The sequence below is a fragment of the Ctenopharyngodon idella genome, chromosome 9, assembly GCF_019924925.1.
Source record: "Ctenopharyngodon idella isolate HZGC_01 chromosome 9, HZGC01, whole genome shotgun sequence".
NCBI classification, from domain to species: domain Eukaryota; kingdom Metazoa; phylum Chordata; class Actinopteri; order Cypriniformes; family Xenocyprididae; genus Ctenopharyngodon; species Ctenopharyngodon idella.
The window spans coordinates 20,912,642-20,984,730 of NC_067228.1; the positions used below are offsets into that span (position 1 = coordinate 20,912,642).

General features: G+C 37.2%; 1 protein-coding gene across 2 annotated transcripts; it reads left to right on the forward strand.

Moving 5' to 3' along the window:
* The first annotated feature begins 277 nt into the window (after nucleotides 1–277).
* ramp1 (receptor activity modifying protein 1) lies at nucleotides 278–38,033 on the forward strand. 2 transcript variants are annotated; one of them, XM_051906772.1, is made up of 4 exons: nucleotides 278–702; nucleotides 2,181–2,308; nucleotides 19,794–19,929; nucleotides 36,197–38,033. In XM_051906772.1, the coding sequence occupies exons 3-4, from the start codon at nucleotides 19,814–19,816 to the stop codon at nucleotides 36,450–36,452; spliced, it is 372 nt and encodes a 123-aa protein (XP_051762732.1). In that variant the 5' UTR covers nucleotides 278–702; nucleotides 2,181–2,308; nucleotides 19,794–19,813; the 3' UTR covers nucleotides 36,453–38,033. The 2 variants fall into 2 exon arrangements, with proteins under 2 accessions (XP_051762732.1, XP_051762731.1); XM_051906771.1 differs by lacking the exon at nucleotides 2,181–2,308 and having other exon boundaries at nucleotides 283–702.
* The last annotated feature ends 34,056 nt before the right edge of the window (nucleotides 38,034–72,089 follow it).

Consider the following 72,089-nt stretch of genomic DNA (forward strand, 5'->3'; position numbering starts at 1 on the left):
AACATTTGCGTCAATCTATCTTTAGTTTCGATGCAAGTTTCTCTATTTTATTATTTATTTTGGAAAATATATGTTATATATTGCATTTGAAATATCGTATTTACGCAGTAACACTGTAAACGAGCATAATTTCCCTTTGCCTTAGAATTGGCGCTAAATGTTTTTCCTTAATTTTTTCCCCAGTGTGAACAGCATATAGTGGTTTCCTCACTTCCCTAATGAATTATTTTCATGTTTATTATTAGCCAGCATAAGTTGATGATCCTTGAGGGAGGTGGCTTCGCGTTTACAGTTCGCACACAGCACAGCTCGCATCTTTTACTTGTGTGCCTGACGCGCGCTCGAGCGCACATTCCGACTGTCCACGAGCGACTTTAGTGAGAACTACTGAGCGCGCACGCTTCAAGTGAACCGAGACCCATTTCAGTGGTTCGTTTGAGCTTTTATTTGGCACTAAAGCAGTACTTTATAAAACACAGGGCATGATGACTGAGAGGAACGGAGGAATTCTTCCTTCAGCGTCTTAAGTGGAGATTCAGCTTTGAATGAAACTGTCTGCAAAATTACCTGCCAAACGCGCAGATGTGTCGAGCTGTGAGGGAATAGTGCAGTTTAATCAAGAAACTTCTGTTTGCTTTGACTGACATTGACACGTCATGGCATCAGTGTCTTGGAGACACGCGCTTTTCTTCTTGGTGGTTGGTAAGTTAAACTGGTTTGTCCTGTTTATGTCTGCATTTCAACCTATTACGTGTGTTTCTGAAATTTCATACTGACTGTAAAACACAAAAAAGAAAGCTAGAACAAATTAGAACGGTACTATCAAGTAGTTTCCTTGTTTGTTAATCTGTTTGATTGGTTTGTTAGTGGTTTAAGGAAGACATGACTAGCTGCCACTATGGCTATATCTCAGTAACTGTAAGGTTTTGAGTCATAAGTCCAATGTGTTTTTGCAGTGGTTTTTTATGTTGGTTGGTTTTAATCAAATACAAACCTAGCACACACTAGCATACAGTAACCTACTGTATATTAAGGCAAAGAATCAACTATAATAAATGCTGATTTCCTGTTCTCAGGACAAGGGTAATGTATTAAAAAAAAATAATAATAAAATAATAATTCATGTCAGTTAAAGCAATTGTAGCTTATATTATAATATGTATTATATTTATATTGTAACATTTTGTATTTATATATATACAGGTTATTAACTGCATTATTTGCTGGCCAAAACAGGTTTAATCATTTTTTTTATGTAACCTTTTACATTTTAAAACATGGAATATTTTTACGTAGAACACATGCTTTTAGCCTTTTCCACAATACACAGAGGTTGGGAATTTTGATGAAGGTGAAAAATCCATAAGTGACAAGCCCACCCACGTATGGGTCAATTATCTAATTTTCTGATTAATAATGCATGGCAACCTCCTTCTGTTGGAAAGAATTCATTTCACACTTACCTTAACAAGCTCACTGAGCTGTACTGGGCATGACTAACAAGCTGCTCTTTGCTTGCCTTGATTTCCTGTCACCATTCAATTGGGATTGCTATATTTATTCTGCAAAGATTCGTGACATACTTTTGTTTAAGAAGAATGTCTCTAAAGTATTTTAATGCAAATATGAGCGATTCATTGTTGTGAATTGACCTGACTCTCAGTAAAGTAATGCATGGATGTGACTCTTTCTTGTTTGTGACAGTGACGAACATGTATCTGGCATGAGGGAAACAGAGAATGCTGATGGATTCACACAAGAGAATGGCATAAAGCAACTACAGAAAAAATGTGCAATCAGTCTGTAGAAATATGTAACTCTTGAATAAACACTTCTGCTCCAGTTAAGCCCGCTGTAGTGAGCGCCCTATAAAATATGTAGATTTACCAGGAGAATCTTCAGAGCGAGGAAGTGAACTCAGGAGGATTGTATGTTAACCAGGGCTCTGATGTTAACTGTTCTCCAAAATAAAGCCTGCTACATACTCTACGAAAGTATGTGGGGGAAAAAAACGTAATATATATGCAAGCTGTTTGTTATATGCTGTACGCGAGCAACTTGATGTTGCGTTCAGAATAGGTCACAATGCAATATGTATTCTAACTACAATGCATGTGTTTTCGGCATTGCTGCAAAGGCCCCTATACTTTCTTTTCCTTTTTCCCTTTCTTCCTTTATAGATGGTTCCCATCCTACTTTCTTTATAGACGGCTATGTCCATCTTGTCACGCAGATGCACTAGGGGAGCCTGAGAAGTCCCAGGATATTGATGGCATCATAACGGTTCACTACTGGCACAGAGAAAAAGGTGGCTTTATGCTGTTGCGAGCCGAGAGATAAATGTCAAGCTCACTTTTTAAAAATCGAACAAAGCTTTCACTGTATTCCAGGCCAGAATCTTTTGAGACACACTGAGATGCATTGCCCTCATATATCTGACAACTGAAAGTATATCACAGATAAAAACACCACATACAGTTAAGAACACTTCAGGATGAAGGGGAGCTCAAGGATGTGTCCTATACAGTTCTCTAAATACAGATTAACATGGTGCATTTCTCTGATTGAGGTGAATAACCTGATGGCAGTGGGCGGGGAGATCTGGACAGCCGTAACAAGTGAAGATGAATATATGGCTGCTCTATTTCTTTGCGCTTGTCAGGACCGCTTTGTATGTCATTCTCAATGTACTGCCTTAAGCAGTTCTTCCCTTGTAATAATTCAGTTCAGTAGGTATCGAATCTTGACATTTAGTGAGCATTGGGTGCAAAGAATTTAATGGTAATTGTTAAGGAAATCGTCTTACCAATGAAGCATTTGGAATTACATCCAGAGGGCTGCTGGAGTAAACTAAGCATACTTGGTTGTGTAGAATGGCTGCTGGAGCTGAACAACAAATTCTGATTTGAGCTGACAGTCCAGACATTTGATAATCTGAAGACATCTCAATAACTTCAGGCTTTAGTAACTTAAGTGCAAAAGCAGGTTAAATTAATCTGGATGAATTTTGATACTCTGTCTTATCATTGTCTCAAAATTTTAATTGTTATGCTGTTCATAAACTCAGATGGCCCTTTTGAGTTGTGTTTGGCACGTGACTGCTTCACCTGCATCAACAACCGTATTTTGCGGAAAAAGAGTGATGCATAACCTATTTGGCCAGCAGAATACATATGGGAAATGTCAATACAAAAGCACAGTTAACTATAACGATAATGATAAAGATATATCATATAGTTTTAAAAATCATTCTAAATTTAATAGAATAGCAGAGTCCACACCACAACTAAACTATAATGGCACAGAGGAACGATGCCGTTGGAATCACTTTCAGAATGATTTTTTTTTTTTTTTACCATCTGATAACTGATAAAAACATCAACAGCCAATCATAATCCATCCTGCTTTAAAGAGCTCGAGCATTTAAAGCGACAGATGACAAAACTGCAGCCTGCACTTTAATAAACAGAATGATATTGTGAGCTGATGTGAACGCTAATATAGTTATCATTCTTGGTGTGAACGGGCCTTTAATCGCATACAGTGGAATAGCAAAACTTATGTAGATTTTAGTTATGAAATGTGTATTTAAATATCAACCTTATCTCAAATGTTTATTTTTTATACATTTTTGTACAATTTCAAAATAAAGGACAAATAAAAATAGAAAAAATTAATGACATACAGAGCTATAAAATGTATATAGCAACATAATTTGGTCTTAATAAGAAATGTTGGAGTTCAAAATCTCTGATGTTTGATTGCAGACTTTGGTATCTTGAGAAATCTGAGCATAGAGATATCTTCTGAAACTTTATAGGACACACATTTGAGTTTACTGGGGTCTTTTTTTGTCTGGAAAAGCAGGAGGCTTCAGTAAAAGTCTCTGTCTTGGAGAAACAATGGAGATATTTCTTTTCATCAGAATGGCATAGGCATGAGTCTTAGCTCTTGGCCGCTGAACATATAAATAAAAACAGGCTATTTGTGCGCCAGCCTTGCCCCTTGAGGCGCATTTAGGATTTGTCTTGCTACAAAATGAAAGCGTTGCTCTGTTTAATGCATTAAGAAATAGGTGTTGGACTGAAAAATACTGTTAATATTTGATACCTAACTTGTCATGTGGTGTCAGCAGGGAATCGGCGTGCTGGAATGTGCAGCTCTCTGCATCGCTGCTGGATAGGTTGGAACTCCTGCATTAGCTGATTATTCATTATGCAGATTGAGTCACCCTATAAACTGCGTTGCATCACTGTGGTATAAATTAGTTTTAAAGGAAAACAAGAGGTGGGCTGATTCATCTGCTCACTGGCAGGCTTGAGATTAAAGGCTCAACAGGCCCCTCTTATCAAGCAGGGGACAGACAACATGGCATTGACTCTGAATGTGGCATAATATGCTGTGAAGAATCATTCTGGAGTCTTTGGTTTGATTGTCTAAAGAGATGCTTAAAGCAGCGCTGGACCCCATACGGTGTTTTTAAGACCTCTCTGACAGCAGGAGCTCAGGAAACAAGATCTTTCTCAGCCCCCGAGTGAGCAGTGGCATCTCAACCACAACTACTTGCCCACGGGTTGTAAACCAACACTTGAGCCAACAAAATCATTCATTTTATTTCCCTTTAGATTCAACATGGAAGGCTCAGTGGTTAAGGTATTTTAACAGCTTAAATGCCCACCGAAGTAAAGTGCCTTGGAATAAATTATTCAATGTGTTGACATAATTTCCACTGAAACAGGAAGACAGGGTGGGACATATTGAGTTAGAGTATACTTTATTGTCCTTTTCAGGAAATTTGTTTTGGACTCAAAGCTGCAATAATACACAATCATACACACACAACACACAATAAACAATAAAGAGAGGAAAAACAAAAACAAAAAAACTACATCTTACTAATTAAAATATCAATAGATACAGGTAAAAATGATTTTTTGTAATGGTTGCTTTTACAGAGTGGGACTCTATAATGTTTCCCTGATGGCAGAAGTTGATACGTTGGGAATAAAACATGATTAGGATCACTATTGTCTGTTCATTCTTAAGGACCAATGATTCTTTAATTAATTGAAGTGATGTGTACTCTCTTACAACTTTCATTGCAGTTTTAACAAGATGTGCAAGCTGCGATTTTAATTGGACTGAAAGATTGCCATACCACGCTTGCATCCAATAATTTAATAGACTACCTAAGACTGCTTGATAAAATAATTGCATAATTCTCTGATTTACACCAAACAACCTGTCTTCTTAAAAAATAGAGTCGTTGCTGGAACTTTGAGCAGAGATAGTTAATGTAGTTAATATTGAACAGCTCCTCCCCTTTTTTAAATAGCCAATAGCATTTCGTTTATATCACAGCTTGGCCAGAGCGGTTGAGCTCAGTAAAACCTCAGTTTCCTTCTAATCTCTAACCTTTTCTCCTCTTAATCTCCTCCATATTGCTTTAAAATACAGCATTCTGTGCAGAATTCAAATGGGTTCGGTACATTTTGTGGTCTGCGCCGACTCGAGGATATGATCTGCTCTGTGCTATCGTGTCTCTGGACTGGAGCAGATTGTGCGCTCTGGTTCGTGTGACACTAACTAACGTGAAACCAGACTTCATTCGCCCCAACGGAAAGCATATTTACATTGTCTTAATCGTTCCCAATCCTATATATATATATATAGTGCACTATGTGCCATTCATCATGTAGAAAATAGTAAATGTGTGAACAAGTGACCGATTTCAGCTGCAGCTTTAGTGTCTATTTATCATGTAGGGGGCGGGACGCTTTAGATTCTAGAGAGCTTTTGATTGGACAGAAGATCTGATGAGAAGCTGAAGTCCACGGTGATGTCATGAAATTCAGTGATCCATTTTTGCGGAAGTGAGAGACTGTAAGTGCTTATATCTCCTAAATGCGAATTTTGTCATTGTTTTGGAACATATACCAGCTTATTCATAACCTTAAGGCTAACATATTCATACTAAAAGCTAAAAAACTTCAATTTTGATTTTAAAACATCCCCTATTATTAATGAATAATACTCCGGTAAACCAGTCATATCTTTATCCATGAGTGTATGTCAATGTTTTTAGTTCTAATATTCCAACTGAAAGATAGCCTAGGTTTTTGACAACATGATAACGTACGTAAGGGGTGAACTATAATTGATTTTAGGGTAATTACAAAACATGCTTAAGACTTTGTAAATGCTTTATGCGTAGTTCATTATACTTCATTGACTCTGGAAAATCACATTCATTTTTTACCAGAAAAGGAGTGGTTTTGATGAACAAAGTTGTTTTTAAAGTCTCTTATAACAAATGCAGATCCAGTTGTAAATAATAGTGAAAAAATCACTTAGCAGATTTTGACTCATAGTAAAACTGAACTTTGATGGATGTGATCTTTAATCTGTACTCTAAAAATTGACATATTTCATAACACATTGCCCTTTAGGGTTATCAAGCAATTTAGAGAAATGTGGGGGTTGTTCAAATGTGGAATGTACTGATAGAGGCCACTACTGCATCTGACAGCACAGTTAGTAACCGAGTAATGAGTATGTGAATGAGTGAGTGAGTTAGTGAGTGAATGTTATTTGTTTGTTTTTATGGTTGTATGTTGAGCTGATTTTAAATTGTTCAGTATTTTTGAAATGTAAAACTTTTCAGCATTTTAGACATGAACTATTCCTAATGTGAATGCTTAATCTTAATTGTTCACTGATTTACTGATGAACTGTGGGCTATATAGGTATTCTGCCTTTAAATAAAAAAAATATCCATTGTAACGAGGAACAGAAATACAATGAAGAGCTGATATCAAATTATTTTTGTTGAATAGATTAACTGTGTTGAAAGTGTTTTAACTGTACTAGTGTACTGTTTCAACACATGTACTTGTCTTTGTGAACTAACTGTGAAAGATATTGATCTTAATGTCTTTAGTATACAATTAAAAGAAATATGTATATATATATATATATATATATAATACACAAATTCTGATGCAAACACAAATCTTTATTTTATTTATTTATTTAGCAGCTTAACTATGATGCTTAATATAAAGTGCATTTCAATTGCTATACAACAAATTACAGTGCAAGGTGTCGATTAACTCTTACAGCAGTGAGTCACGGTGACCCACAGCAAATGACCCTCTTTAATGGGAACCAGCCGTTGGTGTAATGGCCATGAGTGATCCATCACCTGCACAGACAGATACGCTGACATTCATGGCCCTGGTAATTGCTTCATCACAAAGAACCTGTGCCATGGCCCACGTAGATTATTTTGGAATGCCATGATGGATGTTGTGCATGTGTGTTTCTGTGATAAGAAGAGTAAATGGTGGCATTTGCTTTATCGATAGTCATAAACCTTGTTGCAGAACCTGATTTCAAAAAGTGCAACATGCTCCTGGATCAACATCTTTGTGGATCCTAGAACAACATTCCAATCCACCAATCAGATTTGAGGGACAAGTTTACAGTTTATGTCAAGTTTAGGCTTACAACCAGGGTTAGGTGCTTCTACATCAGTGTTATTCACCTACAGTATCATTTCCCTCTGATTTTGGGGACAACTTGTGGGTAGGGTTAGGTTTAGAGGTAGCGATATGGTTAGCATTAAAGTTTCACACAGGAATGTTGTTCCAGGATCAAGAAAACATGTTGACCCAAGAACACGTCTAACTCGACAAAATCAGGGTGTGCAACCATGTTACGCAATAAGAGGATGAAAAAAGGAAGTGGCAATTTGTACCGGCACATTGCTTCTAAAAATGGCAGACAGTGCTTGATCAGGCAGACATGCAGTGTAGTTAACTCGCAACACTTCAGAAATATTTTGTACAGGTTGCTTCTTGACTGGGAGTGCTGTATGTTACTGTCACCGTGTTTTTTTCCCCTGCAGCTTATTGCAGGCTAATGCATTTTCTGGCATTAATGCAGATAGTGCGCTCTTCTGGAGTAGCCACAGGCTGTTTTTGTACATGCTGGGATAGCAGCATCTGAGTACACTTCAATTCTGCATACTTTATACACTGAGACATAATAAGATCATGATACCAGGCTTGGGGAGAAACAGAAAACACGTCACAGTCAGTGTAACACAGAATGCATAAAAGAGGTAATATAAGTTGTTACAGTTAAAAGTGTAATCAAAATAAAAAACGTTTCATACCTTACATTAAAATGTTGTGATGACTAAATTCATTTGTAACCTTAAAAACAACTTTGTTTTATTTTTAATTTAATTAGACAAAAATAGTATCAAATTTAATATCAGCTAGTCCAACCATTTTGTTTTCTGCTTCAGTCTAAATAATTGTATTAATTAATATCAAATGTATGCATTTTATTTGTTATAGGTTGTGACGGTTACATACAAACAGACATGTAAAGTTATATTTTGCTTTACTAAATTCTAAATTTCTGTTTAAAATTTTTTTTTAAATAAAATTGTATTTTTGTAATGGATTTTACTGTTAAACTGTTGAAATGTAGCTTTGAGCTTACAGCTGACTGGTCCGTGCTAGTAAACAGTCTGAGGAGACCTGGGCCAATGAGGCCATTTATAAAATGTGCATACACACAGATTTCAAAATAGAGTGTGTTTATGCTAAAATCCACCCCAATGTCTTTGACGTGGAACAGTGCTTAGTGCCACGTCAGGCTCAAAGCAGACGTATGCACTTTTCCTTATGGCAGAGAGTTGGAGTACTGCAGGTATTTGGAAATCTAAGCATTTTTTGCTGCTCGCTATTCGCAAGTAAAAGGTTTGGACGTTGACTGGTGCTCTTTAATGTTAATGACATTAATTATGCAGTGTTTACAAGGCAGAGATCTGAAACCATTCAGCTGCGCATAATTTCAAGATCATTCGTGATTTTATAGATTTCACATCTGGAAGAGAGGCTGATCATTTCTTCCAGAAATCATCGTAAGATCAAATGTAGGACTGTTTCTATGCAACATTTTATAAATGAGGCCCCAGCAGCTTTGATGCTTCCAGTGGGTCCCAGAAACTGTGACACATGTACAAATGACACCTCTCTCACACCAGCACTCTGGACTCGAGTCAGACATGCCCAAACCATTGAGACAACTGCCAGCCCAAATCACTGTGATGGCCACTACTGAAATGCAAAATGCATAGATGACATTCATATTTATTTTGTGCTTTGGAAAAGAAAAGCGACAAGAGATGTAATTCAAAACATTACCTTTTTGTATATAATTAGTCATTTTTACTGGACACATTTTTGTAGCAGAAGATCAGTCTTAGTAATATGACATATGGTCCCTTCAAAATTATATTTTCTCAGATGATACCAACCAATCCAGCTGTTGTCCTCTTATATCCAGCATATATGAGACTGGCTCTTGAGTTACATCCCCTCAGGATCTGTCAATCTCACAGTCATTCTGCATCCATTTACTAAAGTGAGACACTCGTTGTGGCAGGCATTAATTTTACCAATTATGAGGCCGTTACACCTTAAGAGAACATGACAGCTTGACAGCGGCATAAAAACCTCGCTGAAGGAAAACATTTCAGTAACTGAGCAATTTCAGTATAATGCATCTGTCAGCAATATTTGTTCACACCGCAGTCTCAAGTGCTCCCTGAAGCTTTGAAGAGCATCAGTTTAACACAACAATACATTTAAAGGGGACCCACCTTTTTACAAGATGTAATATACGTCTCTGGTGTCCCCAGAATGTATCTGTGAAGTTTCAGCTCAAAATACCCCACAGATAATTTATTATAGCTTGTTAAAATCGCCCCTATTTGGGTGTGAGCAACAACACGCCATTTTTGTGTGTCCCTTTAAATGCAAATGAGCTGCTGCTCCCTGCCCGCTTTCCAGAAGAGCTTCGGTTGCTCAACAACAATAAAGCTGTAGAATCTCACGCAGCCAAAATGTCGATTGTCAGTAACGGTGTTCAGCCTTTCATTGTTTAAACCGGAGTTGGACACTGATGGAGAGACTTGGGAAGATGTTACAACTTTTAGAATGCAGCTTGACGTTTCTGAAGGGTTAGTGGATAAATTTATGTAGTTGCTGTGGAGTTGATTCAACTCATCGACTAGCATGTGCCGTCATGTTAATCTGTTTTGCAAATCCAGCGTTGAATTGACCCTTGTTTGTGAAGCAGTTTCGGCAAAAAATGACGGCATGGTAACAACACTCTTCTACGCCAACTCTTCCTCTTCTCTGAAGCAGCCCAGCATGGCCTCACCACCTTTGTTGTGTGTTCCTGGGGGCAGGGTTTATGTAAATTTTGGGGTTTGTGATGTCACTAACCTGGAAAGAAGCTTGTTTGTAGTTCTTAAAAAGCGATTTCTGTGAAAGAAAATATCTGCATTGAACTTTGAGTGTCGTAACTTTGCAGATGTTGTTTATGCTCAAATAGCAACATTACACACTAACTAAAGTAAAAAAAAAAAAAAGTGAAATCATAATCAACCACTCATTTAAATGAACATTCCAGGTTCAGTACAACTTAAACTTTTTTGATAGCGTTTGTGGCATAAAAAAGTATTCATCCATCATTTTTAATGGGTATATACAGTATTTTATCCCATAGAGAGGCCTTTTGAATTGTGAGTTTCAACGTGTGTCATTGTTTCACATAATTACCGGTAACATATTCACACATCTCGTGAGTCATTGTTTGGAAGAGGAGACGCACTTAATAGGGTATCAGCTATACAAACACAAAAGTGGATGCAGAGTGGTGCTGATATATTTCATGTTTAGTTAAGCATAACAGATATGTTGACACATAGGAAGGGGAAGGACATAGTTCTCAAACTGCAGCTGGAGTAGAAATAATAGTTCATGTCTCTTGTTAGGGGCTTTTGAGCAGCATTAATTCAATGGACTAAAAGGGCACTGCAGAGTTTCCAGGGACTGCAGTCCCTTTTGTGTTCAAATTCTAGGCTCATCTTTTCTATACAATGAAAGCAGATAGTGACCAGGGGTTGTCAAGCTACCAAAAGGAAAAAGTAAAAAAAAAAAAAAAAAAAACATGATGAAAGCACTATAAAATATCTGGCCTCAAGATGTTAGCAGCAGATCCTTCAAGTCCTGTAGGTTGTGAGGTGGAGCCGCTGTGGATTGGATTTGTTGGTCCAGCACAGATGCTCAATTGGATTGAGATCTGGGGGCAACACATTGAACTCTTCATCATGTTCCTAAATCCATTCCTGAACAAAGTGTGCAGTGTGGCAGAGTGCATTATCCTGCTGAAAGAGGCCACTTCCACCAGGGAACACCATTGTCATGAAGGGTCTGCAACAATGTTTAGGTAGGTAGCATGTGTGAAATTTATGTCCACATGAATGGCCGTACCCAAGGTTTCCCAGCAGAACATTGCCCAGAGCATCACACTCCCTCCATCAGCTTGATGTCGTCCCACAGTGCATCCTGGTGCCATCACTTCCCCAGGTAAATGGCGTACACATACACGGCCGTCCATGTGATGTAAAAGAAATCAGGACTCATCGGACCAGACGACCTTCTTCCACTGCTCCAAGGTCCAGTTCCGACTCTCGCAATGCACTCTGTATTGTGACACATTCCTTCCATAACCATCATTAAAATTTTGTGTGACTTGTGTCACAGTAGACCTTCTGTTTGCTCAGACCAGACGGGATAGCCTTCGTTGCCTTTGTGCATCAATGAGCCTTGGGTGCCCAACACAATGTCGCCAGTGTGTGGTTTGTCACTCTGACCGCTGTTGGTAAATTCTCACCACTGCCGACTGGGAGCGACCCACAAGCCTTGCCGTTTCAGAGATAATCTGACCCATTCGCCATAACAATTGCCCTTATCAAAGTCCCTCAGATCTTTATTCCTTCATTTCTCCTGTATCCAACATGTTGATTACAAGAACTGATTGTTTGCTTATCATCTAATCTAACCAAGCTTTAAAATGTGGCCTTGTTAGGAGATGATAAATGATATTCACTTCACCTGTGACTGGTCAGAATGTTTTGGCTCATCACCCAATAGAGTCTTTAAAAACCATAAAGCATCTTTAAGTAAATTTCCATTTGTTCTTTATTCAGTGCTTGGAATATAATGCACGTTGTTATTGTTAACTAAGTTTTTTAATTGAAATAAAACTTTAACTTAAAACATAAACAAAATTAGAACTGTTGCCTTGGCAACTAACTAAATAAATAAAATAAGTTTAAGCTGAATACAATAAATAAAACACACAAATAAAGTATTAAAAATTAATAAAAATGACGAAAGCAGAATAAAAAAGCTAATTCAAAATATTAATAATTACTATAATAATATATAAATAATACCAAAATAACACTAATAGTTTGTACATATGAACTTTTGTGTTGCATGCAAGAAATAATGTTAAATGTGTTTCAAACAGCATGAGTGAGAGTAAATGACAGAATTTTCATTTTTGCGTGAACTATCCCTTTAATAGCCACCCTCACTCCATACAGCAGCATAAATCACTGAAAAGATGATGATGAATATGCCAGGCAGAACAGTCAAAGTTACGGAGATGATCAAGGAGGAAACTCGAAATGCTTTCGTTTAGTTCTCCTTCCTTTCAAAATTCATCTTAGACCGAACGTTTTGTGCATTATGCAAGAGTTTGAGATTAAAAGAATCTCACAGTTGGAAGAGCGAAAAATAAGGTCATGTAGCAGCATAATGTTAACTTTCTGTAATATATTAGCCAGCAAGATTTTATTTTTTTTTTTTTTTTTTTTACTGTGTTTTATTTTAATATTTAAAGTTTAGTATAACCTTGACCCTGGAACAATACACAGCATTTTAAGGCATCACTGATGTACTCCTGACACAAAAAAACAACATTATGCTGCCTTCTAAGATTTCATGCTTTGGCAAATTGTAAGGCAACATCACACGTATGCTTTAAAGGTAAAGCAATCTGTAACAAGTTCTGTAAAAAAAAAAAAAATTCCAAAATGGCAAATGGAAACTATAAATATACTTTTTAAATACTGATAAGTATTGATTAAAAAAAAATCAATTTCAATCAAACTATCTAATTAAATATTCAAGTCATATTCAGTGCAGTTACACTGAGTTGCTATTCTCTGTGTACAGATACTCTGAGTGGTTTGTGACAAATTGAAGTGGTTCTGAAAACACTTGTTTGTGAGTTTACCACTTAACAGCAGCCAGAACAGATGGATGTGATCTGTGTGGCCAGCATCCTCCTACACGCTCTGGGCTGGCCTCAACTTTAGCATTTTGTTAACTGTTAAAAGTTGGTTCATAGTAATTGTGAAAATGTATTTTAAAGTTAGTTCTGAGCTTTAGCATCATTTATTTTATAATAGCTACCACTTGGTTTGCCTTTTTTTGTTATCTAATGCAATGACATTCATACATTTTTAAGTCTGGACCAATCAGACACACAATTATTCATTATATTTAATGAATTATCCAGAAACTCACTCTCTCAACGTTCTGTGAACCCATCCCCCTAAAACTGCAACTAGCATCCCAAATGTAGCTAACACACAGGCAGAACTAGTAGGGGTGTAACAATACATCGATATAGATTGATACATCGATCTAATGTCAAACGAAACACGTAAAAAATCGATACCTGTGGCTATTTATATATTTAAAAGGCACCTTTGTTTTAACACTCTCCATTTTTGCACACAATGTCAGTCTATGCGTTATCACCAATGCGTGCATTCTGGTTTAAACTACCTTTCAGAACTTGTGAAAGACGCTCGGGACAGTAGATGGGACTGTCACTGTCCCGATCGAGCCAGTGCTGAATCTTCACGAAAGTTTATAATTTGCTTGTGTATAAAGCCTTGCAAAAAGCAGCGCACACACATCTCAAACAGTGTCTGTTAGATCACAGCACTGGAGAACAGAGCACTATGAATCGTTCTTCACACACACAGTAAACTAAAATTTAAAACTGTTAAAAGAAAATGCTCAATAAACTGCTGCGTAGGAGCGCTGCGTGCTGTGACTCTGTGTTGCTTCAAGTGCATCATTCTGTACACGGGACAAGTGCTTTGTGCCGCTTTGGAGCCTTTATAATACTTTTGCACAATTAAAGAATATTAATAGCCTGTCTTGTTCTGTCCTACCTATAATATGTTGTTGCTTCATTAAAAAGCTGCGCTATACATTTAAAAGAAATGTCTTTTAATTTTATAGAAAATAGGCCTATATATAATATACACAACATATGCCTACAATATTTCCTTGTTTATCAGTTTTTTGACATTGCACAATTTAGCACAGAAGCCTAAAATACTTTCTGACTGTTGTCATGTCATAAGCTGTTATTAGATTACTGTGTGAATTTTTTATTTGTGGATGTCCGAATCAGGGTGCAGGATGTAAAATTTTTAAATAGTTGTTTGTGTTATATATTTTGGTTGCAGTTGTGAGTTAATAAAAATGTAACTGGTTGTGTAAAATAGACACATAATATCATAATATCGAAATATTGATCGATATACCCCTGAATTGATTCGTATCGCAGAAGTTTGTGAGGTATCGGAAAATATCGTATCGCTGGCTATGAAAATCGATATTGTGTCGAATCATGATGAACTGTCCGATTTACACCCCTAAGAACTAGGTGTCCTGTTACAGGACACAGGAAAACTGATAAGAACTTTTATGATCAGAAAGAATTTTGCAGAGACTAGTGACTGACTTTCTGAGAAGGACAAATAAACCCTCTTAATTCTATATATTCTATAAATAACCACTTGAGAAATGTATAAGCATGTATCCAATTTTCCCACCTCATGACTTTCCTTTTATAGGGTTTATCATGTATTAATTCTCTCTTTTGAACTATTTTGGTATTAATGTTTCGGAGTTGAAAATTTATGGTTAACTAAAATCACATGGGTAGCATGTTTGGTATTGATGGACTCCAACTTCCGTTTCCTATTTGTTAATTAATGTTACATGTTACTAACTCTGTGACACATTAGTATTATAAGAATCTAGAAGGTTCTTCTCTCATTCATCCAATCCAGTGTCTTATGCTAATATCCTGCCAAAGGCACAAAGACTCGTAAAGTTCCATCCGAGGGGACAACTCCTTATTGGCTCAGACACCTCAAGAGGGTGTGACATCTTCACCCTTTAAAATCACTGATCACAAGATCACAGGCTCTCTTCTTCTCTTTTACTGAGAAATGCTGATGTGAAGATGATGCTAAAAAGCTAGAAGCTTCTAAGGAACCCCAAGCTTGTGCCAAGCTTCGGCCTTGACCTTCCATTCACCAAAGATCCTCTCAATACAACTGGTTCTTTCTCATCAAGACCACATCAGCAAGGATCAACTGGAGCCTCAACAAATTGCATCAGGACAAGTTTAATTCAAATTAGCGAGACATGCAAGTATCAAACTTAGTCTCATTATTTGATACATTAAGTATCCTTACCCCTTCTAAAGAAGGGCGTGTTAGAATTAAACTGATGGTTTGCTCAAGGCTGTTGATTTGCTGAATTTCAAACAATGCTGTAACTTCTTGCTTTCCTGTATTCTGCTTCAGCTCTCTCTTTCCCTTGGTAAACTGTATGCATATATGTGTGTGAATGTTAAGTGTTTAGTCTAAAAAGTGAAGTCTTGTGTTTAGTGTTTAGTCTAGTTAATAAAGTCTTGTTCATGTCACACATAAAGTTGTCCGTGTGCATACTGGAGTCCCTAATCATGCCGATTTTGACTACATGCTCTGAGTAGTACTGTACAATAAGATTGTTATTTCCCATAACCTGGAAATGAACATTTCTTAGAATTAATCAACAATTAACACTGTGTGTTCATTGGACAACAGGTTAAGTGATTGTAATATTAATTTTATTACATTAAGTTAATTTTATTAACTGATCCAAATATTTATAATTAATTATAACTAGTTATGATTAATTATCATATTTCTTTTGAGCTAATTTGCTACACATAAGTATACAAATAGTTTTTGGGGCCACTGCATGTACAAAATCCATGATGTCGCAGTGATTTGTTCTCTTCCTGCTATTTATAATGAATGGCAAGCTGTCTTTCCTAATATCTGTTTTAATGAGTTCAGCTTCTCAGAAAACAAACATGCGAAAAGAATACTGCACCCTGTCCCCTCCACCGTAAGTGCAGTCTTGTTTAAAAATTCACTTTGCATAAGCAAATATGCCACTTTTGCCTGTATTGGGAGGCAAAACTGGAACAGCGTTCCACTGTATTATTCATTTTTCCTTTCATCCATCTTCAGGGCAATATAAAAGCTTACGCCTGCTAGAATCGCTCATGAAATAGAATTGCTTTAGGGTGCAAAGTTGTCTAGGTCGTGTTATCAGAGGGTTCCAAGGTGCTTATAATGTGAAATCACACTTTGTACCTTTTTTTTCCATTTGTATTTGCACATCACAGTAAATGGAGTGACGTATTACTGACTAATTGACTCTAAAGGATCCTGGATATCATCCAGACTGCCAGCATATTGCAGAAGTGAAGTAGTTAGTAGTTGTGTTGCTCTCTCTCTCTCTCTCTCTCTCACACACACACACACACACACACACACACACACACACACACACACACACACACACACACACACACACACACACACACACACACACACACACACAAATATGCTGTGAATGTCAGCGGGAGCAGTGATGTTGAGACTAATTAAGTGTTCTGGTGGAAAGGTTCCTGTCATATTGAGAATATTGCATCAAAAGGTCATATATAAATGTGACATGCTTGATGTTGTCTTCTCTTGACTCGGTTGGTTGGGAATGTTACTGCTTTGCACATACAGTTTTCTGTTCCGCACCATATACTGTAACCGTTCACTTTCTGTATTTATATAGTTATTTTACATTGTTATTTTCACTTGTTTATGCTGTGAGATTGAAAAGGGAATTCATTCAAGATAAGGATTTGGAACAGTGAATGGATTTGTTTCTTGTTGTCTTCCCAAGGGAGAACTCTTTTATATTACTGAGGTCATGATTATGTTTTAACACAGGGAGAATGTGAAGGAACACTTTCCATCCAATTCTGTGAGATTCAGTGGCTCGTATTCAAAATCTTATCACAAAAATGAACATTTTCTCTCTTCTGAATGTTACTGACTGCAGCAACAGCAGTGTGTAGAGACATGAATGTCTTGGCACATGGAAGGGAAAACACTGGCACGCTAGCAAAAACAGAGAGAGGAATATTAAATGATTGAAATTTTACTCAGTAGCTTATTTTAGAAATGTTGAAGTCAGCATCCAGAATTAACAGCCACCAAGAGGCAAATGCAAGTATTAACAGGCTATGGCAAATAAATAAAACATTATATTACATTATTCAATGGAATTGCAATTATGATAATACTCTCGTTGAAATAAGTGATGTATTGTGAAATCCAGCAAGTTAATAATTATACCCAAGATGCTCTGAAGGAAGTTTAGCATTAGATTCACTGTATCATTGGGCTGGTAAATGCCCACAGGTCAACATTTTTGACCGTTTACAACACAACGCTCATGTAACATTTCTGGATAAGAGCTTTTTGTGCCCACAGCAGTTGATTTCAGGTTTTGAAGCAACAGGATGCATGTAAATGTTTCTTTCCAGGAATATGTGATGGTTGTGTTGGATTAAATTGTGCAGAAGCCTTTGAATCTGCTCTATTCCATTTCAGACTCTGGTAGCTCAAATCACTGGAGGATTTACTCATGGTTGACGTCCAGAGTTATTTATGTACATGAAATAAAGCAGGAAAATATTCCCATATCTATCTCAAATGCTATGCAATATCTAGTGTTTTTAATGTTTTTATGCTCTCTTATGCATTTTGTAGTTTCATCATCCTTTCATCTCCCCCTGCCGATTTTATTTTTATTTGCAAATATGGTTTGATGTTGTGATGTTACATATATTTGCATTTCCACTCCTTTCCTGTTTGCTGTTTTTCTTACTAAGCGTCTTGAATCTGCCTCAAAGCATACACTCTTGGATGAAAAGGTTCTATAGAACCTTAAATGGTTCTGTCAAGTGTTTATAGAATATTTTAGGGGTTATCATCATGGAATAATTTTATGGATTTAGTTTCAATGAATTCATTTCGTTGTATAGAGAATATAAAGTCGCTTTTATTTATATAGCGCTTTATACAACACAGGTTGTTTCAAATCAGCTTTACAGGAATAAACAGGAAAATAATGATTCATTGAGTCAAACAGAATTCAATTCTACTGTAAATCCTCTCAAAAAAGAAAATGGTGTCATTGTTCGGCTGAAAGGACTATCTATGGAATCACAATTTGGAAAAGTGTTTTTATTTAATACAAAACACATCTATCCTTTACTACATTATCCTATAAGAAGGCAACAAAAAAAAAAAAAAAAAATCCTGTAGGGATTCAGTTTATCCAGTGAATTCAGATTAGGATCCTATATAAGTCTAATAGGAATCCTGATTGATCCTGCACACATTCCTTTGATTTTTTTTTTTTTTTTTTTACCTCACGCAAACATTTCTTTCCCGCTTTATTTTTCTTGGAGTCTCACCTGTCACGTAATTGATGTGATAGTTGTTATTGACTAACAATGAGCCAAGGGGAGCGCAGTCACTGCAGTTCTGAGTGTGAATCTGTCTCTCGTACTGATCAGACGCTTTTCTTTACAGCTTTGGGGGCGAGTGCTGGTACACTGGAACATTAGTACTGTGGATCTCTATAGGAGAATAAAACAATAGGAGCGAGAGAACAGAGAATATGAAAGAAAAGGACAGTCAGACAATAGCTGCTCTGTTTAAAAGGCCATTGTTTTCCAAGAGCTGCACATTAATACCATTATATCAGAGTTAATGAAATGACTCATCGTTGTTTCTCTTCTCAAGTTTTTTATTTTATTTTATTCAGACATTTGCTACCTTTTAAAATGTTGAATCTGTTATTGGCTTTTTAAGAGAGTTTTAAATTAAATCAGTTGACTAATTACAGCACGACTGCTCGTTATCTGGAAGTGATGTTCAATTTTAAAGAATTGTTCAAGTTAAGCTTGATTTAAGCTTTTTACAAACTGCATGGTGAATCTAAATTAGACTACAGTGTCCATTTTACACCAGAATATTTCATTAATGTGAACGTTTTAAGTGTCTGTGACCTGTGTTATTATTGAGACACATCAAAATGGCAACTCACATGCTTAAACACATTTTTCCCTCATGGTAATTTTAATGTGTTTTGTTAAAATGTTCCTCTGATTTCTCCCAATTGATTTGGTTATTAGGTCAAATGACAGATACAGTCGACAACTCATCATATGCTAGGGATGTGGTTAAAACAAATCCTGGTTAACCACTTGCCTTATTATTCCTATGGGAATGAGATTGATTAAAAATGAGATATTAAAATAAATATGGTTCTTTTTTAGAATGGAAACATTTCCCCCACTTTAAATAGGCTAAAGCAAAAAACACAACAACAACAAAAACATACAGAAAACTCCTTAGTAAAAATAAAAATAGACATAGATGAGACAATTACTGACATACAGTAGTATAAGAGCTGTACGATTGCGTAGCGCAGATCATTTGATCTTGAGAGAATTTTGGTGTCTAGGGAAAACAGTTGAGATACAGTATAAAGAAATCTGTGATGTTTATTTACCATTGAGCTCCACTATTTATGTAACTACATTTTCACACACAGTGTTAACACAATAACCTGTGGTGTATAAAAGAATAATTGAGATGTTTTCCTTCTTTACTCTCGGTTCTTTTTGTCTTGCAGTGAACTTGTCTGTGCTAACGATGGCATGCAGCAGTCACTATGGAAATGCCATCGAGGAGTTCTGCCTGGCCAAGTTCAAGCTGGACATGGAGGTTCTCGATCAGCGCCAGTGGTGCAGCTGGGAGGACACTGTTGAGTAAGTGATAATCATGCCACTTGTACCTGTTGTAATATATTGTAATATCTTTTTCTAAGTCAAACTATGTTTATTGCCATTTTCTCTCCTGTGTTGTGGGAGGAGAAACTGAATAAACTGGTAGTGATACTAGAGCCACGGTGCAAAATTTGTCTATATTTGCATTTTCCTGTTACATGTACACTACTGTTCAAAAGTTTGGGGTCAGTAAGATTTTTTTTTTTAAGAAATTAATACTTTTATAACTTTTTATATTTGAACTTTATATTCATCAAAGAATCCTTAAGAGTCATCCTCAAAAGTCAAACCAAACCCTAACTCTATAGTAAGTACATGTAGTTAATTAATATTACTTAGTACTTATTTGAGGAAGTACAATGTAACTACATCACCTTAAAATAAAGTGCAACCAGTCATGGTTTCCACAAAAATATTGAGCAGCACAACTGTTTTTAACATTGATATAAGAAATGTTTTATGAGCACTAAATCAGCATATTAGAATGATTTCTGAAGGATCATAAAGACATGAAGACTGCTGAAAATTCAGCTTTACCATTACAGGAGTAAATTGCATTTTAAAATATATTTTAAAAGATTGCAAATTCCAATAATATTTCACAATATTACTTTTTTACTGTATTTTTTATCAAAGAAATGCAGCCTTGGTGAGCGCAAGAGTCTTCAAAAACATTTAAAAAAATCTTACTGACCCCAAACTTCCCCTACACGTTTCACATCACACTCAGTTTGGTTCAGCACTCATTCAGCAACTTTTGTTCAGCACAGTCCTACCTTGCCACTGACACGTCTGCATGTTTATTTGAATCATGACAAGGTCATTGAAGAGCAGAGTTTTCTCAGTAAGAGAGACGACAGGGGTTCCGATATTATCACATACTTCAGAGGGATTTAGTGTGCCATGTGGCACAGCTCCAGGCGTACACCGTTCTTGGGAATGCCTCCATATGCACAGCTGTCTCTATGACATAATGGAGGAGGTTATTTGTTCCAGAAAACACATGATATTGAAGAACTTAACAAGAAGAACTATCTTGGCTTTACTTTTGTGCCTTTGACAACTGACCCTAAAAAACTGCCACTGTGACGCTAGACTGAAGCCGTTGCGCTCCAGCGCAACAATCCAGAAAAGTGACACTGGATGTCCAGGCTGTCGGATCGGGGCCAGCAAGGTCTTCCAGTCCCTGTCATCAACACTTCATACACTGTTTGTCCCCTGCGACCTAACTCGTATCTATTGTAGCTAATGTCAATGTGCAAAATGTTGACAGTGTTTTATGGTAATACAAATCATTCCAACCCAAAAATTATAACTTTGCCATCATACAAAAGTCAATGGTAACCAAAACTCTTTGGTTACCAGTATTCTTCCAAATATCTTCTTGTTTTCCACAGAACAAAGAAAGTCAAACAGGTTTGGTACAACAAGAGGGTGATTAAATGATGATATTTTAAAGGGGTGGTTGATTATGATTTTAGTTTTTAGAACTTTAGTTAGTGTGTAATGTTGCTGTTAGAGCATAAATATTATCTGCGAAGTTACGACGCTCAAAGTTCAATGCAAAGAGAGATATTTTCTTTTAAACAATTCTCTGTTTAAGGACTACAATAAACGGCTGGTAGGGACTACAATGAGCTTCCTCCCCCGTTAGTGACATCACTAACCCTAAAATTTACATAAACCCTGCCCCAGAGAACACGCAACAAAGGGGTGAGGCCATGTTATTGCAATACAATACGTAACATAAATGCAATAGCATATATGACAAGGTATAGTTTAGTTTAATTATGGTTATAACTTATCTGTTCTATCTCCATGCAGCATATATTCTCTGGCTCTGTAGGATCTTACAACAGTTCCCACACGAGTGATTTATAGACTATCATGACAGAATATGCTAATCAGTGACTTTAAGATAGTTAACTCCACATCAGCTACATAAATTAATCAATTAACCATTCAGAAACATCCTGTTGCTTTCTACATGTTGTCACTTCTTCTTGAGTCTCTCCATCATTGTCCGACTCCGGTTTGAACATAAAAGGCTGAACAGTTTCTGACGTTTTCAGTGAGTCTGCGTGAGGTAATCGAGCTGCTAACACAAGCTCTTGAAACTCCGCCCTCTTTTTAGGAGCAGCAGCTCATTTGCATTTAAAGGGTCACACACAAAAATGAAGTGTTTTTGCTCACCCTCAAAAAGTGACAAATTTAACATTCTATAAAAAATGATCTGTGGGGTATTTTGAGTTAAAACTTCACATACACACTCTGGAGACATCAAAGACTTATTTTACATCTTGTAAAAGTGGCATTATATGACCCCTTTAAAAATGATGTTACGGTAAGGCACTTATAATGGAAGTGAATGGGGCAGATTACTGAAGAATTTAAATGATTACGTTTGAAGCTTATAATTTTATAAAAGCACATTATTTGCTTAAAATTGTTTTATTATTTGAGGTGTAATGCTTAAAACATTTTTCCAGGCATTTTAAAGTTTCATTATCATGGTGATGCAGTAAACTTAGATGTAACTTTACACTGAAAATCTTAACACATATATTGTTTGTCTATTGAATACTTCCACTGTAAGTGCCTCACTGTAACCCAGATTTTTGCTCCACTCAGAAGTGGAGTGATTGTCATAGCAAAACTGCTTTGGTGTTCATTAAGAAAACTGCTGATGCATTTGTTGTTATTCAGATCAAAACCTCAGAATTTTGCCCTAAAGTTGCAAACAAAAAAGATTGTGTTGAAGGGGACGATTGTTTCCTGCGGGTGTTGTTATACTGAGCCATTATTATTTGTAACACAAAATTATGATTATTCACATCAACTTTATTAAAAGCAGTTTGAGCGATTCCCTTTAGACAGTGAGTCATAGATTCTGCTAACTGTGTATAATGGTTTGTCATGACCTTGATCTTTGGTATTTCATTTTGTGCTTTTTTACATTAGAAGTGCTTTAGCCCACCGAACAAAATTCAAGCCTTAAGTCCTGGCTAACAATATTTTAAAATGATTTATATATGGTTAAACCTCAATAACAAGCACAGACTTAAGTTAGCTGGCTTTATTTAATATACAGAGTACATCAAATATGATCGATGCCACACTTCTTCAAATCAGTAGAAAATGGATGGCATAAATCTGCCATGGTAGAATAAAAAGTGAAAGAAATTACTCCATGATTCAATGCAGTACCTTTTTTTTTTTTTTTTTTTTTAAACCATCGAGTTCGACTCCAGGCTCAATTTGTCAGCCTTCCTAGAGAAGAGTGTTATTGCTCAACGGTTGCTCTTTCATAGCTCAGGGGACTTCATGGTGTTCTCAGATCTGGAAGCAGGTTCAAGTACCTCACTCACCTGTGAAACAGCGCTCATTAAAGTATGTATGGCCTCTCGGCTCCCTCCACGAGGTCATCCAAATCCGTCGCTCAATTATGCACAAAGCACTGTCTAGAGACAGCCACAGGTCTGGGATGAGGGCTGAGCAACACAGTAGAACGGCATGTGGCCTCCAGTGAGCCTCTGAAGTGGTGATGTAAGACTTATCGAGCACTGAGAGCAGTCAACTGCAGGTAATTAAGGTTATATACAAGCGATCAGAGCGGCAAGCACTCTTGCGCTTCAGCAAATTGTCTCACCTGGGCAATGAAGCATTTAACTGCTTCGGCGAAAACCAGCAATCTACAGACGTACCCTTTTGCCCTGCCAAGGGTCATTCCTGTGTGTGCCGGTATGCTCATTACACTCCTCTTAAAGCACAGTCTGGAGGCAAAATAAATACAAATTAACAATGCAAAGCTTGAATTATAGGCAGGTGTTTGTCTAAAACAATTTCCACTTTTCTGAAGAAATTAGATTAAGGAACATATGTTAAAACATAACTGCAAAGTGTTTTGCTACTGATTTAACAAGCTCAAAACAGATCCCTAGAGTTTTAATAAAGTGCAAACATTACATCGAAGTGGAGACATAAACTCAGCCTCTGGAGATCCTGCTGTGGTTTCAGGTTATTGCAGGACACTATTTTAATGCAATAGTTCACCCAAAAAATGAAAATACACACCCGAAGTTGTTCCAAACTGGATTTTCTTTTTTCTGTGGAGCACAAAAAAAGTTGTTTTTTTTTCCTCCATACAATGAAATTGTATAGTACGGTGACTAAGAGCTGTCAAGCTGTCCAAAAACAGAAATGAAAAAAAAAAAAACTTGTCTCGAAGCATCATGTTTGAATATGTGCATGTACTGAAAGAGATTTGGCAGTTACAGCAACTTCAAAACTTAAAGTTGATAAATGGCCAACACTAACTTTAATCTATTTTTGTGCCGTTACTAACAACAGATAACGTAACGTGATTTTCGACACTGTCAGTATATAGTTGGCAAAGAAAGGAATGTCTTGTGCTTCAATGCTTGATTCTGCTAATGGTTACATGACAGCTAAGGCATTATTCAAGCTAAAATTTGACCAACACATCTCTGGTCAGAATCTTTCAAATTTGCCTGTTGTATGTAATCAGATTTAATTTAGTCTTCATACTCCCTGCCCATTGTATTGAGGTTTTGATGTGTGTCATCTGGATTAGTCAAACTGGGAGACAAAATGTCAAACCGGGAGACAAAATGTCAAACCTAATTAATGTGTTCAAAAAGGGTATAATTAGTCTGCTAATAAATGTTCTTTGTTGATAAAATTAAATTACATTTAGAATTAATTGAAATTCTAAAGCTGTTATTAATTCAGACACAAAGGTGATGTTTTCAGGCCATGAGAGCGTCCAGAGTATATGGCAGAAAATATTAGAGGCTATTACCCTTTGGCCTCTCCAGAAATCTATTCCATGATGGTTGCGATCTTCTTCAAGCACGTAATACGTCAGAGATCCTGTAACTCGAGCTCAGGTGTCTTGACTCACTGTACCCGTCTTTTCTGTGTACACCATCTGGTGTTTAGCCAGTTCTGACTCTTTGGGCCCTCCGTGACCTGTTGTCCTGTTCTTGATGAGACTGCATGAGGACAGGCGGCTCATGTGATCACTTGGAAAGTGAGAGAGAAACTAAGAGCAGAGAGAGCAGAGTGACTGTCTTGGTGACGGCAAAGGGAATACTGAAACCTAGAGTTGCTGCTTCACAGACAGTCCTGGAGTTAAAATGTAGGATCTGAATGCAGTGATACGAAGTGACAAAAAAATTTCCTGCAGTGTCTGTGCTTGGAAGTTACGAAGCTTCTGAAGATCCTGCTGTGGTTTCAGGTTATTGCAGGACACTATTTTAATGGAATAGTTCACCCAAAAATGAAAATACACACCCAAAGTTGTTCCAAACTGGATTTTCTTTTTTCTGTGGAGCACAAGAAATGTTTTTTTTTCTCTCCATACAATGAAATTGTATAGTACGGTGACTATGAGCTGTCAAGCTGTCCAAAAACAGGAGAAAAAAAACGTGTCTCGAAGCATCATGTTTGAATATGTGCATGTACTGATGTATATGAATTACATAGGGAAATATAGCTTTATACTGTCATAGAAATATAGTAAATTCTGTAATACCCAACTGTACACAACTGTATATAAAATAGGGGCAGATGCCCCCCTTAAAATCCTTCTGCTCCCCCTGCAGTCGCATGGTTTAGATTCTGATCCCGATGTCCATCTGTTCCCCAGGGCATGTACCATTCACATTACAGTCAAGGTGTTTGTGGGATAGTTTCCATTAGCTCTGTGGAATGTGACCACACTTGAAAGCATTTAACCCCTCTGTCAGCCTTGATGACACTTAATGACTTTGAGAGAGACTGAAAGAGCCAACAAGGGTGACACTTTACAGTATGTTTCAACAATTCTCATCACCTTTAGCATCCAGGGCTCAACTGCTTCTGTAACTGTTGCAGAGACACATGCTCGAGATGTTTTAAAGGACGTTTCTGGATCATCGAGTATATGATCATCTGGGTCACTGTTGTTATGGGTTCTGCTATAAACAGTCCTGTTTCTAGAGATCCAAAAAACAAAAGTACAAATATGTAAACATCCTTAAAACAATGCACATTTACTTAAAGCAAAATAGCATGAGATACTGAAAAGTAGTTGAAATAATAGTAGTAAATAATAATAAATGAATAAATTGCCAGTGGTGTTTTCCCCACAAATTTATTTTTCTTCCCCCTTTGGCATTTTATTTTAAATTGTAACTATATTTATCATGTATGTATTTAATTATTTTATATATATATATATATATATATATATATATACATACATACAGGTGCTGGTCATATAATTAGAATATCATCAAAAAGTTGATTTATTTCACTAATTCCATTCAAAAAGTGAAACTTGTATATTATATTCATTCATTACACACAGACTTATATTTTTCAAATGTTTATTTCTTTTAATTTTGATGATTATAACTGACAACTAAGGAAAATCCCAAATTGAGTATCTCAGAAAATTAGAATATTGCTTAAGACCAATACAAAGAAAGGATTTTTAGAAATCTTGGCCAACTGAAAAGTATGAACATGAAAAGTATGAGCATGTACAGCACTCAATACTTAGTTGGGGCTCCTTTTGCCTGAATTACTGCAGCAATGCGGCGTGGCATGGAGTCGATCAGTCTGTGGCACTGCTCAGGTGTTATAAGAGCCCAGGTTGCTCTGATAGTGGCCTTCAGCTCTACTGCATTGTTGGGTCTGGCATATCGCATCTTCCTCTTCACAATACCCCATTGATTTTCTATGGGGTTAAGGTCAGGCGAGTTTGCTGGCTAATTAAGAACAGGGATACCATGGTCCTTAAACCAGGTACTGGTATCTTTGTGCAGGTGCCAAGTCCTGTTGGAAAATGAAATCTGCATCTCCATAAAGTTGGTCAGCAGCAGGAAGCATGAAGTGCTCTAAAACTTCCTGGTATACGGCTGCGTTGACCTTGGACCTCAGAAAACACAGTGGACCAACACCAGCAGATGACATGGCACCCCAAACCATCACTGACTGTGGAAACTTTACACTGGACCTCAAGCAACATGGATTGTGTGCCTCTCCTCTCTTCCTCCAGACTCTGGGACCCTGATTTCCAAAGGAAATGCAAAATTTACTTTCATCAGAGAACATAACTTTGGACCACCAGCAGCAGTCCAGTCCTTTTTGTCTTTAGCCCAGGCGAGACGCTTCTGACGCTGTCTGTTGTTCAAGAGTGGCTTGACACAAGGAATGCGACAGCTGAAACCCATGTCTTGCATACGTCTGTGCGTAGTGGTTCTTGAAGCACTGACTCCAGCTGCAGTCCACTCTTTGTGAATCTCCCCCACATTTTTGAATGGGTTTCCTCTCCAGGGTGTGGTTATCCCTATTGCTTGTACACTTTTTTCTAACACATCTTTTCCTTCCTTTCGCCTCTCTATTAATGTGCTTGGACACAGAGTTCTGTGAACAGCCAGCCTCTTTTGCAATGACCTTTTGTGTCTTGCCCTCCTTGTGCAAGGTGTCAATGGTCGTCTTTTGGACAACTGTCAAGTCAGCAGTCTTCCCCATGATTGTGTAGCCTACAGAACTAGACTGAGAGACCATTTAAAGGCCTTTGCAGGTGTTTTGAGTTAATTAGCTGATTAGAGTGTGGCACCAGGTGTCTTCAATATTGAACCTTTTCACAATATTCTAATTTTCTGAGATACTGAATTTGGGATTTTCCTTAGTTGTCAGTTATAATCATCAAAATTAAAAGAAATAAACATTTGAAATATATCAGTCTGTGTGTAATGAATGAATATAATATACAAGTTTCACTTTTTGAATGGAATTAGTGAAATAAATCAACTTTTTGATGATATTCTAATTATATGACCAGCACCTGTGTGTATATATATATATATATATATATTTTTTTTTTTTCTTTTTTTTTTTTTTTTTTTTTTTTCTGCCAAACAAGACAAAATACTGATTAAAAAAAATATTTTAGCAATGTAATATTTGAGCGTGAGCTTTAGATTGTTTCGTGAATCTGTCACAATGGCTTTGCAAAGAGGCTTTTATTGACAAATAGTGCAATGCCAACTAGGGAAGAGTGCTAGTAAAATCAGTGATCAATCAGGAAAACGTCAACATGAAATCATTGCTGCAATCTTTGTGACTGGTTATGGTGGCAGAAAACCCTCACGTCCCGCATGAACAGTGACAGTGTGCTGTAGTCATGGTCTCTGTGTGTTGATGTTTGTCCCTGACTGTCTCTGTCCTGTCACACAAGTTATATTTAGTAGTGTTAAACCATTTTGAAATTCAATCTGCTGTCTTACAAGACTGAAAGCTGCAGGGAGACTTTCTCATCACACGGTCAATGAAGAAAAGCAGCAGCAGTCACCCATTATAGACTGAAAGACTTGCTGAGTTTCATTAAACTCTGTATACTATTATCATATTAGTTTATCCAAGTGCAAAAGACTTTTGTGCAGCTTCTTCCTTTGCTGCTTAAGACTTTCCTCTTAAATAAAAGATTAATTAAAATGATAAAATAATGTACAGTAAATCATAATTGAACTGAATATGAAATTTAAATTGAAAGAAAAGATTGCTTACAAGTCGATACTCTTTTTAAACTACTGTCATCATTTATTTCTACTTTTCAAATTCTCTGTCTAGATTTTATTGTACTTTTGTCCCAGATCCCAGATCCTGTCCTCCTGTTTCCCCCACAACCAATTAATTTGCCCCTAATAAAGTTTTATCTAGTTTATTTTATCGAAAGTTGTCTAATTATGCAAAAAAAAGAGTAGCGCCATAAAAGCTGACATTGTCTTCATCTGAAGATAGTATTGTGTGAGGAACCCGCCCTAAATTTAAGACATTATTCTGGACAACATCTTTTGTATTCCGCAGAAGAAAGTCATGAAAGTAAATGATGGCCTTAATACAACGTCTCACATCTGCAGTCAGAGGATCAGAATTGCTTCATCTTATCTGTATTCACTTGTTAATTGCATGATAATAGGTTTTGACAGGACAAAATGAAGCTCCCAGGGTTCCTTGTGATAAAACATCCAAATTTAACTCGTTCACTAAATTACTTCCTCTCAAACTGATGCTACAGGCTAAATATTGCCACAGCTGTTTCTGTTCATGCTGGTGATGATACGTTTGACATCTCTTCTTCATCACTCTGTACAGTTGGATGAAGTAGTTAAATATAAACAGAAATACTCATTTGTCTCTTCAGCAGAGCAGAAACCAGAGGATTATTTTTCAGAAAGCTGAGCACATCTCATCCTGGTTTAATGTGTATTTGCTTCTAATGAATTAGGCAGATTTTGTCTTTCAAATTACATTAATTTATTATAGGCTTACAATGGCATAGTGTTTAAAACAGATTAAAGAGAAAATGTTATGACTGATGTAGAGATGAATGGCACAACCTCATGTGCAGAGCTTTATAACATACACTGCAATCCACCTGGAGGGGATATGATATTATTAGATTTCTGATTCTGTCACGTTCATGATGGCGACCACTTTAGGGCCCTATGAAATGTCACTATGGGACTATGCCATTTATACTGTTTGAGTATGAAATATATTGTATATGTTCTGCTGTGTGGCTTCAGTTGAGGCCTGTTGTCTTATTAAAATGGCCACAATGTGCTCATATATTCTAATATTTCCGTATATGTTGTGCGTCAGCTGTCACAATACCAACATTTCAGTAGACGGTACCTATACCAGTGAAATTTTACAGTTCTCAATACCAATTTTGATTGGAAAAACAAATGTTCTATTGAACAAGCTGCTTTATAATTATTCAAGACAACTAAACAGTCAGTAATAAAATAAATATTAAGGAACATTACATCAATAGAACAAACCAAAAAACAACAGAACCAAGGTACAATGATAAAAATAATGCAAATTAAAATGGCTTCAATTACTGGCATAGTCTTCACTGCATGATTATGTTCATGTTTAATGGTAGAGGGCTTATTAAAGCTTCTAAAGTTATCCAACCAAAAGCAGTGAGTTATGTGCCAAAGTTTAACACATTTAGGGTTTTGTTCACTAATCTCAAGTAGCCTATGAGCAATAATAATAAAGATGCTTGTCTTAGCAAACACCGTTAAAAATGAAATGAGGAAAATAAATACAGTGCTTCTTACTTACTATTTAACTGTCCATTGTGGGCATACAGTTGGATGGTTCTTTGTTTATTTTAGTCTTTAATGTGAATGCTATAAATACACAGGCAGACAGAGACGGTCAGAGGTGTGAGCTCAGGGTCAGTCCATTAACAGACAGGGTTTAACAGAAGCTGGAGCTTCTCCTGAACTTTAATTCCAGTAAAACTGACTCACTCTCACCATTAGTAAATGTCTACCACAAATTATTTCTTTTTTCTTTTGTTTTGTTTCAACATTTTTCAGTGGTACCCAGGCACACAGATACAAACACTGAGCAAAAAAATATAGCCTATATAGCACATTTTTATATAAAAATACCAGGCTCATGTACTTGACTCGTAAAAATACCCCCGATACCAAAGACCGATACCTCACGTGACGTAACTGACAGAATTTTCCATGCACAGAGACACTGACGGCAGCAGCAGAAACAATGTCAGCCTCAGAGGTGTGGAAATACTTCAAAATTAATGATGACAACCCACACATTGCGAACTGCATGCTTTCAATCACAATTCGTTATCGATTAGTGAAGGCGGGATAGGCGGAATCGCGCTTAATGACACAGACCAGAAGCGCTCTCTCTCTCTTTCTTTCTTGCGCGCGATCGCAGTTCAGACAGCGCGCGATCAGTTCTCCTCGCGCCTGAATGGTCAAATGCACACATACAGTGGGTACGGAAAGTATTCAGACCCCCTTAAATTTTTCACTCTTTGTTATATTGCAGCCATTTGCTAAAATCATTTAAGTTCATTTTTTTTCCTCATTAATGTACACACAGCACCCCATATTGACAGAAAAACACAGAATTGTTGACATTTTTGCAGATTTATTAAAAAAGAAAAACTGAAATATCACATGGTCCTAAGTATTCAGACCCTTTGCTGTGACACTCATATATTTAACTCAGGTGCTGTCCATTTCTTCTGATCATCCTTGAGATGGTTCTACTCCTTCATTTGAGTCCAGCTGTGTTTGATTATACTGATTGGACTTGATTAGGAAAGCCACACACCTGTCTATCTAAGACCTCACAGCTCACAGTGCATGTCAGAGCAAATGAGAATCATGAGGTCAAAGAAACTGCCTGAAGAGCTCAGAGACAGAATTGTGGCAAGGCACAGGTTCCTAAGAGCACAGTGGCCTCCATAATCCTTAAATGCAAGACGTTTGGGACGACCAGAACCCTTCCTAGAGCTGGCCATCCGGCCAAACTGAGCTATCGGGGGAGAAGAGCCTTGGTGAGAGAGGTAAAGAAGAACCCAAAGATCACTGTGGCTGAGCTCCAGAGATGCAGTCGGGAGATGGGAGAAAGTTGTAGAAAGTCAACCATCACTGCAGCCCTCCACCAGTCGGGGCTTTATGGCAGAGTGGCCCGACGGAAGCCTCTCCTCAGTGCAAGACACATGAAAGCCCGCATGGAGGACTCCAAGATGGTGAGAAATAAGATTCTCTGGTCTGATGAGACCAAGATAGAACTTTTTGGCCTTAATTCTAAGCAGTATGTGTGGAGAAAACCAGGCACTGCTCATCACCTGTCCAATACAGTCCCAACAGTGAAGCATGGTGGTGGCAGCATCATGCTGTGGGGGTGTTTTTCAGCTGCAGGGACAGGACGACTGGTTGCAATCGAGGGAAAGATGAATGCGGCCAAGTACAGGGATATCCTGGACGAAAACCTTCTCCAGAGTGCTCAGGACCTCAGACTGGGCCGAAGGTTTACCTTCCAACAAGACAATGATCCTAAGCACACAGCTAAAATAACGAAGGAGTGGCTTCACAACAACTCCGTGACTGTTCTTGAATGGCCCAGCCAGAGCCCTGACTTAAACCCAATTGAGCATCTCTGGAGAGACCTAAAAATGGCTGTCCACCAACGTTTACCATCCAACCTGACAGAACTGGAGAGGATCTGCAAGGAGGAATGGCAGAGGATCCCCAAATCCAGGTGTGAAAAACTTGTTGCATCTTTCCCAAAAAGACTCATGGCTGTATTAGATCAAAAGGGTGCTTCTACTAAATACTGAGCAAAGGGTCTGAATACTTAGGACCATGTGATATTTCAGTTTTTCTTTTTTAATAAATCTGCAAAAATGTCAACAATTCTGTGTTTTTCTGTCAATATGGGGTGCTGTGTGTACATTAATGAGGAAAAAAAATGAACTTAAATGATTTTAGCAAATGGCTGCAATATAACAAAGAGTAAAAAATTTAAGGGGGTCTGAATACTTTCCGTACCCACTGTAGTTCTCAAAATGTCCATGGTGTGGAGTATTTCACGTAAATACAGTCGGTTATGGCTTATGTCGACGTAAACATTTGGGTGAAAACAGGATATCATGTGACGGTATGGATTCGGTCTTAAAGGGACAGTAGCCTATATTTGTCATTAGTGTTAATAAAACAACAAAAGATGTTAAATAAATGTATATATAGTAAATAAACCTACTGTATCTGAAAAACAAGCTTATTTAAATTGTATCTCTATAGCATTTGTTGTATTGTTTGTAAAAAAAAATGATATAACAACAATTATATATATATTGGTAATTATGCCCTTTGAAGGTTATTGGACACTGTGAAATTTTTGTTCTTTAAGTTTGTGACAAGCACATAAAAATTATTACTTTTTTCATTAGAGTAATAATAAAGAAGCTGTCCTACATTCATTAGTTTCACTGTGTTGTGCTTGGAAAACTGCAACATCACCAAAAAAAAAAAAAAAAAAAAAAGAGAAATTAATAAATGTATGCATCGGTATCAGTGAGTACTAGAAAAAAAGTATTGGTACTCGTACTCGGTCCTTAAAAAATGGTATCGGTGCATCCCTAATAAAAATTATTATAAAAGTTATGAAAGAAAAAGACAATTCAAGTTTAAAATAAAATATTGTAAGTAATTATGAAATCGATTAAATAATAAAGGGAAAACTATAAAAAAAAAAGGACATGCATTTGATAATGCAGTGCAACTAAAATAAAGTGCAGCTCAGTGTTTTAAATTCAGTTTCCAAGTCAATCCTTTAAACCTCTCTCCTGAATTTGCAGTAGTTCCAGTCATTCTCTACTGGCTTCTTTAATTCATTCCCATTTCCTTTACCTAAACACCCTTAGCCTCTACAGCCAGGCTGTGCACACAGGGGTGACCTAGACACCCATATGTGTCACACATGCCGCTTTGGGAAGATGAGACGTGCTTTTTGCACTGCCCGAGTGTTTGAGCTGCCATCCTGCAAGCCATCTTTATCCCTTGGGGTGAAATGTGAGGGGAGGCAGTGTGCAGTCTGCTCCAGCCCCTAAAACAGGCCCGGAAGAGAACTCTTGATTAAAAGTCTGCACTGGTTATGCCAGGCATCCCACGCTAGGCTGACTGGGCTTAAAAATAGACGGCTCGGGGGAGGGGGGAGGGGGGTCAGGGTCTAACACTCACATAGGGGCCTATTAAGAGCTCATCTGAAGTACAGCCTCTCCTTGAGCTCCGTCACTCTTCATCACCATCATCATCATTATTGGAGTGATCTCATTCCATCAGGGCTCCTTAACGGTCACTGAGAGAATCATTATTTCAGCTTAATAAAGACATTTATCATGCACACTCTCACACACAAATATGCAGACGTGCATTTTATGGATGATTAGGAACAGCACCAAAGAGATTCATGTGAACCTATGCAAATAGTTAGCACATGTGAGATCCAAAATATGATGCTTTTGTTTTGTTTCTTGATGGTTCTTAAAGTACAGTCTTGAAATCTTGCAGGTTTTGATGCGATTATTTCATTGATAGTGCTTTTATATTTCAGCACATATTAAATCGATATTAATTTTCAAGTCAAATGTGTAATTTCCGCATCACTGGTGGAATTGCAAAAATGATGGTTTCAGATAAATGACTACTTATTAAAAAATATCTTCAGTAACCTAATTTAAATATCACTATGACTTTTGGATGACTGCCATGTGGAAATAAAGGCAAGCGCAAAACAGTATCAACCAGATTACTTGAATGTCTTCTGTATGTCAATAAAGCAGTGTTACCAATAAAATGGTGCTATTTTATCTTAGAGAAAATTGTTTCAGTTGTGGCCATTAGTGATGGGTGCTTTCAAAACACTGCTTTGTGAAGCTTCAAAACCTTTGCACATATTTTTGCTTTGAACCAGTAGTATCAAACTACTATATGTCATATGTCAAGTGATTTCAGTAAATGAGGCAGTGTTGAAGCATTTCGAAAGTTCAATGGTTCACCAGTAGGGGACGAGCTTAGTGAACCGATGAACCAATGTCTGTATGGTTTTTAGCTGATCTTGGTTCAGTTTTATAATGTCTAATTTCTAATGGCACATTTGTCTTATAAAAAAAGGGGTAGCAGTTAAAGGGTTAGTTCACTCAAAAAAGTACTCACCCTCATGTCGTTCCAAACCTGTAAGACCTTCGTTCATCTTTGGCACACAAATTAACATATTTTTGATGAAATCTGAGGTTTCTGAACCACACAAACAGCAATGTCATTACTACCTTTCTGGGCCTTGAAAGGTGCAAAGACATCGTTAAAATAGTCCATGAGACTACAGTGGTTCAACATTATTGTTATGAAGCGATGAGAATACTTCTGTGCAAAAACAAAACAAAAATAACAAATTTATTCAACAATTTCTTCTCTTCCCTGTCAGTCTACTACGCTGTTGACATAGTAAACACAGAGCAACACTTCCGGATTCTACGTCAGAACGCCGACTCATTATTGGCCAGCTCCTGCGTCACCATCTGCATCTGCATTGCGTTTACTACATCAGCAGCGTAGAAGACTGACAGGGAAGAGAAGAAATTGTTGAATAAAGTCATAAACTTCCTACTCCTCGTGGAGAGCGCAGTTCATGGATGCATAGCAACGACAGGCGCCACGGGAGCGCAAGCGCTTTGGAAAGAAGGAGAAAGCGGTGCGGCCGCGCTTTCCACGTGTTTTTAGACGCGATATGTGAACGGCCCCTTAATCTCACTTCCGTATGATGCCTATTAAAGTAGTGTTTATATAAGTGCAGCACTGGTGCTGCTTTGTTTACAGAGGTAACCAAGGAAACTCTACACTGCAAAAATGCTTTTCTTATTTAGTATTTTGTCTTGTTTAGTCTAAATATCTAAGAATTCTTAAATCAAGATGTTTTTACTAGATAAGTAAAATGACATTAGAAATTTTTTGTCTTGTTTTCTGCAAAATAAAATCAAATTTTCATTTTGACAAGTAAAATGATCTGCCAATGGGGTAAGAAAAATAATCTTTTTTTTGTTTGAAATCTTGTTTCTTGTTACTGTCCCAAACAGAAACAAGATTTTCTTACCCCGTTGGCAGATAATTTAGCTTGTTTTAAGCAAAAACTCATCATTTTGATTTTTTTTCCCAGAAAACAAGAAAAAATATCTTATGCCATTCTCCTTATCTAGTAAAAGCATCTGGATTTAAGATTTTTTAGAAATTTAAATACTAAGTAAGAAAAGCATTTTTTGCAGTGTATTGCTGCTGTTCCATAAGCACCACCTTCTGGTAGAGAGTGAATTTGCATGTTTTGGTTTTTGTTGTTTTTTGTTGTTTTTTTTGGGGGGGGCATACTTATATGTATGGAGGGGGGGCTTCATGGACAACCACTGTTATAGAGACACTTAATGTTTAATGGTAGATTGCATTTAATAGATTACACTTTCAAGAAAACATGCGACTCATTAGCAATTTGATTCATTGTTTTGGAGTTGCAAAAGCTAGTAGCCACTGCAATGAGCTAAAAACTGTATGTAGAACTGCTCCAAAAGAGCAATGTTTTGACAGTGCCACAGTGTTTACACTCTCTGGGAAATAAACATATGAGTGGCTTCAGTATAGTTGGCTCTGTACATCTCCTGTCTCCTACGGGAAAAGAGAAAGTATTTAAAAAAAAAAAAAAATAAAATACACACTTCACATTTAACCTATTTTTTGTTTATCCTGACTCATTCTGAAATGCTTTAAAACAGTCATTCACCTTTAAAAGTGCACAACACCATCTTATGCAAACAGTCAACATTAATCTCCTGTTTTCTCTACTAAAGGTCCTATGGAGAACTGACCAACTGCACGTTCCTGGTGGCTCTGAAGATGAACTGTTTCTGGCCCAACCGAATGGTGGATGAATTCTTCATCCGGGTGCACAGGCACTACTTCCATGACTGTTCATTGTCTGGACGGCTGCTTCACGACCCACCCAATCGGATCTTGGGGCCTTTTATCGTGGTGCCCATTCTGGTGACACTACTCATGACTGCTCTAGTGGTGTGGAGGAGTAAACGCAGTGAGGGAATCGTATAAATCTATAACAGCTAACCAAGAACCTCCACACTGAACAACAGAGAAGGTGATATTTTACAGACTGCAAACAATAAGAAAGACTTGTTTCTCATATATTGAAACGCTTATAGTGAACACTGTCACTGTGTTATCTACAAACAGATAACATACAAGTCATTTATATGGACAACAACTTTAAGCACAATTTCTTTTAAGTAGTTTTCAACTAAATGTTATGTCATGTCAGCATTTTGTCAGTAAAACAGATCTCCAATATTGATGCAAGTCATTATCATAATGATGGATAAGTGTCAACTTGAATGGATAAACACCAAACTAAAGGAAGGACACTGTTATTCCCATATGTTTGATGAACCTATATGAAGACTGGACTCAATCACTTTATGTATTTCACACTCGTAGATGTGCTTTGTGCCAAAATGTGACATTTGTAGCATGACATTCATGATTAATATTATTTTGTAGTTTTTAAAAATAAGAAAAGAGGGCTACAACCATGAACATGCCAATATAATAATGATCCCTAAAAAAATAAATAAAAATAAATTGATTATTGTATTTATATGCTCCAAAGTGAACATCTCCATCAGATATTTTTACAAGACACCCAAAAATGCTTTGGCCAAAGCATCGCACATATCCCTCAAAGACAATTTTTGGGAAGATTCTGGAAAGCTGTGAGAAATTGATTTCATTCAATACTGAAAAGTATCAATAAAAAGTAAAAACTGACTATTTTGACTAATGGACACAATATATGGTTATATATATTGATTTTTTAAGAAAAAAAAAATCAATTGCACTAATAGTAAAATCTATGTGCATTTATATAAATACACCACAAATGTCATCTCAATTAAGTTTGTACAAATTTATGGCACTTATGAAGCTTTAAAGATAATTTAATTCCACCATACAAAAACTGCAAATTACTTGACTATTGTTCAACACCATCTATTTTTTTTTTATTTTAATACCTAATGTCATAAGGGACAATATGCTACCTGCATTACATTTAATGTTTTAATTTGCTCAAAATTCAAAAGTGTTTGTTCAGCTAGCCTTGTGAGCCCCCAGTTGGGTAACTGCCTAAAAGAGTAGACATCTATATGTTGTAGGCAACAGACAGTCATGTAGCTCATCAGGTTCTGGATCAGAGCTACAGTCTTTTGTACTGATAATGGCTATCAGATACTATTAGAAGCAGTGAACTGAGAGAATTACTGCATTAATTTGGTGTCTCTCAACTCACAGCTTCATGAGGTCAAGTCAAGGAAAAATATTTTCTTTCTTTAGTGGAGAGCAACCTGGGCTAAGAAGCTTGCAGCATTTGTCAAGGAATAATTCATGTATTAGCACTAAAATTATGTTTTTATTCACATGGTTCTGCTATTATTATTATTTTTATGTCTGATTATCTCTGGAGCTCTGTGTCCACAGTGAGTGGATTAAAAGCCTGTGGTTTTCACCTGCCTGTGGCGAACTGGACAGCAGCACAGAGACACCAGATGTCTCTAATGTCAGCTGAATTTCAAAGCCTCTGATTTCTGCTGAAGTTATAATAAAGCCATTTGCCCTCGACTCTTTTATTCCCCTCATTGGGGGTTTGCTTTGGAGCACATCATATGCAAACAAACAGACACAAGAGAAGGCATGCAGTCGTGAGTCATCAGAAGTTTAGCCGTTAAATAACAGCAGGTCAGTTACAGCACATCACTCAGCTTCTATTTCCTGAATTAATTCAATGTTGATGCCACATGATGTTGATGTCTCTGCATTTCACTGATCTTCATGGAGTCATGTTTTATGCTCTTTTTACCCAGAGCTTATTTTTTTAACCACAGAGATGAATTAGAAATTCTTGTAAATAACTGCCAGTATCACCAATGCACTGAGATGCCACTATTTTAAAGCACTGCGCTAGTAAACTTAAATCAGCAACCTTCCTAACTCCATTAAAAAAGGCACAAAGGAAACAACAACACACTGTTAGTCACTGTCAATCATATTTTAAAGCACTACGCTAGTAAACTTAAATCAGTAACCTTCCTAACTCCACTAAAAAAGGCACAAAGAAAAAAACAACACACTGTTAGTCACTGTCAATCATATTTTAAAGCACTACGCTAGTAAACTTAAATCAGTAATCTTCCTAACTCCATTAAAAAAAGCACAAAGGAAACAACAACACACTGTTAGTCATTGTCAATCATATTGTGATAAAGGTCTCAACACTAAGGTAATCTAATTCATGAAAGTGATGAGTTAGGTTTACCACAGCATGAAAATAGATTTTAAAATCATTAAACTCAGCTCTCATTTCAGCTTAGACACAACTTAGACATGACAGCACTTTCAATAATCATAATTTCTTTCCTCTCCACCATACTGTCTGAAAAGCACAGCCTTCTCGAATCTTTACAGAGCTTAGGAACACAAAGGGAGAAATATCAAGAATTATTGTGTTATTTAAGTGTTTTATTTAATCAGATATTTCCTAAAATAGCCGATAGCACAACATGACCCTAGCAATCCACATGCTTTTCCCCACAGATAATGGATGTTCCGGAGCCATGAATGCAAATTGTTTAGGGCACCACAGGCAAAGTTTTTCGTGAAAAAGTGTAAATCTTTAAATCCGTCACACTGCAGATGCCTGAATATTCACATATATTCAGCTGGCGAGAATCACCCAGTATTGGCAAGACTGTACAAAAAGGCTGTTGTGACATTATGAATGGTCATAACATTTACACAACTATCACTTTTTCTAGAGTAAACAATGTGCTGATTTATTGGTGCTATATCAGGGAAATGCATCTTTCTTGGGCAACATTCATCTCTTATATAATCTGTATGTGGAATCAATAAAGGATTTCAAATGTGCTATCCCTGGCCTCATATACTTTATTGATTGTTTATGAAGTGCAGAGTATTGAATAAATCTTATCCTATATCACATTACATAAGACGCCATGTCCAATATTTGCCAATATCAGAATAGTAAACAGTAATATTGACAGAGATGAATGGATGACTATTTGAAGCATCAGCCATTTATCACTTTAATGACAGGCAATTAAAAATGTCATTTAATCACCTTGATGGAGGGGGAGGAGAATAATCATTTGGAGCCATGTTTGAAAGGACAGTCCTTTCCGTTAGATAAAAAGGAATAATGGAACGGCACAAGGAATATTCACAGTCTCCTCACTAATGAGACAAACCCTCCATCCATCTCTGGAGCCACACCAGAGCTAATAGTCATCACAAGGGACTTATTTTCAGTTACAGTTTCAGTTACTGTAAGTAATGCTCCAATTAGAGGAACTGTTATCGCAAAGGAACAAGAAGGCACAGGAAATATGTAAAGGACAACACAACACTTTTCACTATACTTTAATTAGACACTCGTACTCATTACAAACCACTTTAGCATGCTAATTCACTTTTTTATTGTTTCAGATAAATCAGATGAATAAATTATTTATTTAAAGCTTATGTGCATAATTTATACACAACTAACATTACCAAAGTGATTTTCAAATAATTTTATAGAACATTCCCCCAATCTGCCATTGTTCAGCAAAATCAAATAACCCTTAGGATCCCCTCTGTTGCAATCGCATTATTTTTTGATGACTCTAGATAACCTCAGGCTTTTAGATATCCTTGTGTGCCCTCCGCTTCGGCAATGACTCAAAACAAGTTACATTTTCAGCTCTGTAATTGGAATGTGTATCCTAAACCCCATGGGTGAGAAAGGTCTGGTGCCAGCAGGTGCGCTGATTCCAGCTCCATTCAAGGTTGCTTCTTTAAAGTGTGTTGGATCTCAAAACTAAGCTGGCAGTCCCAAACCCTGCTTCCTGATGCCACCCAGATGCCTTTAGTTGGGTTTTAGGCCCAGAGCATTTACTATGAAACAATAAGTGTTCAAAGGAGGCTGCAGAGTATAACTGCTTTGAAAAATGGGAAAGGGCTCTGGTTTTATTTTGTGGGTTTACAAAAGGATTAAGTGGGGTGGCTAGGGGCATTTATACAATAACATACTACTAGAGAAGAAACTATAACAATGGTCCAAGTTGAATGAAAGAGAAATCATTAGGCAATAATATACAAGAGGCTGTGCTATATTGTCAATATGGCATCCTAGGTTTATTGGAAAAAAGCACCTTTTGCTAATCAGTTAATAAAGACTTGTTTTTGTGTGTTTCCTTGCACAATACTGTTATGACCTCAAAATACTATGGTGCATAATTTCTAGATTTGCATAACATAACCAGTTCCATATTGTGACGTATGAACCCAGCAAACATTGGTCCGATGGCAACGGCGTGATCCTGACCAAAAATAGTCGCGGTAGGACGGCATAAATTGGTAAAAATATATAACACAGAACATTTCCTAAAAATGCATTCAGATATGCTTGTACATGTCTCTCTGGGGTTGTATGTATAATTGTTACTTTGACATTCATAAGCTACATGAAGCTAATATATAAAAATTAATTAACTGATTAATAAGATAACGTCAAAGACGTCTGTTCAAATTTCATCTTGGAACTATTTTTCAACCATGGCGGGACGTTGTTAGAGGGACGTCTTTTCAACGGTCATTAAACATCCAAATGTTTTCTGGGAAACAATCTTTAGCTCACCTGATACAGAACTGCACTTGTGATGCAGAGCGCTCAGGTATGAGTATCATGAAACAATTGCTCTATTAAGACTATTAAGTGGAAGCATGCTAAAATGACACGATTGTTTCAGCAAATGTGTTTTCACATTTTGCAGAAATGTTGCCACAGGTGCATTTTTCCAATGAGCCTGGGTTGGATTAGAGTCATGGCTAAAGGTTTTGAAAGACATATAAGTCTACACAATGAAATAAAAAATGTATATATATATATATAGAATAAAAATATTAGGGACACAAATGTTGAAACACAACACACTTTTTACTAAGCAAATCTTACTAACCTAGAAGACAGTTGGTCTCTATTGGTGCTGTGACCTAGTAGATTGTTGACCAATCAGAAGCCAAGACCCCAAACTATCTGCTCGATATGCTTTTTAAATTCTAACAAAAAATTGCAGAGATAATTTCAGAAAGAAAAAAAAGACAAAGCCAGCAGTCAAATTCTCTAGCCCATTTTCACATAAAAAAAGCCATAAAATATATTATGCCATCACATTTCCATTCTCTTAAAATGATTCTGATCACATTCAAACCGCAGTCACCGATCTTCTAATGAGTGCTCGTCTTAGCTGCTTTCATCAGCACAATCTTTTATGAGCTATTTCCATTTATTATAAAATGTTTTTGTCTAAAACCTTGTCTAACAGGGTATTCACTCATTTCTAAGTGGCAGAAATATCCTCTCCCAGCATGCCAATGTCACCCTGTAAAGCTCTTTAAATAATGAGATCAGGAAGTTGAAATGATAAGCAGTGAACTTTTCCATTTGCAAGGTGGAAGTAAATTATTTTTAGAGACAGACTTAGTGTCCTAATTTGTTTTCATTAGACCACACTAATAAGAGGGTCTAGTTATCTGGCCTTGCACTGGAGGTCCCGGTATGTGATGATATCAAACATGTTATTAATGACTGAACTCTCAACCGGTCCACATGAAAGAGTTGCCCCAGATCCATTTATTGTGTCAGTACTGCCCAGTACTGAGTGAAAGCACTGCTGTTACTTTATTCAGTGTTTTAGTCAGGTTGTTTAAATAACTAAAGGAAACTTAAGGCAAAGGTATTGCTTGCCCATTGAAGTGAATATATGCAACAGAAGAGTGAAATATTTGAATAGGATGCTTTGCTTTGATAACAAGTGACCACATTACATAACACACACATACTACATCCCGTGTAGGAAAATCTTTCAGTTCAGTAGGATTTTAAAGAAAGAAGTTGGTTCTACTCTAATTGATAAAGTAGACCCCCTTCTAATTATGACTAGTGGACTGGCCTGATGATTAAAGAGAAAGAACCTGATGTAATGTTTTCCAAATGGTCAATGTCAGTCATTCACTTTTGATATATTTAAAGCATAACCTGCCTATCCTGAATCTGAAATCAAATTTCCTTGTTTAGGTTGTGAATGCTATGTAAAACATAACTGGATGGATACAGCATTGAACAGCCTGCTTAAAAATCCAGATAAACCCAGCTTATGGTTGTGTTTTAAGCATGATAGCTGGCAGAGACGGGCTAGTAGTAAAGAAAAGCCCAAGACTAGTGGTGGCCCATCATACCCACAGTGCATAATCCCTACTTCATTCAAATGGATTTCCCATCAGAAATTGCCCTTTCATCTGAAGAAGCTTCAGAAATACAAAATTCATTATATTATTTGTGTGTGTGAGACCACCTGCCTAATATTATGTTTGTCAGCTGCATGCCACCAAACAGCTCCCACCCGACCAACCCACCATGACTGTCCAGGCACTTTGCCCAGTTCATCCCTAGATCATCTTGGGTCTTCAGGAGGACAAACAAATATACATACTGCCTGGTTATTAAATAAATACTGTAACTTTTGATTATTATATCATAATATTTGGTGTTTTTAGTCTTTTCATATGTCAATTGCAATAAGTCTGTTCTTGGATTGTTTAACTACTGCATTAATTCTGAAGAGCTCAGTTGAGTCTCCAACTAATTTTCTGCCCCATTTTCTGTGTTTAACTTGGCTACACAAAAAGGTGTTTGTTTGCATTGAAGTCAAATTGCTTCACAATGCCTCCCACGTGTAAAGTAAGCGTGTGGGTTTGTTCACCGATGTAGAACGATCTCATGCTACCAAGTGCTCTGAATGTGGGTGGCTTTCATGATTTAAAGCAAAGTACACAGACTCAAAGGCTCTCCATTGAGTCAATGCATGTGGAGGAAAACAAGGACACCAGAGTAATTCCCTTGAAAAAGACAAATATTCTCTAAAGTATGAGCCAAACAAAACAATGGCTATTATTTTGTTGCTGCTGTTTCTATTTAACTCCAATTGAGCAAAAATAGTCATTCATTTTGAGTGACCAGAGTGTTTGGGATGCTCAAACTCCAATTTTATCACAGTGTTACAGTATTTCCACTGTCATTGTGTCTTTACTCTGATATATCGACAGGTTTTTGTCATGCTGTTAATGTACCTCTACTGTATATTGTTAATGTACCAAAATAGTAACACATATTTATGGTACCTTCAGCTGTGCGATAGAAGAGCTCTTTGAAAGCCTGTTATTATATGGACGTGAAAATAATGATAAATGTGCCATGTAGGGCTCTTTACAATGTTCTCTGCAAATGCACTGACTGCCAGCGCTGCTAATAATGAATGGCTCCAACAACTTGATTATTTTTAAAGAAACAAATGGAAACATGGTTAGAATATACTGAATCCCTACAGCCCACACCAAAGTTGAAAATGACTCTCATTAAAATGCCTTCAGGTGTTAGTGACAGGTCTGAGATGAAGCAGTCAAATACCAGTCTTAAACGGCATCATGTTTTATTTTATTTTATCTTCAGTGCCTGGTCAAACAGTGATCCTAACCTCACCCTCCAAAAAATATAACTCTTGGTTTAATGACAGGGCCATGAAAAGAGATAGAAAGGAAGATTTCATTGCTCATGGGGTTGTTCTTTCAGAGCTCAGGTGTTAAAGGAGTTCTCGGTTATGTTTCACTGAACTATCAACTTTGTCTTAGAAACTATACAGTTTCTTTGGAGAAATAAAAAAGTGAGGATTGTTGGGTTCAGAAAATGCTGACTTTTGGCATTTGGTATTTTAGCAAATGTGAGATTGAAATTACTGAGGTCTCCGATAAGCAGGAGACTTCAAAGGTAAATTGACCCCAAAACCTGACTTTCTTTCTTCTGTGAAACACAAAAGATCATTCGAAAAATGTGTTTTAACTGAATGAAAAAACATTAAACATTCTAAAGAATATCTTCTTTTCACAGAAGACAGTAATGTAAGTCATACGGGTTTGGAATAACATGGGGGTGAGTAAATGATAACAGGATTTTCATTTTGGGGGGAACTATTCCTTTAAACATTTGACCTCTACTGATTCTCATTTCTGTCTAGAACACAACATCTCATTTGCATTTTTCTTTCTAATAGGTCTACACCAACGTGACCTGCTGTTGACTCAAAAATCTCACCAACACTGGCATTAAAACCACAAAATGATGGAAACAAGTAAATATGCATAATGCCATTGCTTAGCTTGAGGGACATCCAGCAGGCCTGCACACACTCTGCCTCGTCAGAAAGCAAAACAAGAGACGGGTAATTTGATTGACGGCTCAAGACAAAAAGACAGTCTACTGTTTGGCTTACTTGCTCTGCCAGGTCATCATGTTACACATTTGAGCCGCCAGGCTCAGAAACAGGTCTGTGTCTCTCTCATCTCATCGCTCTCTCAGGCAAGAATCATTTGCAACTTGTGAATGCCTTCAAACAGGTTTGGCTATTGCTTTGCAAAAATGCCCTGTGCCCTTTCCACCCCTGCTTGGCAAGAATCATAAACGCTCCAGGTCCATAGAACAGAGCAGATCTTCATTTCAGATGTAAATTAATCTGAAATGGTCCAAGTATCCATCAGTTAACCAAACAAACGTCCAAACGACTGAGAAGCCATGAATGGGGGAAAAGACTAAAATTCTGATGATGTGGACTTATGCCAACTCTTATCTGTCAAAGTAAGAAAATAAAACACTGGTCTAGAACTGCTCTTTCATAACAGCATATGGGATAATGTCGAGAGAGTTGTTGGCTCTGAACTCTGACTGTGATCATATCTATTCTTAGTTCTGAGTGCAGCAGGGATGAGCAATAGGCAGTTTTATTTAGAAATTTGAGTGCGACTGAATGAGGTCCTCGGTTTTGAAGGTTGATGCAGGTGAATATGAATCATTCGTTGGTTTTGTTAATGTAATGCAATAACCATGGTTTTCACTGCCCCTGCTCTCCCCATAAAGTCACTTTACACAAAGAAGGAGATAATGTAATATGAACATTTGCTAGTGATATTTAATATTCCAAACACATATGAGAATATCCAGATGGCTATATTTGCATGAATGTGGCATAGGTGATTGATTTTAATTGCTGATTTTAATTGCTCAAACATATGGAAGCCTGTTTGTAAAATAATGTCTGCGAGTAAAATAATAATAATAATAATAATAATAATAATAAAAATAATAAGGGTTTAAAATAATAAAGTCACATTGTGAGATGTAGCGATGCAAGTAATATTACAATTCTGGGATTGCAATATTATAATGTATATTATATTATAAAACGGTTAGTTCATGTCCTTGATTCTGACTGGTCATTAGCTGGGTTTTATTTGCGATAAAACACGGCTATGACCGCTTCACCCAACGGTTCTGTGTATCACTACACAACACCCTTAGCAACCACTCTTAGCAATGTAAACTGTATGTTCTCAATTGATATTGTTCAGTGAAGCTTACTGTATTATGTAGAACAGTATTGTGAGAAAAAGATCAAGTGAGCGAGTTTATTACCTGCATTCAGATTTAGCATTTTCCTTCAGGTCAGTCCTATGTTCATAATAAAAAATCTGTTTAAATGTCCGCTGCAATATCTTGTCATTTCAGTTAAGGGGTTTTCCCGTGACTGACAGCGCTAGTCAAAGCATTTGTCAGTCTTTTCAGTATAAAAGTCTTTGCGACTGAGTGAATCACTCATAAAGACAGTATTTGCCGCCATCTAATGGTGTATTAATGTAACTTCTGTTGCTGTTCAGGGTCAGGGACTATTTTTTCCGGCGGAAGGAAGGTTTTTAGTGATTTTACTTCATGAAAGTTTGCAAGATACATATTTTTTGGCTTTAATATTTGTATTATGTGTGGTAACCGTTTTATAAAAGCAATAAGGTACTCGAGGCTAGTGCTGTATTGTGAATAAGTCACGGCTGAAAGGCGTCGTTAGGCACGACGCGAAGCGGAGTTCCTGCAACCCCTTCAGCCGTGACTTATTCACGATACAGCACTAGCCTCGAGTAGGCTACCTTATTGCTTACGTATGAAAAATAGATAAATATTAGCTGAAGAAATGTATATTAGTGTTATTAAATTATTAGTGTTTTTAAAGATTAAATTTAAGTGAGCATTAGGTGCTGGCAAAGGTAATCTAAATGTAAAAAATAGAGGACATTAGAATGCATAATTAAATATACAATATCGGATGATATCAAATATAGAAAAATATTTTCTCTAATATCGGTCAATAAAACAATATGATACCAATATATTGTGCATGGCAAATCTAATGTTACATTGTGAGATATGTTCACAATTGCAATACGTTATATTTTCTGAGCTTCATTCCCCATGGAGAAAAAAAATAATTTGAGTTCCACAGAAGAGTGAAAATCATACAGGCTTGAAACAACATTAGAGGAAGTAAATGAAGACAGTTTTTTCATGTTTAGTTGAACTATTCCTTTAAGACAGAAAGCTATTACTGATAAAACATAAGGACTCTTGAGCAAGAGTGAGTCCAGGGGGAGATAGCTGTGGATGGAGGAAGCTGTGCATGTATTTATGTGGCATCCTTGGAGACTGGTACTGTGTGAAGGGAGTGTGATTAAGAAGTCAGTGAAGAGCTCAGAGCATTAAGATGATGTGTCAGTTACACTTCAGATGGAGATGATCGTTTGGCTTCTCTTCACTGAATAGAGTTCAGGCTTTGAGGACACATGCAGTGGTCTGAAAGCTCAAGCTGATAACAAGGTGGCATCATGGCATCAAGGTGCATTGGTGCTCACTGAGAATTGTTCTGGATTATTAAGGATCTAGTTTTCTAATAACATAACACATTCAATACAATATACGTCCAAAAAAATTCTATGAAAGTAGATGGCTCCAAACCCATGTGATTTCATGCATGGAGCACAAAAGGAGGTGCACGAGGGATGAAAGGATCAAGCATAGGACTAAAATAACAGTAAGCACTAAAAATAGCATAACAGTTGTCCGTACAATTTATTGCAAAATTTGTATTTGTATTGCAAAGGGAAAATAGGAGAGACAGGAGTCTGTTAAATTTGCCAAGTTTGTAAAATTTGTTACATAAAATAAATTTAAAATAAAGATAAAAATATGTGAAAGGTTGAGATATAACATTATCAATGGATGTGAATGTGTGCTGTCTATTTTATGCACGCAGGCTCTTTGACCATTGATTTTACATATTACATTCTTCCGAATTTTAAAAGACAAAGCCTGTGACAAAACACACACACAAGCTTTCTCACAGTCACACAATCCAACAAAGCGTCATAAATAATTGCACCAGTGTCAAAGCAGTAACGTTTACTGCTTTGGGTTTTTAGAAGAAGAGAAGACCAAGTATATGTTAGTCTCCTTTCATTCACAGGACAGACAGAGCAAAGGCCAGCAATGCAGCTTTAAGCCACAGACTGAACTCAGTATCTTCACTGAGTCTATGATGAGAATAACAAGATGTGAATAGGTGAGAAACTGCCGTCTCTTTTATAGTAAGACATGTTAGAAGTGTTTTTTTCCCCCTGTCTATATAAAGCATCGATACATGAGGTCAAAACACCCAGTCTTTTCATTAGTTCCCAAGCTGCACACTAGGACAGATGAATCCCTGTGCCGCCCAGGGCCCCTCTTTTGAAACTAAAACACCTTTTGCACCATTATTTTGTGTAAAAGTGTGCGTCTTGTGTTGCAAAAACACATTAAAAAACTTTAATTACAGAAAATAATTAGGAAAATATATAATAATAAACCAACCCTAGTGAAAAATAAGTATACCAAAATGTATTTGAAATACATTTATTTTAAATACATTAAGCATACTACAAATACATTTACATATTTATGTACTTAATATAAATACCCTGCAATTGTACTTTTGGTATACTAATTTGGTATACTAAATTTAAAGTCTGCTAAATTGGAACAACTAATTTTGTACTTTAGTTATCTTGAAGTAGGTCCAACTAAAGATATACTGAAGTATATTTGATTGATTGTGCTAAAATGGAACTATTGCAAGTATACTTTAGGTACACTTAAATATCTTGCATTTAAAGACTGATATTATACAGTGACTATATATCCTTACTAATATTAAAACACATTTTTGCATTGTGCAGTAAAGAAGTACTCCAAATAAAGTTTCATTATAATATTTATATCAGTAAGTCTCAAGCGATATGCCAGTAAATATGCTAATGAATTTGTAATATACTTATTATGAAATGAATGTATTTTAAATACATTTTGGTATAGGTTTTTTTGGGATGCCTTGGGCTGATGACCGTCAGGCTCCACAACGCACATCAAATCAAAATGATCATACATGTAGTTCAGTTGGTTTGTGCATGTGCCATACTTTTCTAAAGCAATATAAGAACCACTGTGCTAAACTTAAACTATTATAAGACACAAAGTCTCAAATAAATATACATATATAATGTGTGTATATATATATATATATATATATATTTATTTATTTATTTTTTGTCTAAACATCCTTGAAAGAATTCTTATTCGAGAAGCAAAATGACATAAGACATTAATCAAGACATCTAATGAAATTTTGTGAGGTTTAAGCTAAACAACAACAACAACAAAGTAATAAAAATGTACTGTTATTTTTTAAACACTGGTTACAATGTTTGTGCAACAGTACTTTACAAAGCTTAGTCCTAATCTTTCTCCCCAAATTCCTTTCAAAAGTAAAATTTTTAATACAAAAGAAAAAAAGAAAGTTAGTTTATGGTGTGAAGAGATGGCACTTTACTGACCTAATTTCCAAAACACGTCTCTCGCATGACACTTCCACCAACATCTCTTGACTTTAAAAATGAAATGTATTTAAAGGGTTGAGATGTGTTTCCTTGGGGAATACTAGGATAACAACCAGATTCATGGTTGAATGGACAGTAGAAACTATACTAGAGGGAGGAGTGATTGTGTTCACCCTGGTTATATAAGAGAGATTTAGTAACTTTACATGAGGTAGAAATGCAAGGCCATCTTTCCACAGACCATTTAGGAGTCTATAAGAGCCATAAACAACCAGGGTCTCTGGAGAGTGACCCTTATGTCTAAGCTGTACTGGATGCATTTCTCAATATTAAAGGGATAGTTCACCAAAAAATGAAAATTCTGTCATTATTTACTCAAATTATTCCAAACCTGTATGACTTTTCTTTCTTCTGATGAATAAAGATATTTTAAAAAATGATGGTAACCAAACACTTGATGGGCCCCATAGTATTTTTTTTCCCACACTATGAAAGTCACTGGGGTCCATTATGGAAGCTTGTTTCTGCCACTGAATAAAAATTAAAAAAGGGAATTGTGACTTTTTATCTCAGAATTCAGACTTTTTTGCGAGTTTACATCTCATAACTGCAACTTTTTATAACGCAATTCTGATTTTATAACTCGCAATTGCGAGTTTATATCAATTCTGAGTAAAAATTTCAGAATTGCGAGATGTAAACTCGCATTTGTGAGAAAAAAGTCAGAATTGTGAGATAAGTCGCAATTACCTTTTTTTATTTTTATTCAGTGCCGGAAACAAGCTTCCATAGTCCATCAACTGTTTGGTTACCCATTTTCTTCAAAATGTCTTCTTTTGTGTTCATCAGAAGAAAGAAATTTATACCGGTTTGGAACAACTTGAGGGTGAGTAAGGGATGACAACATTTTTGGGTGAGCTATCCCTTGACGATGAATGTTTTTATATAGCAATGTCTTAAAAGGTAAAAGTTGTCCCAGGATTCCAGGGAGAATACTGCATGAGCACACAGCTGGATTTATGGAAGATCATCTGGGGAATTTGGCAGCATCTCAGAGTGACAGGGCTTATTTTCTTTCCAGCCTAATTTGTTATGTGAGCAGTCCTCAGTGCACCCTCATCAAAATCAGCATTTTATTCATCAGCATGGCAGGTGGTCGTTCTCTGGTGTCTGTGATTGAGGTTCAGTTACAGTGGCTCTGGGCATTAGATGATGAGTGAGGCTTGCTAGTACTTCAAGTGTGAGAGATGGACTGACTCCAACTCAGTGTGCCTGCTGCTCTGGGCTAAAAACTCCCATGTACTTCCCATTTTCCCACAGGTCCTCCCCGGATATTAAATGTCACAGCAGTCCATTAGGGGACGCTGATATCAGGCTTGGAAGGGTGGCTGCCAAAAAAACATCTACAACTGTGCATATCATTGGTGAAAAAATTAGAATGTCATCATTAAGGTCCTGGGTGTGTTTTTTTAAACAATGAAAGTGAAAAGCTCTTAAGTTCCAATGAAGTGCCAAAACTCTTTACATTAGTATATTCAAAATTGCTTGATGCAATTGGTTATGACATGCAATAACCAATAGTATTTGCCATTTCTGACTGCCAAACTGCCATAAAGCATAGATATGTTTAAAATGGATCTGTATCAGTCAGTACTGCATACATTTCATTATTCATGCTCATTTCCTCTATTTTTAGATTACATTTGACATCATCTAATGCTCACTTAACGTTAATTTTTAAAAGCACTAATCATTAATAACAGTTAAACTTACTCTTTAACAAATCAAAATATAAAGATCCATTTTTCGTACTGTGCATTATAATGTTGTGGTGTCTAAATTTACTTGTAATTAACATGTAAAATAACCTGATTTCATTTTTAATGCTAATATCGGACATTTATCCGATTACATTTAATCTGCTTATCAACGGACAGAATTTTAATATTGAAACATCTCTAGCTTATGGTGCTTTTTGTTATTTTGGATGCTTGACTGCATCCCCATTCACTTTCTTGAATGTCCTCTTTATTTTCATGTTTTCAAGACCAAACAAATGACATCAAACTCACATTTGTCATCTCTAACCCAAAGCTGTGCTTTTGAAATCGCAACAGCGATGACAAATTATCCAATAATCCTGTTGGAAGCCTGAAATTGTGCATTATATAGAATAGAAGGAGAGAGCAGCAAAGAAGAAAATGATACTGAGGACAATCGATGATGCTCACGGTACAAATCAGGGGACAGTCTGTAAGATGTGGATCAAAAAGATCAAACAGACTCAGAAACTGCTGGTAACCTCGTTTGAGCATTTGTCTCATTACAGAAAACCACCAGCACTGATGATGTGTTGTCTTCAGAGGCCGGGTGAAACAAAAGACTTTATCTGCTGCAGCATAATTAGGTCATTTTGACTCTTGGATGCCTTACAGACAGAGAGAGAAATACATGAACGGGAGTTAATTTGGCCTATGGAGGGAGTCAAACTGCCTGGATGAGGATGACAGAACTATTGTCTTTACAATCCGCCTCATGAGATACAGGCTACTTCAACTCCCACAGTCAGCTCCTTACATAACATAAATATTCCTGGGCATGTGGGGGCTTTAAATAGTTCCAGTACAAATGGGTATTAATCTGGCGGATAATTTACAAACCACATGACTGACTGGATTCTCTTTAGTTTACACAACTATATATATATATATTTACATAAACCCTTGTTGCCACCATTATTTTTAGTCCTTTATCAAAGAAGATAAAGAATGTAAATATTAAATGTATACTACATATCTACTTCTGAGTCAACTTTTAGGAGTACAGTAGCATACAGATGGATTAAAAGTAATAAAACTCTTTTAGGAGTGGGTTACTTAGGAGAGGGTGCTTTAATGTGCAAACAGTGTCTGAACTGCTTTCATGATGACATGTTTATTCCCAGCTGTCAAAGTCACAGGCTTTAGGGATAAAGCTATAATCATCCCCTCTTGTCATCTGGTATAATGTTGGGGAGCTGTGGGGCATCAAACAGTGTCTCGCTCCCCTGATGCTCTTCACACCAGACTGAATGAGTCAAAATATCAGTGAACACACTAACAAGCACAAGGCCAATAAATTAGAATGCTATTCTTGTCCGGCTATCTCTCCTTTAAAATAGACACAGATTTTATTAGCAGATAATATGAGCCTGTGGGAATGGGCTTTCAGCTTTAATCAAAACGAGATCTCAGGCACTGCGCCATCCACAAGCAGTCATACATAAAGCCCATGAAAATACACAGCGGAAAGCTGACAAGTTTGGAAAATTAAGTAAACAGGATGCAGCCACAAGAGTATAATTTTTTATTGTTTTTTATCTGATTGATCTGAAGATCATCATACATAGACCAACTATTTTCCCACCCTGCTCCTCACAGTTTACTGTATCATCAATGTTATTCTCTGTAGCTGTACTCTGTCTCTGATGATCATTTATCAGTGGTTTTCAACTGGGCACATGGGGACCTTTCAAATGGATTTTGTGGTGCTTACTTATGTTCTGTTTTTACAAAAGAATATGAGTCATTGCTTTTTTTCATGTTGTTTTAAAGGGGACATATTATGCCCCCTTTTACAAGATGTAAAACAAGTCTCTGACGTCCCCAGAGTGTGTATGTTAAGTTTTAGCTCAAAATACCCCACAGATAATTTTTTATAGCATGTTAAAATTGCCACTTTTTGGGGTTAAGCAAAAATGCGCCATTTCAGTGTGTGCCCTTTAAATGCAAATGAGCTGCCGCACTTGGCCTAAGAGGGCGGCGCTTCAAGAGCTGATTCTCTGATGTAAGGATTCAGTCAGGACGCACTATAGCGTACCTCAGGGATGACGTGTTTTTGTAGGCAAAACCCTGAAGCGAGTTAGCATTTTAGGACTTCCAGTTCCATTGTCCTGAAGTCAATGGGTTTTTTGAATATGGTATTTGCTAAATCGCCTGAAATAAGGTCTGTGGTTAACAAAGCCTCTAAAAATTTTCACGTTTTGATCTATGACATAAAACACACTAGTTATAACCCGCTTGTGATTTTTTTAATCTTTATTGTGTCTTAAAAATGGCGGTTGCTAACAAATTGCTAAAAGGGACTATTTCCTTTGGCGGGGACTTTAGACGTCATCATGACAAACAAGGCATTTGGACAGCATTTCTCATGAAAAAGTGGATAAGTATCCATACACAGTGCAGATCATAATCAGTGAGCATGTTTTTAGATAAAGTTGTTTTTTAAATAAAGTTTGAGGCAGCTTGGTGGTGGTGACGTTGATCCGCGCCCATGGTGTGCTGTAGTCCGTTTATAGCCTACTGTCAGCTTTTTATATTTGACGACTTTATTTAGGCTTCAAAATGTATAAATGTTGTGTTAATTTGTAAAGATTATCTTGATAGACAAAACGTCTAAGTGTCACAACCCTTTGTTAAACACAGAGGTTATTTTTTGCGATTTTCCAAAAGTCTATGGGAAAAATGCATAGGCTTTCAATCGAGGGAACCCGTGCACCGCTAACTTCCGGGTTGGCCTACAAAAACACGTCATCCCTGAGGTACTCTATAATGTCAGAAACTGCGAATATATGCTGTATGGAGACAGAACAGGTATAGTTTAGTTTAATTACGGTTATAACTTATGTCTTCTTGTTTTTATCCACTATATTAGTACAAGTCTGTTTACAGATGAGTTTTATAATGTTTATTGTACTTCACACAAAATATGAAGTGTCTGTTTTCACTCTAGAAAATCACTGTAAGAGCTTAAAACACAGTGCAAGTGTGCATTAAAGTATTATCCATAAACTCTTTCTCTCTCCCTTGCATTATCATCAAGATACACAGCGACGTACACAGAAACACTCGTTACAACTAACAGTAAACAAATATATAAAGACCTTATGCCTTTTCGGGTGGTGCTTAATAAACTGGTAAACTTTATTTCCGTAAATCAACTCCAATGAACTGTAATAAAGTGCTCTCACCTTCATTACTGCCGTATCCAGTATCACTCTGGAGGCTGTATGTTTTGTATTGTCCCTTTGTATTGACATTCATTCACAAAGCAGTCCAGTGTGAAATGATTCGCGCAGACGAATTTTGGTAGAGTTGAGGGAGCATTTTCATGTTTCTTCGAAAACAAAATTAATCCACCTTATCTTCAGTAGCTTAGATTTAGGGAGTAAATGGAGAGAGCTATGTGGATTAATCCATCTAGATTCCAGCTACAGAACACCTAAAACGCTTGGGAGACATTCTCACCAGTGCAGCAATGGCGGACTGTACAACTCACTGTGAAGTCGCTCAGGGCGGTTCTTTGTTAAAATGGCAGTGTCTGTCAACATTCGTGGGCGGGGCCTGTGGCTAATGTGATATCACATTGCCAGGGATCTGGAAACGGCTTGTTCTGAGACACTGCTTATGATTTATGGGGATTAAAAAAAAGGAGAAGTTGGATTTTTATCATTATAGGGTGGTTGTGTACACACACTGCCAACACACATTTATAGCCAAACACCATGCAAATGAATTTTGCATAATAGGTCCCCTTTAAAGAAAACCCATGTGACTTATTTGTATTACTGAAGGTAAACAATCAAATGGCATACTGCAAAGAAAGCTATTTCCTGTCTTGATGTGATTTGGTCACAAGACATGTCTTTATTGGTAGATAATAATAATAATAATAATAATTGAAGCTATAAATATATTTATAAAACATATTTATACAAATATTTAAATATATTAACTGAAATACAAAATTGCAAAGTATCAAGATACAAAATTACTGATGTGTTTTTTAAGTGATTTTAAAGCATACAAAATGATTTCTCAAACATGTTGTAGCCAAGCTACCATAAAAGTGCAGAGACAAGAGGACGTGCGTTCAGACACATATTCATGGAAAACACACACGTCTGCCCCACCCCTAAAGAGGAAAGGAAATTGCCCCACAGCACTCATTAGACACTGGTTTCTCAGTGAACAACTACTGTGCACATGCATATGCACAGCTGGGATGTGAATTAATGTGAATGTGAATTATATGTGATGATATTAACGTATGAGGTAAGCTGGTTTAGTGACATAATGTTTTGTGCATCCTGTACTCCGAACTGCTTGTCCTGATCGGTGAACTTTATAGCCACTTCGGGAGGAAAGCATCAGCTGAGTACATGAACATAAATGAATCAGATCGCATTAATCATGAATAATATATGCCTCATATTAAGTGCAGGCAAACTGGTGAGTTCAAAAAACATTTCTTCAAAAAAAGATCATAATCTTACAAAAGGATTATTCACATAATCCTTAGGAAAGGATTAACAATGCAAAATGGTATTTCCAGAGCGTGAAGTTACAAACTATGTAAAAAAAAAAAAAAAAAAAGACTGCAAGAATATCTAAACAGAAAAACAGAAAAAAAAAACTTTCACTGTTCAGCTAAATATCACTCAAGTAAAAACCCTCATGTACTAAAAACAGGACTGTTCAGATTTCACTTGCTCCAAGCGATTTACAAATTACAGCTAAATAGAGCAGAAATTATCCTGCACAGTGAGGTCACTGCAGTCAGAGCTGGGCAGATTTGAAGACAGAGAACCTTTTACACAACTAGTAAATAAATTATTTATGGGGTGTTCGCCTGCTCTTGACTTCAAGATTTCTCAGCATCGCTTAATTAATCAGCATTCTCACAAGGCTGTTTTTCCTCATTAATAACAGGCACTGAAATAACAAGGAGCAATGATTTAACTTTGTATGAAGGCCATGAAAATTCCAGTGCTTGATTAGAGGCTATTTTTATGACTGTTCGTATAAAAATAAGATGATTAAAGTGAATAATTAGAAATAAAGACAGCTTCGGAGGAATTTTGAATCATACATTGATTTTGAGCCAATGCTACGAAAAATAGCTTTTTTTCTTGTTGTTTTTAGCCAAAACACTGTAATCAGAATGAGGAACAGATGAAAAATGAGGATGACATCAACACCTTTGTTAATCTCTTTCTAATTGAAAGCACATTATTGAAATTAATGATTGTTTCCTAACAGATTTCCCAATTATGGGGTTGATGGCACCACAAGAATGCATTCAGTTTTTTTTTAAGTTTTTCCACTTCATACCTCAAAAGCAGCAGACAAAAATACATGCCTGTTCCTGTCAGTACATTGTTTTCTTGCACCTCCAGAGAAATAAGTCATAAGGCATATATTAAAAACAATCAGTCCAGAATAAAATGCATTTTGCTTACTACTACGCTAACCAAATAACTACAAATTGAGATGAATGTGAATGCTAGCGGTTCGCTCTCTCCAGATATTCCAGACCTCATTGTTTTAAACAAACTGACTGCAAATATGTTTGGGACATTGCACCTTTAATTATGCAGAACTAAAGTCTAAAGCATAAGCTAACCAAACACTTTATTGCTTGGCTGTCTTACAAACACCACTATTTCCTTCTTAAAATCTAAGTCTAGTTTAATACCTGTTAAAGGAAAATCAAATAAATTCTGATTTAGTGAGGCCTGTTATAGCCAATAAACAGATAATCATTGTCTACTTGCTTGAGATCTGTCTCAAAAGCTTTTTTCAGGCATCTCTAACAGAGATCTCGCTAGTATCCATCGACCAAGCTGAACACTGTGGTCAATAGCAAGCAATCCCATAGGGAAGCCACATGAATACGTGCTCCACAGGTCTGATGGCACTAAGGGGGATAAACACTGACCCTAACGCCAAAGACTGTCAACTTAGAGAATCAATGCTCTCTGAGGACTTCCTGCTGTTTTTCAACAAGATGAAAGTTTACTGGTTGGTTCAATAGTAGCAGTATAAATGGAAATAAACCAATCTAAGAATACTGAGACTGCCCACACCATAACCTAAATCTTATATTATGTCATCACACAAGTCATGTATCCAACTAGTCATTAAGTAAATGATAATACCTATCCTTAAAACATCAGCACAAGATAAAAGCAAATCAGAGATATAATTATAGTCCTTTCTTTGGTACCTTAAGTATCATTGAGAACATGTTGCGAGGCGGCATAAGACTGATTAGATACCTCAGGGCGGATTTGAATTCAGATGTAGAAGTACTTGGAAATAAGAGTAATCATGAAAACATGACACAACAAACGTTCAAGGGGTTGCCCTAATCCATTATATCTCATTACAGGCACACAATGAATACAAATTACACTCACTACCTTAAAGGGGGGGTATCACACACAGTTTCTGCCAATCTCATGTTAATCTTAAGTACCTATAGAGTAGTATAGCATCCTTCATATCGCCAAAAAGTCTTTATTTTTATCATATTTATAAAAGATACATACGCTGTACCGAGTCTTTCCGAAAACAGCCGAGCACCTGGAGGCGTGTGATTGTGAGTGGAGATAGAGTGACGAGCTGTCACAAGCACGTGCAGCTTTTGCGTAGAGATTGGCTGAAAGCTATCAATGGTCTGCTAAATATATTTAAACACACGCAATACACCATCGCGTTATCCATGGATAACTTTTGAATCACTATAATGAATATAGCATATAGTGAATGACGAATTATGAATTTATAAATTCACTGTGTTCGTATTGTTTACATTATATGCACTTAGGCGCCTATTGCCAACAAAACAGTAAACTTCCGACTCACGACCGGGATCATTACTGCTGTGACCGCATCCTTCAGTTTCAAACGATCTGTAAATCCAGCGTGGAACTGGGCCTTGTTTATAAAACCATAAGTGCAGATCCTGAGGGCTCGAGCAGCCTCGGAAAAACACGAGATATTCTCCATTCATTTTAACCAATAAAAAAGTGATTGCAACTATCAGTTCTAATGCGTGAGAACAAAACTCTCAGCTCCACTTAACGCTGGGTTCTTTGGGAAGCAAGGTTATCTTTCCCTCACAACCAAAAACACACTTCTTTGGTGACATTGTTGATTTTGTGAAGTCCTGTGACCTGTGCAGCGCTGCCGACGACTTCTGTAAAGCCAAACGCGTGTTGATGGGCGTGCTCTTGCTCTCTCTCTGGTCGACGTGTGCCCGTACAAGGAATTCCGCCCCCGTTTACGTCACTCAGGCCCATACTCGAAAAAAAAAACAGCATTTGAAAACAGCTTTTGTTGGAGCTAAAAGTGTCGCTATTATGCTAGACCAAAGGGGTGAACGTGATTTCACCAAGTACAACTTGTTCCTGGATCAGCATCTTTGTTGATCCTGGAACAACATTCCAATCAACCAATCAGATTTGAGGGACAAGTTTACCATTTATGTCAAGTTTAGGCTTACAACCTGGGTTAGGTGCTTCCACAACAGTTATTCAACTATCACTTCCCTCTGGTTTTAGGGATAAGTTATGGGTAGGGTTAGGTTTAGGGGTTGGGAAAAGGTTAGGACTAAATTTTCGGATAGGAATGTTGTTCCAGGATCAACAAAAGATGTTGATCCAAGAACATGTCTTACTTGGCAAAATCACGGTGACCATTTGAAAGGTTCCTAATTTTGTTTAGGAATTCTACAACAGGCTTACATTCATCGAAGTTCAAAAAACACTTTAATTTTCTCATAACATACATTGCACATCACCACATTTTTCAATGATTCTCAAATGACTCGTCGGATGAATCAGTCTCTCTAAATCCCTCCTTTCCGTGAGCCTGCTCTGCTCTGATTGGCCAGATGGCCTAGTCTGTTGTGTTTGGTCTACAGAGTCGACTCTTTCTTTTGAGAGACAATAACTTTATTTATGATGCACTTTCAGCTTTACAACTTTGCAGACTGTTTACATTCACATACAGCTACATTACACATTGCATGAAAGGTAATTTTCAAAAATCCATAATAGGGGCACTTTAATTCCTTATAGAATTATAGTGGCATATGTGTCTTGTGTTCAAAGTTTTTTTTCAAAATAAACAGTGACACTTGTGGTCCCATTATATTTTACTGGAGTGGGCCACGGATGATTGACAGTTGTGAGAGCTGTCAGTTGTTTGAAAGGTATGTGCAATTCTAGATGAATGCCTGTGCTGCAGGGCCTGCCACTGAGGAGAGGGATGGAAACTACTTAATGTAACAAACATTAAAGTATTCTGCTGAATAAGTACACTCGTTATATGGAGCTGGAATATGTGAACCAGAACAAAACAAATGACTGGAGCCAACAAATGAAATAGGGATTGACAAAATTAACCGTCAGTCACAGCTTACCCATTTATTTACCATGTGACTCTCTATAAGTAGTGCTATAAGTACTTAACTCAAACAATTGTGAATTTTTCACTGTTCCCCATTATTGGATTTACAAAAGGTTTAATGTATTAGAAACCTGGAAATCTACAGAAAATCTTAAAACTGTCCTCCATCACTGTACTAATTTATAGAATTTGTAAAAGTCCTTGATGACAGCTCTTCTGGAAAAAGTTTCTACTGTATGTATCTACTATATGTTTTGATTTTTTTAATGTAATTGTCATTTACTTCAATGAGTTTAACTTTGTTAAATGAAATGTATCTTTTATCAAACAATTATCCATTTCAAAATCAACTTTCATTTATTCATCTCGCAGGGTTGTTGCTGCTTTAAATATTTATGTTGTGTTAAAAACAGATGAGATTCCTGTTTGTCCTGGTTAGAAGAACTAGAGCTGCTCTCGCAAACCAAGATAAATTTGCAGGCTGATGGCAGCGTTGTTCTCCCCCTGATTAAAGTCGGAGCTGGGGGGCATGACAAAACATTTATGTCCATGCAATCAGAATGGGCCACCTGAGTGAGAAGTCATTAACATCCCATAGCCAAGCTCTCTGCCTCATTCCCTCGAAACACTGCTGTTTGCTGCGTTAAAGACAAAGCCTCCTTCCAGTTTCACGCCTAAAAATGAAGCATCTTTGCATATTCTTCAGGGTAAGCACACATCATTTTTTTTTTTTTTTTTTTTTAAAAAAGGAAAGTGTCAACTTACTTGAAATGACAGTTTAATTAGTCCAGCATTCAGTTTTGCCTGCAAAAACACCCTGAATGTGGCAATGAAATGTCATTGTTTCTGGATGCGAGTTTAATTAATTAGACTCCCAGCTATGCATTTAATGAGAACAACAACACTTGATGGTCCTAATGGATCTGCCTCATGGCACAGCAATGCAACTTTTGCTTGATGATCAAAGCTGGGAAGAAAGTATTGTAATATGTTTTAATTAGCATGTTTATTCTGAAGCTATTACATACAAATGCTTTAAAATGAAAACTCAACTGTTGGGATAAAATTGAAGTGATTATTAGAGTAGAAAGCGAGAAGTGAACCTGCAAAGGAAACACTCATTTAATGACACATTGTTTCTGCGACATCCTAGGTAAATTGTTTCTGTTGGCAGTTACATAACACTCCATGGCAGGCCCACACATCTCTCACTGCTCTAAAAGAATACAGGCAATACGTAAAATCAATGAAAGCTCATAGCACACAGATCTGTGAAGTTTCATGCATATGTAAGCACATCTAAAGCCAACATGAAATAAAAAAAGGACTCGGTTTACTTCCTTAATGCATGTTCATATTGAGTATCTTTTCATTGATTTCCTTTTATTGATGCCTGGTTTTCTAAATGTCTTCAAAATCTTTTATCAGAATGTACGCTTCATTGTTCTATTCAATAACAAAAAAAAAAAAAAAAAAAAAAAAAAAAAACAGTATTAAATTAAATTAAACTAATGGTACACTGTAAAAAAAAAAAAAAAAAAGAATTTGCTAGATTTACTTAAAAATGGCTTGCAAAAATGCTAAAATGTTTGAACATTTTTAACATGCGATTTTAAGAAATGTTTGTTAACTAAGAAACCTCAAGGTTTCACTGACTAAATTCATTCTATTTCCCCCATGTTTCTTATACAAGGAGGTGCTAATATTTATCAAACAGACACTGGTTAAGATCCATTCCCATTTAGGATGAAATCATACACAATCATACACCTAGCATACACATAACACACATTTCTATAAATTCAAATCCATTAAAGGATTGTTAGGCTGCATAAAGTATGTCAACCAGAACCAGGAACACTACCCACAACATCCGATGTACTTGTTAATTCGCAAGAAGAATGGCATCTACGCTAATATTAGTCTGTCTGTCTTATCCTTATCACAAGTTTACTGTAGTCAGCCGGATCTGAGCCGGATCCAGATCAGATGGTGGACCTGCAGTTAGACACGACCACAACGCAGCCCTGAGTGTCTACTAGACACTCGTCGACACGACAGCCATCGGCACAGATCCTCAGCAAAGACCACGAGAACCAGGCAAGTCCTCTGCACGGGCCTATGACCAGCTTCGGCTCCATAGTGATGTGATGAATCTGATCTTCAAGCAAAAGGAACTGGATGAAATATTTTAAATGATACCAATCCTCAATCTGACTTGTGATGCAGCCTGGAATTTACCCACACTTGCTTTGTTTGGCCAGAGGAGAACTGGCCCGCTACTGAGCCTGGTTTCTCCCAAGGTTTTTTTTTTTTCTCCATTCTGTCACCTGATGGAGTTTGGGTTCCTGCCACTGTTGCCTCTGGCTTACTTAGTTAGGGACACTTAATATTCAACAATATTATTGATCTGACTGCACTGACACTATTTGAAGAGAACTGAACTGAGCTGGATGATAACATCACTGTTTTCTGCTGTGTTGCTTTATAGCCGAATTTAACTAATTTAATAATTTATGGTCTTTACAATGGAACTAAATCAACACTGACTTAATAATTAAAGTGACAAAAAAGCCCAGACATTTAAATGTGGAGATGACAAAAATGGATGGCCCACCATCTATTTTAGAAAAATATTCTTTAAGGTAAAAAGCACCATTGAAAGGTGGTAAAACTTTCAGATAATTTTCAAAAACTCCCACTTTACTGTCCAGAGCACTGAACCACTGTAAAAAAAGCATGTATTTAAACCACTGTTTTCAGCCACAATCAGCAGCATTCTGCACGTGTGTGATGCCGTGACCTCCATTTTCTTCCTGGTAATCCATATGGCCCGCTCAGCACTGAGGTTAATCACACAGAGGGTAAAGAAACCTCCCCCCAGCTCTCATTTCCACAACAGGCAGCGCTGTTAAAACAGAGTAGACAGATTATTAAATGTATAATCAGCATTATAATGGTTAATAAATTAAAAGACATCAATTTGTTTTACACTTAAATACCGCCATTTAAAGTATTAAAAAAGTACCGGACTGGAATATAATATCAGATTGTATTCTATTATTAGATAATTAGATAAACAGTCAGAAAGATACATAGACCAGCAGCTAAATAATTAATCATTTAATAAAGGTCAATGCCAATGAGCCACTGCAGTACAAATGTTTCAACGAGGGAATGCATCATAAAAAGCACAACACTTTTTAAGCATTCATTTAAATGCCAAAATCAATCTGAAAACTTGAATCTTCATTAATAGAGAAGAATAGAGGATCTCGATAACAGAACCGCTTCATCTATTAACATAGGCAGTGACAGATTGCTTCATGCAGTGTTCCTCTCCACAGTGATCCATTCTGCTCTTCCGGGTTTCTCTGCATAGCTCATTGATCCAAAACACACAAGTCAACAGAGTGATTTATTAAAAATGTAGAGGTTAGGCCAGGTTTCCCTCAGGCACACAGTCTGGCAAACCAAGCGGTGCCAATCACAGAGACAGAATCACATCATCTGTCAGCATATGCTCTGAAAGATGAGGGACATGGCAGATGTACTGCTAAAATACGGAGTCAAGGACCCGAAGCAACATCCACAATGATGTGATGAAATGAGTTTTACCACACAAATATGCATTTCCATCGAATGTGTTTTGGGAACCAAGCCAAGCAAACAATGAAATCTTGGTTACTGAAAGAAAATGACTTAAAGCTGATCGTATTATACAGTCTGAAGGTGAGGGGAAAAATCCCTCAGCATGTATTTACCTAGAATATATTTTTTGTTTTCACAGGTATACTGTAATCACTTGAATTAGGGGTGAAAATGCTGCACTTCTATATGTGCAAATGTTGACAGGGATGTGACTCTACATCAATTCCAGCTCCATCGTGAGCAATCTAAATACCGCTGTGAGATGCAGATTCATACCACCACTAATGCTGACAACCACGGTGGCTCTCCAGCCTCCAAAAATAGTCATCACCTCCATTATCTGAGCTCGCCTGCAGAGAGGCTGCAAAAGAGAGCTGGTAAACGGGGGGAATTGAAATCAAGACAGCTTTATCAGCAGTGACTGCCATGGCAGATAACTATGAAAGAGTTTGCAGTGAGACGAGGGGTTCACAAGCACACTTATCTCCACTACTGCAGATTTAATGAGGCGATACAGCCTAGATTTCACTAACACACACACACACACACACACACACACACACACACACACACACACACACACACACACACACACACACTCAGTTTTTGGCCCACTAATTTCTGGTTCAAAGAGCACAATTAACTAAGATGATTTTGTATTATGATAGGTTGATGTGAGATCATGTGACCAAGCAACCAGGAGACTGGCTTTCATCCTACCTACCTGTTTAACTTCTAAATAATAGCTTGAACTGCCAGTCTTGAGCCTTAAAGACATGTAAAATAAATGACTAAATCTATCTCTCTCTCTCTAGCACACAGGCTTAAGGTAACACAAAGTCGGGCATGGGTTAGTTTCAGTGCACACTCTTTATTTAACATGCCAGTGCATTTGCTGAAAGCAATCTATCCACTGTTCCCTCAGCACTACATTAAATAAAATTAAAGATAATTTAAAATACACTTAAGTTAAAGGTGCATTCAGTAGTTTGGTAAAAGTTTTGCACATTAATAAATAAATTATGTTTTCATGAAGAGTTATCTGAATGATGTGCACTCCCATGAGAATAAGCCTATACTCATAGCTTTCTATAAAAAGTGTTTTATACATGTTTCACTAAACATCATAGAGAATCCTCACGCTTACTAAAAGCTAGTAGCATAACTTAGTGTTGTTTGGTGATGCCAAGAGCAAAATTAGACAATGGAACACTTATTATCACGCTTTACCAGCTGAAATAATGGGAGAATCAGTAACTATACAGCCGAAGAAGCAGAAATGGTCTGAAGCCAAAAGACAAAAAAAAAAAAAAAAGAACACAAGTGTATCCATATGGTACGGCAAACACAAGGAGGAAAGATTTGATGATGGATAAAGTAGTGATGCACAAAAAACATCTTCTTTTGATGGACAGGTGAGGGAATTCATTATTGTGATAACTGCTCTCAAAACAACAATCATGTAGAAAAATATCAATAGATGACAGTGCAGTGTCTAACACCACTGTGGCACTGGTACCTAAAGTACACTATGTACAGTGATGCTAAAACTAGCTAAAGAACTAATAAATGCCTTCAAGATGACATTTCACTCACATTCATTGTTTAATTAGGCCCCATTGATTTCAATACTATGGAAAAAAACTACTATGGAAGTCAATGGGGCCCGTAAAGTGTTTGGTTACTGACATTCTTCAAAATATCTTCTTTTGTGTTCAGCAGAAGAAAGAAATTAATACAGGTTTGTAACAACTTGAGGGTGAGTAAATGATGACAGAATTTTCATTTGTGGGTTAACTATTCCTTTAACTAATGTTAACAGACACTTTGGATTTTAAAAATGTATTAAATGTCGAAATTACCATTGATTAAGATTAATAAATACTGAATTGTTCATTGTTAGCTCTTGTTAACCAATATAGTTAACTAATGTTAACAAATGAAACCTTACTGTAAAGTGTTACCTAATTTTTTACAATTTCATAAAAAAAAAAAAAGTGCTTCTTGTCTATGTGTGGTTGTCAGATCATAAGTTTGATTGCTAAGGTAACAGCACACCTCTTCTCACCTCAAAGTATTGGAAATCATAGCTCATTTTCTCCTTCACTGACTGTTTCTTCCCACTCTTTCAATCACATGCAAGCACTGAGCTTTCTGTGTGCTTCTCCATGGTATAAGACTCTATAACAAGCTCTGCCCAGGGAATTGATACAAGCAGATCAGAGCCATGAAGACTCAAGATGAGATTCTACGAAATAAGAATTCAGAGGAGAAAAAAGTAATTGTACTCCTGCCTTAGCTGATTATATAAGCACATGCAAGTCAAAAAGGCCTTAAAAATCAATTTTTTAATTCAGACTTTAAAGCATCATCATTTACTCTTAACATCTTCGAGAGTATCACGCAACACTGCATGTACATTATAGCATGTCTGCAGCTCTACTGATGCAGTCAAGAGATAAATATATTTATCCAGCAATCTTTGAATGTTTTTATTGTGCAAGCAATCATATTAAGTTGCAATGTATCTGTTTTTATTTTGCCATGATCATCAGGTGTTTATTAGCTGATGATGGACAGGTACAGAGAAGGAAAAACCAGCCCTTAATTAGATGCACATTTACCTTCAAGAGCTAGATGGTCTAATGAGCCGCAGTTATTCTAACGGCTCTTTTTATTACCCACATTCCCCATCTGCCTTTGATGGGGATACGACATTGCAGAAGGCTAATTAACCTTGATGTACAGTCAGACCCCTCAGATGCAACTGAACCACTGAACCTCTCACATGAATCATGGCTGTTTTAGAACGGAGAGCTTTAATATTGATAAGCAGACACTTGTGCAGAGTAAATGAGCAATTAGTGAAGTGCAGCAGTTGTATAAGCAGACAGGTCACTGTAATGTGAGGAATCCCAGAGGTCAATATGGTATCTGTAAGAAAATTAAGTTCTCATGTTTAAATTAAAAGAGCCAATCGCCTTATTGGTAAAGCAATCACTGTTCTTTTTGCTCTAGAACACACAGGACCAACCTGAAAAATAGTTTTGTTGCCTGATTTCTGCAAAAAGTCAATTTTATGATAGCATTGATGTCTGATATTTAAGATGCATCCCAATTTGTGTACTTATGCACTATTCTATGCCATTTTGTAATTTAAATAGTGTCAGTAGTGTGTTCACACTGACAAATCCAAAAAGAAAAAAAGCAGATAAAGATAAATATCCAGATGATGCACTTAAAAGAACACTCCACTTTTTTTAAAAATAGGCTCATTTTCCAACTCCCCTAGAGTTAAACCGTTTTCGAATCCATTCAGCTGATCTCCGGGTCTGGCGGTACCACTTTTAGCATAGCTTAGCATAGTTCATTGAATCTGATTAGACCGTTAGCATCTCCTTAAAAAATGACCAAAGAGTTTCAATATTTTTCCTATTTAAAACTTGACTCTTTTGTAGTTACATCGTGTATGGCTGGGAACTATACTCTCATTCTGGCGTAATAATCAAGGAAATTTGCTGCCGTACCATGGGTGCAGCAGGCGCAATGATATTACGCAGCACCTGTGACCCCCTGTGACCACAGGGAGCGTGCCTTGCAACCATGGAGACTTTTGTGAGAGGCGCTGCGTAATATCATTGCGCCTGCTGCACCCATGGTACGACAGCAAATTTCCTTGATTATTACGCCGGAATAAGAGTATAGTTCCTAGTCATATCGGCCTAGAAAATCGCAACTTTTCATTTTCCGTCGGTCTTAGTACACGATGTAACTACAGAAGAGTCAAGTTTTAAATAGGAAAAATATCGAAACTCTTTGGTCATTTTTGAGCGAGATGCTAACGGTCTAATCAGATTCAATGAACTATGCTAAGCTGCAGCTAAAAGTGGTACCGCCAGACCCGGAGATCGGCTGAATGGATTCGAAAACGGTAAAACTCAACTGTTTAACTCTAGGGGAGTTGGAAAATGAACCTATTTTCAAAAAAAGTGGAGTGTTCCTTTAATTAACAGAAAAAAACAAACCAATTGGTTAATTAACATTTAAATAGTAATTAGAAAAATAGTAAAGTAGTCAAATGAAAATAATAGTAATGATGAAAACAGAGCAGGATAATTTACTCATTAACTTCAATGCTTAAGATTAGGGTTTTGAGAAATTATAGCAGCTAAAATGTCCAGTTAACTTTTATGCTTTCATTTCATTTCAACAGCCAGCATGGAAAACTGCTTTCTGTCTGTCTTCCCCTCTGGCTCTATATACTTAGATCTGTGACACAGTACAGCTTAGCTTTTAATAGCATTAGCATATACACAATCGAAATTGCACTCCTTTAAACAGCATCAGTCATTCAGTTCAAATGTGCAGGCAGCAGATGTGCTGTGCTAAAAAGCTTAAAAGGGCTATTTTATGAAACTACTCAGGGAAACCTTTTCAGATGTGAGACAGAGAGAGCCATGAACATCCTTCTGAATGACATTTCCAGCACAATCCTTCACTGGAACTTCACTGCATAAATTTACACTGATCTGACTTGCACCTCTCTGTGTGATTACAGATCACACAAGAACTTTCCCAATGCACTATATCCATTGCCACTCCATTACATTTATTTGTGATGTATGTGTGTGTGTGTGTAAGTACAGAAAAACGACTAAGTTTATAGTACATTTAAAACTGAAATGAAACTTCACTTTAAAGGGGTCCTATAATGCCCTTTACAAGATGTAATATAAGTGTCCCCAGAATGTGTCTGTGAAGTGTGTCTGTGAAAAATGAAAATTACCCCAAGACGGAGACGGAGTAAAATTTACTCACCCTCAAGCCATCCTAGGTGTATATGACTTTCTTCTTTCTGATGAACATAATCGGAGAAATATTGATATCCTGACGCATCCGAGCTTTATAATAGCAGTGAACTCTACATGGCTCCGTCCTACACCTTCACTATTCAACTTACGGAAAAAGTGTAACTGACGTGACGCCAGTTTACACTTTCTTCATAACTTCAATGAATGTAGCTTGAAACAGATTTGTAAAAAAAAAAATCACATTTCTTGTGATTTTTTTGCCATTCACACTTGCAAAATCTGATATGTACAAAAATCAGATTTGGACTGACAGTCTGAACTTAGCCTGACAATTCCAAAATTTTCATGATTCATTATTATACCTCTTGCCTTTAAGACCACCGTGGGGACAGCCTTTTGAGGTCTGTCAATTAACTGTATTTCTGCACCATCAGCTCTTTCTGAGTCAGGTTTCAGATTGGTTCAAAGGCTTGTACTGAACTTCTGTCATATCTTCAGACACCTTACATTACCTTCATCTCACTGATCCTGACATCTGACCATCCTCTTTACTATCAGTGGAACAGAATATTCATCTTTCTGTCTGGAGCTCCACATGGCAACTTTTGATCTTCACCTCCTCCTCTGGCTTTTGAAACAAAATTCGCTCTCTTTACCAACATAGTAAAAAGTTTACTTGTTTAATGTGTATTACTTTAAAACAAGCCATAAATGTGGCATTATCATAAAATTGGCATTAAGATTTGTCTGTTTCTGATAATAACTCTTGGTAATTACAAGCAGTGAGCTGCCCTGTCTATAGCTTTCACTTTAAATTCATTAGTAATTAAACATGCTCACATTATGCCACACATATTAGCTTTGAAGATTTATGGAGCACTAAGGCAGTTTATGACACATTAAACCCTCAGTAAATCCATAGAGCAGCAAACACTACCATTTATTGACTGGTTAATTGGCATTAATAGGCTTCATAAAGTCAGCAATAAATTTATTGGCAACTGCACTTGGTGACAGCAAGATCAATAGCCCTCTTGATCAAAATCACCCGATCAATCATAATGACCTGATCTGAGATAAAACTGCAAGCTGCTAAAGGCAGTACGAATAGGATTGCACCAATTTTCACTGGCATTGATCTCATTCCTTTGGCAAATAGAACACCACTGTGATATACAAAAAAGTTCATACCCCATCTACACAGGGAACGAGCGACGTGACAAAACTAAAATGCTGCCATTATAATCAACTAACCTGTCTTCAGCAGAAGTGTTATAGGTTATAGCTGTTGCTCGCTTGAAGACAATTCTGCTATTTATGGTGTATTAATCCCCTTAAATACAATTTATGTAGTTTTCACAGGTACAGTACATTGCTCCCAGTTTTATTCTACATTATGAGTCTGCCCTGATCATTTGCATATACCGTTTTTGATCAGTTTTAAATTGATAATAAGCAATGATTATTATTTCCCCCAGTACACCATATATCCTCTCAACTTGCCAATAGCAGCCCCTCTTATGACTTGATATAACAAAAGCATTCACTACCATGCTGTAGATTTCAGAGCATCCATTTCAAACTGATATATATATATATTTATTACACTATATTGCCAAAAGTATTGGGACGCCCCTCCAAATCATTGAATTCAGGTGTTCCAATCACTTCCATGGCCACGGGTGTATAAAATCAAGCACCTAGGCATGCAGACTGCTTCTACAAACATTTGTGAAAGAATGGGTCGCTCTCAGGAGTTCAGTAAATTCAAGCATGGTATCGTGATAGGTTGCCACCTGTGCAATAAGTCCATTCGTGGAATTTCCTCACTACTAAATATTCCATGGTCAACTGTTAGTGGTATCATAACAAAGTGGAAGCAATTGGGAACAACAGCAACTCAGCCATGAAGTAGTAGGCCACGTAAAATCACAGAGCGGGGTCAGCGCATGCTGAGGCACACAGTGCGCAGAAGTCGCCAACTTTTTGCAGAGTCAATAGCTACAGACCTCCAAACTTTGTGTGGCCTTCAGATTAGCTCAAGAACAGTGCGTAGAGAGCTTCATGAAATGGGTTTCCATGGCTGAGCAGCTGCATCCAAGCCTTACATCACCAAGTGCAATGCAAAGCTTCGGATGCAGTGGTGTAAAGCACGCCACCACTGGACTCTAGAGCAGTGGAGACGTGTTCTCTGGAGTGACGAATCACGCTTCTCTGTCTGGAAATCCGATGGATGAGTCTGGGTTTGGCGGTTGCCAGGAGAACGGTACTTGCCTGACTGCATTGTGCCAAGTGTAAAATTTGGTGGAGGGATTATGGTGCGGGGTTGCTTTTCAGAGGTTGGGCTTGGCCCCTTAGTTCCAGTAAAAGGAACTCTTAATGCTTCAGCATACCAAGACATTTTGGACAATTTCATGCTCCCAACTTTGTGGGAACAGTTTGGGGATGGCCCCTTCCTGTTCCAACATGACTGCGCACCAGTGCACAAAGCAAGGTCCACAAAGACATGGATGAGCGAGTTTGGTGTGGAGGAACTTGACTGGCCTCAACCTGATAGAACAACTTTTGGATGAATTAGAGCGGAGACTGCGAGCCAGGCCTTCTCGCCAACATCACTGCCTGACCTCACAAATGCGCTTCTAGAAAAATGGTTAAAAATTCCCATAAACACACTCCCAAACCTTGTGGAAAGCCTTTCCAGAAGAGTTGAGGCTGTTATAGCTGCAAAAGGTGGGTCAACTCCATATTAAATCCTACGGATTAAGGATGGGATGTCATTAAAGTTGATGTGCACGTAAAGGCAGGCGTCACAAAACTTTTGGCAATATAGTATATATATATATATATATATATATATATATATATACACACACACACACGCATATATATATATATATATATATATATGCGTACACATATATATGCATTCATCAGTTCCTGTTTTTCCTTTGTTCCAAATTTCCCGCCAGTCATCAGTTGTCATAGACCCTCATTTAATCATCACAGTTTGTTATGTTGTCATTATCACTGTATAAGTTCCTCTTTGTACTCCTTTCAGTTGTCTAGTATTGTTTGTGTATTGCGTGCTACACTGTAATGAGCAGTCCACTAAAGGCAAGTTGATTAGAACTAGTTTTACTGAATATAATCCAAGGTGAACAAGACAATGCTTGACTGGACTAAAATACATGAGCTTACCAACACAACCCAAGCCCATGTGACATACACGCTGTCTTGTTGCTACTGCTACCCTTTGGATTATCTAAGTATACTCTGATTTACTTTATTTTAGAGAGGTAGAGACCTAGAGGAATATGTGGAGGAATTCGTCGGTGTTAGCCACCTCGCCCAGCGCAATGACTTCGCGCTAATGGAGGGGTTTTGGATTGGACTGGACTAAGAGATATGGCTGGTGATGCCACGGGGAAAATTCTCCCTCTGGGTCAGTGGATCTGCTTTTACTGTGGGTGAGGTAGAAGAGGATCCTGCCGCCAGCGTCCAGGCCCACTCACCATCCGTCACCACCCTAGAGCCAGACCCAGCGACCACGCCCACCACGGATACAATGGTTTTTTTTTTTTTTTTACGGTGTCTGTGTTTTTAGTTTTGTTTTCATGGACTTTTACTTTTTATCAGTTAACTGTTTCCTGTGTTTCCTTTGTTCCAAATTTCCCACCAGTCATCAGTTGTCATGGACACTCATCTGATCATCACACCTGTTGGTTATGTCGTCATTATCATTGTGTATTTAAGTTCCTCTTTGTTCTCCTTTTAGTTGTCCTGTATTGTTTGAAGTGAAGTGAAGTGATGTGTGGCCAAGTATAGTGTCCCATACTTGGAATTTTTGCTCTGCATTTAACCCATCCGAGCGCACACACACAGTAGTGAACACACACCATGAACACACACCTGGGGCAGTGGGCAGCCATTTTTTTTGCTGCGGCGCCCGGGGAGTGATTGGGGGGTTAGATGCCTTGCTCACAGGCACCATAATTGTGGGTAATAAGAGTGGAAGAAAGCACTGTTCATTCACTCCCCCAACCTACATTTCCTGCCGGTACTGAGATGCGAACCCGTGACCTTCAGGTTACAAGTCCGCCTCTAACCATTAGCCCACA

What these genes read in the sequence shown, in the direction of transcription:
- ramp1 (XM_051906771.1), top strand. Translation starts at nt 657, where the DNA reads ATGGCATCAGTGTCTTGGAGACACGCGCTTTTCTTCTTGGTGGTTG. An exon ending in GCTTTTCTTCTTGGTGGTTG is followed by an intron (nt 703 to 19,793) that starts GTAAGTTAAACT and finishes TTTGTCTTGCAG; the next exon opens with TGAACTTGTCTGTGCTAACG. An exon ending in AGCTGGGAGGACACTGTTGA is followed by an intron (nt 19,930 to 36,196) that starts GTAAGTGATAAT and finishes TCTCTACTAAAG; the next exon opens with GTCCTATGGAGAACTGACCA.